General features: G+C 39.5%; 2 protein-coding genes across 2 annotated transcripts in view; one reads left to right on the forward strand and one right to left on the reverse strand.

The window, feature by feature from the left end:
• Positions 1-8,934: 8,934 nt before the first annotated feature.
• On the reverse strand, positions 8,935-48,078 carry LOC308422191 (cell surface glycoprotein CD200 receptor 1-like; the record flags this gene model as incomplete). The annotated part of the gene is made up of 7 exons (XM_080918682.1): positions 47,944-48,078; positions 14,194-14,253; positions 13,163-13,474; positions 12,780-13,040; positions 10,472-10,568; positions 9,899-9,944; positions 8,935-9,075 (listed from the first exon to the last, which is right to left on the reverse strand). Exons 1-7 carry the CDS (start codon positions 48,005-48,007, stop codon positions 8,935-8,937), a joined length of 981 nt encoding a protein of 326 aa, XP_080774808.1. The 5' UTR covers positions 48,008-48,078.
• A 19,684-nt stretch (positions 48,079-67,762) lies between these two features.
• Positions 67,763-72,089, forward strand: part of GTPBP8 (GTP binding protein 8) — a gene marked incomplete at its 5' end in the record, with an annotated part of 8,926 nt that continues 4,599 nt past the window's right edge. Inside the window, 4 exons of the mRNA XM_080918884.1 lie at positions 67,763-68,101; positions 68,557-68,655; positions 70,138-70,268; positions 71,400-71,499. Coding sequence (XP_080775010.1) covers positions 67,763-68,101; positions 68,557-68,655; positions 70,138-70,268; positions 71,400-71,499 — 669 coding nt within the window. The remainder of the gene's footprint in view (positions 68,102-68,556; positions 68,656-70,137; positions 70,269-71,399; positions 71,500-72,089) is intronic.

The following is a 72,089-nucleotide window of genomic DNA, read 5'->3' on the forward strand; positions in this document are numbered from 1 at the left end:
GAAAGAAAGAAAGAAAGAAAGAAAGAAAGAAAGGAAGGAAGGAAGGAAGGAAGGAAGAAAGAAAGAAAGAAAAAAAGAAAGAAAGAAGAAAAGCAGTGGTGTTGAGAATGATTTTAATGGGGCAGAGGGAGGTATATTCAATGGGTTTCAGAGGGGAAGAATTTTAGTATGTTGCCTAGAGATCATTCTTGTGATATTTTCATGAAGAATGTGGCTGCTTTTTGCTCTTGACCAAAGGTTCTGTCAGAGGCTAGGTTGAAAAGATTTAGATTAATTGCATTAGCAAAGGAAATCTCAGAACAGCCTAGACTCTCTCCTATTGTTCACTCTTATGAAGAACATTGATAAGAGCAGGCTGAGCAAGGAAAGTACAAAATATATGGTCCAAGGAGTAAAAGGCCACAGGGAAGTGGAAGCTAAATGTTGTATTCAAAGAGATAAATAGATCAACAATATTAAACGGAATTAAGGGAGGGGTGAACTCAAAGGAAAGATCACACCCAGCTAAGCTTCCATCTGTGAAAAGGAATTAAAGAAAAGCTTAGGTTCAGACTGGTGATACACACCTTTAATATCAGTCCTCAGGAGACAGATCTCTAAGTTGAAGATAACCACAGTTTATAGAGCAAGTTCTAAGACAACCAAGCTTAGGCAGTGAAGGAAGCCATTAAAAGCAGAAAGGTGATGAAGATGTCATTAAACGAGGGACTATGCTCTGCCCCAGCAAGCAAAAGAACTTGGCAGCTTCAGCCATGTGGTCCTGGCTTTAGGATTAAGGGGAGAAAAAAAGGCATTATAGAATTTTCCTTTGAAATTAAGGAAGGAAAGCTTTTGAGGCAAGTGTGTGCAGGGGTATTCCTAGATGCAGACCTTAAAAGGCCACTGTGTGAATCTATGAGGGTGAATCATGGGTTGCCTTGGAGACCTTAAGATATCAGTGATGCCAGAGCCATCTCAGCAGGATACCTGCTGAGGAAAGCTACTAACAGTGAGTGGAACCAACCATAGAGAAAGAAGTGTCTTGCAGTCATTCGTCCATAGGTACTGAGCATGTTTTTGATGGTCTAATAACTATTTTACATTTAGTATTTACATTTTCATATGTCCGAGGTCTCTATCAATATCTGTCTTATATAATGGTCTGGTATGGCTTTGTTCACAGCTGAGACTAGTCTTTGTAGGAAAAAAAAAATCTGTGAAGACTTCTCAAGAGCCTTGAATACCTTTGTAAATGAGGGAGACATTTATTCAAGGCTCCTCAACTTTGTCCCAAACTCTTAAAGCCACGAAGAAACACGGTTCTACAGGAACATCATCAAATTGGATCTGATCTTGTGTTTCAGAATATCTCCCTTCACCCAGCAACTGATCTTTTACTATGTTCATTCCCCTCCCTCCCTTTCACTGTGCAATATTCATGGCTTCTTTCCTCTACCATGTTAACCACTGCCACTGTGGATTGACCTCTAGTACAGCTGCCATCAATCCCTTCCATTCCTAGGGGATAAGTCTATTTTTAGTAGCCCAATTAGAGTTTGTTTCACATAAGGTGAGTGCATCCCATATGATATGATCTCTTTAAAATACCTTACACCTATCATTTCTATAGGACACCATCCTATCTCATCGTAACCTTATTCCCACCATTAGCAGGAAAATATTAGGAAATCTGATAGTGGTGCTGTCATAACCCTAGGCCAGCCCTCCTCCCACTCTGGCAGTATGGTTGGTTTGAGATTAACCCTCTTCCTGAAAACACCTCCCACCTTTTCAGCCCTCCTCTGACCTAACTTCCCTCCAGCACTATTTGCTTCTCCATTTCCTCCTACAGGAATCTCCTGCTCTTGCTCTAGTCAGGAGGACTGAACCTTTTTGTTCTCCCCTTCCCTGTGCTCCTCATCTTCCCAACACTTCCACTTCCACCTGAAATTTTTCCAGTTGCAAACCTTTCAGAAAACAGAGAGCAGAGTGAACCCTTTTGTTTTCCCATTGCAGCCATTTGTTTGTTCATTTCTTTCTTAGATCCTTCCATTTCTACCCACAATTTTCTAATTGCGTAGCATTTTTTCAACCTTTTTAAAAAAAAACAGAATATAAAAAGAAGGAAAAAAAGAAAACAAAAAAAAAAAAATCTCTTCTGGGAGCTAAGCAGGGAATATCCCAGTAGTAGCAGCCATAATAAATTTTTGCTGGTGTCATGAAAAACAGTATCTATCATGTTGTCCCTTGTTATTTTCTCAGTGGCATTTGAAATTAAACTCTCATCTTGCCTAGCTAACCCCAAATTTTGGTGTCACTTGTGCTGGACTTTTGCTACTTTCTTCTTCCACCATGCTCCACCCTTACCAGCCCCTAACATAAATAGGAGGTAAAAGCTAATAGAGAGGAAGTAAAAAAGATCCCTGAATAAAATCTGAGGTCATAAAGTGGCTAATGTTATCCTGAGACTACTTATAGCTCACTAGGAGCACCAAAGTTCCTGGGTGGCACATTTGATCTTTCACCATCAGGATATCTAATTTCCTCTTTTTTCTTTGAGAATGACTACATGCCAAGACCAACAGTAACCAGCAGCAACAACCCACCCTGACTCTAAGGTCCCTAGCATTTATATGTCCTCTGAAGTGTCCCCAGAAATCCAAACATCACACACTCACAGAAACTATATGTTGCTGACAAAATTACACCCCTGCTAGAGCACAGGTCAAATATAGTTAGCTCTTGTGGACAGTCTGAAGCAGCCCCATATTCCACACCTTAAATTAAAGTGAAAACATATCCTTATAATATATCTGGGTATTTTAAAGAAGCCAAAATGTCAAAAGTTGTCACTATAGCAATGTATATCCTGTGCCATTATATGGGGGAAGTATGTGATCTGATTTTTAACGTTGATTTTATGGGAGATTACAGATAAGAGATTACATGAGGAGTTTGCTACCAACAGTGTGAACTTCAGCTCCCATTTTACAACACTCCCATTTGTCCTGAACACAGAGAGCAGTGAGCATGCGTTCCCTTCCACCCAACACCAACAACAAGACTACTAGACAACAGAGCTGCAGAAATCCTGAAAACACGGCTACAAAACATGTTAATTAAAATGATACTGAAGAGCCCATAGGTACAACTTCTGCATTTATTTATCCATAAAATTATCAGACACTTTTTGATGTTGTTTATCACAAAAAAAATTTGTTGGAAAACTAGATGAATTTTATGTTGCTGGCCTAGCTGCACAGAGCTATTTAGATGAAAGCGCTGCCAAAGGTTTAAAGAGTTCAGTGAAGATAGTTCATTGATCGTGCTTCAAGGTTTTAAAGACAGTGATCTTTCTCATGTTCTGAGCAGAAGTACTCTTCATATGTGAAGTCATGAAGATTTATAAGCACAGAGAGAAACAGAGGTCAAATTAGTAGACTCTAGTAAAGGACCAGATGAGGCAAAGATTAAGTCACTCTGGTGATGAACAGGCTACACACTTGATGTGACTACAAGACAAAAGAAGTATGGGGTGTTGGGGTTCTGTAAACCCGCACCCCACAGTTACCTGGCAACAGCCAGGTATGCTCAGCCCCAGTTACCTGACATTATAAAAGGGGCTGTTTGCTCCCTCCTCTCTCTCTTGGCCTCATGCCCACTCTTGTTCTCCTTCCCTTGGCCCTCCTCTCCCATGCCCTCCCCCCCCCCCCCATGTGATCATGTCCAGCCTCTGGTTCTCTACTCCTCTTCTTTTCTTTTCTTTTGTCTCTGCCTCTACTACACCCTTAACTCCCATCCCCATGCCCTGAATAGCCTCTATTCTGTACTATACCATCAAGTGGCTTGTCCCTTATGTGGAAGGGATTACCAACATGGGTTCCCCCAGGGGCATTCCTCTTGCCCCCAAGCCTTGGTGTGTCTCCATGGAGAATATCCACACACACACACTCTGTTCATCTCTTTCCTAACATTGCTGCCAAAACCCAGGACATCATCTCTTTCCCAACATGGGGGGCCACCTTCAGACTCCGTTTATTCAAGTCAGCAGCCTTCTGTTGACACTGAGGTATTTGTGGACAGTATTCCTAGAGATCTGCTTGAAGATGAACCGGTTCCATTGTTTTAAAAAGCTGAACCTGTATGAGATCTTCTTTTAATGGTGGATCCCCTCACTGGCCTTATTGGGGGTTATGTGTTTGTCACTTTTTGTACAAAGGAAGCACAGGAGGCTGTTAAACTGTATAACAATTAGAAAGTTCATTCTGGACAGCACATTGGTGTCTGCATCTCAGTTGGCAATAAGAAGGGGGATGTGAACTTTGTTTTTAAGAGTAAAACTAAGAAACATATTTTTAAATAATTTAGGAAAGCAACCCAGTGTCTCACAGCCTTCATTGTTCACTTGCAACTAGATGATAAGAGGTATAAGAGGCATTTGTTTCCTTCAATATGAAGATTGCAGAACAGCTGAGAAGGCAAGGTGGTTAATGAGTGAAAAAATTTTATAGGTGAGTAATAAATTTACATTATTGTCAGGCCTCTTGCTCCCCTCCAGCTCCTCCCATACCTTCTCACTCCGTCTTAATTTTCATAACCTCTTCTTCTTTGATTATTATTGATACATCCACACACAGCTTGAGTTCATTTAGTGTTTGGGTAAATAACCTATTGGAAAACTGAAACAAAATAATTATCCACTCAAATGTCAATCTCAGCTTCTTCATACTTTCTAGTCACCTTTTCCTCTATTCTGTGTGTTTTGGGATATAGCAATTTAAATGTGTTATCTCCTGCCACAAACAGCCTTTCTTTGTAGAGTGTAAAGATGAAGATGGAGGACATTTACCAGTGGAATGATGTTTCTGCTCACACGTTCTCTTTCAGTTTCCTATATAGAAAGTAGCCCTGACCTTTGGATTTATCTTGCAGTGCCCTCCGAACCCCCATGGTTAGCACAGACTCTACTTTGGTTCTTGAAAGGGAGCAACTGATGATATCTTGTTATGAAAAATCAATATGGTATATCCACTTAATTCTCCAGACAATAGGTTATCAGTAGGGTCAGATCCCTGCCATGAGATAGACATTTCTTAAGTGCTTTGGTGGACAAAATGGCATTGTTTGGTGACAGGACAATGCATGTGGGCCTTATTTTCTTCATCCAACCTCAGTTTTGAATTGACTTTTTCAAACAAGATAACATTGAAGTCAGATTTGACTTCTGGTGTAAGAATACAGTTTCTCCAACACTGTTTATTAGGGAGATTATCCTTTCTCCTTTGTGTGGAAAAAAAGAAATGGAATTAGAGAGCTAGACTTGAGGAGGAGAAGACAATAAGAAATAAATGTAGGGAGGGAGGAGGGGAGGGAGGGTAGGAGGAAAGGGAGAAAGAAGAAAGGAAGGAAATAAAATAGGAAAAAGAAAACAATAAAAAAAGAACTCAAATTTGAATATAGAAATATATTTAAATAAAATTGATTCCTGTAGATTTATCAAAAAAAGATAGAAAGATATGGAAATGCCAAATTGAAAGGAAAACATTACAATTGCCATCCTAGAAACAAAAATAACATAAGAAAGCCAAGAGCAGTTGTTTACATCTTGATTCCAACACATGGTTACTAGGATGATACAATGATCCCCCTGCCTCTACAGTCCTGATATAGCTATTGATAATAATGAGAGATAGCAATAATAATAAATAGAAATTAAATACCATAAGAGAACACCATGAATATTTTCTAACCAATGAACCAGATAACTGAAAAGAAGTAGAGAATTTAAGAAACATACTACCTGCAAAAAAGCATTATGAGTAAATAAAAGTCTGAACAAACCCAATTAGTAATAACACTAAACCAGTCATAATGAAACTCCCAATTGAAAAAATAAATATTTTTAGCACTTAAATAATAACTATCAATCCTGCCCCAAAACTATACAGTTTTATTTTCATTTCACACCGATACCAAAACTAAAGACAGCCTAAGAAAGAAAATCTATAAGCCAATATTCTGGATAAAAATAAATGTCTCCCAAGCTTTTCTTTAATTGTGAGTGGCAGCATTTAACTCTTGAGTTCTGTAGTCTGTATAAATAAGATTATATGGAAAACACCAGGTCTGTTGCCAGATCATGCAGTAATTAGGCACTCTTGGTCCATGGCCAGAATGGCCTAGGAATGTCTGAATATAGGTAAACACTCCCATAGCTGACCCTGGGCAGCTGCTGCCTCTGCTGTTTCCATCTTCACTGACATCAGAACTCAGCATCTTTGTGGACTCTGCTCTCTAGTGTGGACTGAACACTGGAGGCTCTCCTGGAATATTCCAGGCCATCAGCAACAGCTTGGACTGCTGAGACACCCTGTCTCATGGATTGTTCAGTTATTAGAGTCTCTGCTTCTTCTGTGTACGAATAACCATCCAATCTCCTTTTAATACACATTTCTTCTATTGGTTATGTTCCACTAGAAAAACCTAGGTTATGTAAAGATAAAGCCTAATTTTAACAAATAAACTTTAGGCATTTCAATGATATCTCATTGCACTATTCTTAGATGTTTATAAATAAAACTGTCTTAGTGAATCATTGCTCTGAAGAAACACCATGATCAAGGCCACTCTTATAAAGACAAACATTTATTGAAGTTGGCTTTCAGTTTTAGAGGTTTGGTCCATTATCATCATAGGAGGAAGCATGGACACATGCAGGAAGACATAGAGCTAGCGAAGGAGCTAAGAGGTCTACATCTTGATCTAACTGCAGACAGAGCAGACTGACTCTTCCACACCGGGCAGAGCCACACAGTGATGCACTTCCTCCAAAAAAGTCACCTCCTAATAGAACCACTTCCCATGGGCCAAGCATGTTCAAACAACCAGAAAGGGTTTCATTGTTGTGAAGGGACATCATGACCAAGGTAACTCTTATGAAGGCAAATTTTTAGTTATGGCTGGCTTACACTTTCAGAGATTCTTTCTATCATCAACATGAAAAGAAGCATGGCATCATGCAGGCAGACATGGAGGAGCTGAGAGTCTTACATCTTGATCCAAAGGCAATCAAGAGGAAACTGCCTTCTGAAGACAACCAGGAGAGGACTAGCATTCACAAATTGGGCAGAACCTGAGCATAGGAGCCTCAAAGCCTACCCCCACAATGATGTACTTCCTCCAACAAAGCCACATCTACTGCTAAAAGGCCATGCTTCCTAATAGTAATACTCCCTATAGACAAGCATTGAAACAAATGAATCTATGGGGACCAAACCTATTCAAACGACCACAAAAACCTAACCATTAATACATATATTATAATGCATAACTTTCTAAGCAGTGGGGTAGGGTGGGAGGAATAGGAAGAAGAAAAAGAGGTAATTTTCTCAAATTGAAAGAAAACTATTTTAATAGAAAAAATATTTGCCTTAAATGTCTCATTTGGGCTATGTGAAGAGTGAATGGGCCTTGTCTTGTTTTAATTTCTATCACTGTGTCATAATGAAAATACTTTTGTGAGTATGCTTTCATACATTTGTAATCACAGTCAATGGAAGGCCAGCCTGGGCTCTACAGTGATTGGAAAACTGCCTTAGAAATCAATACCTCATTCCAAAATAACAAAGCAAACAAAATAAGATGAATAAATTCATTTTTAATATTTTTGTGATATAAAGGGTACAGGCTCATTTTGAACAATTAAAAAATATATGCCAAAGATTATCAATGTATGTATTCTCAATATTTCCCTCCAAAGAAAAATGGAGGGAAAAGTTACATCATCCTATCAACCTTTTAGCATGTGAAGTTCTCCAAGTTCTCCCACCTACACAAATAGTTCAAAGATAGTTGCTGTTTGATAAGTACATCAGAATAGAATGTAAAAATATACAAATCCTAACATCCATAAAACTGTTGTGCATGAGGTGTCAGCACTTTTGTAGTAATACAAGGAGTTGAAAATACTGTCACTGAAAAAGCTTTCTATCTCTCTTGTAGATATGACAAAGATATGAATGAATCCAGTTCCATTAAATAATAGAGTTAATATCATAACCTTAAGACATATCACCAACTGGTTAATTAAAAGTAGAAAGTGTAAGAAGTGAAAGTAGCAATATTAAAAATGTAAGGATAAAAATATAAAGAAAGGCACATTCAAACACAGCTGGAGAAAATATGAATTGACACAATTTCACTGATCTACTGACAATAAAAATGCTTTCCAATTGACGGGCCATTACACTCAAAAAATCATCTCACAGGTGCACTTAAATAATGCAGAGATTTACCACAAGAAACATTTCACACATTATTGTTTAATACCACACACAACACAAAGTCTATATGCCCATCCAAGGGCCATGATTAATTAAATTACAATGTAATCATACAGGGGAATTTTAGGTAGCCGTTGACAAGAATGAGGTAGTTTTACTTATGATGATATAAAAGCATCTCCAATATCCACTTTATTAGCTTTTATACATCCAGAACTCCAGTGTGGTTTTGACAAGGAGATGTCTTCACAAGCAGATGTGTGCATATATATACATTTGTAAATAAACATATAAATGCACACACACATACTATAGTCATGTTGCATACACAGAATTTTTTAGAAGAGCTCACATAAAATTCTTTAGTAATGATGTTCCTTCTGCAGTTATTTCTTGAGGAAACTCATTTTTCATCATACTGTATTGCACAACTTGATGTTTTAAATAACTATATGTTTTCTTTGTAATAATTAAATCAGTTCTCTCTGAATAAACAGGTAGCAGCAAAGATTCCAAACTTCCAATGACAGAAAAACTTAAATGCAAATCTATTAGAATATTTGTGCTTTCTAAGAACTTCTGAAGAGCTAATTTACAAATAGTTCTTCCATTGTAGAATTTTTAAGAAAGCAAAGGAGTAATTATGATGTCTCTTGACTTCTTTTTCTTGCTTCTAGATTTCAACCACTGACAAAGTAAGCCAGTCTGTACCATTGACTTCACCTTGTGACACTGGGTGTGCCTCCATCTTGGTCACAGTATCATAGAGTGGATTGCTCTTCTCTGTGTAGCTAGCATAAGGCTGCATTTCATCCTTGGAAAAAGCTCAAAGTTAAAATCCAATCAAATGGGCCAGAAATTATTACCAAAATTACCCTTGCTTCTACCACGTTAGCATTGACTAAGAATGCTTATAAATGTGTCTCTGACTCACATGAGCAGAAAATCAAAGCTTTGTTCTAATAATCTATCAAAAATGTCTGTTGATTATTTATATTTTGTGTGAGATGGTTGTTCGGTGAATGTAGATATGTAGAGAAGTATGGATGGCATAAGAGGTATTTCAAAAGAATGAGTCAAAGAAAATAAGAAGGTTGTCTTCGAAGAAGAAGAAGCAGGCTGCTTTATGCTTAGATAAGAGAAAAAATTATTTTGGTGTCTAAATGAGACAGTTTCATGCAGAAGGGAACATCTACTTGATTTCTCCAGAGAATACAATCCAAATAGGGCAAAGTTGTTAAGATACCATTAATCAGATGAAAAAATAGGTTGGAAACAGACAGATGGATACATTGATATTTATATCCAGGATTTTCTCCTTTATCATAGTAGTTGCAAATCATTGTTCTCCATTCATTTCTGGAAGTTAATTTCTGGTTTGTTGAGACTTACATATTAATTATCAGAACATTTTGGTACTATAACTGTTTATAAGATATATATTATAAAAAAGATATATATTATATATATATATATTTGATAGATATTTACCAAAATATGCATTCTGACTGCTAACTGCAAAATCAGAATTGTTTTGTTCAACAAAATCATGACTATTGATGCAAATTATAGATTATTCTTCTAGATTTAAGACCATGTGTTTTTAAAGTTTGCATATATTTGTAAATTTATCTTACCTCTTCAACAGCTGAAGTAGCTTCTGATTTTGGGAATTTACATTTTCTAAAAAAAAAAAAGCAAAACAATCTGGAGTGACTGAATCAACATAATTGTTTAAAATAAACAGTTATGGTATCAAAATGTTCTAATAATTAATATGAAAGTCTCAGTAAATCAGAAATGAATTACCAGAAATGAATGAAACACACTGATGTGCCCTTACCATAACCAAAAATTCTGGGTCTTAGACAAAAAAGCAAAACACTGAGATAGGAGCTTAATGCACTTAAATGGATGTGATGCCATCTCTTTGCTATATAAAAATAAATATTGTGGCTATTTCTCAAAATAAAGATATTAGCATGTCCTAATTCTCAGCCCTAATTGGCTTAATTCACAGTGCTTGCTCATCTGAGCATCTCAACACTGTCATCATGTAAGGTACTCCCATTCTAACCATCCATGTGTCTCTTTCGTTTACAAGAACAATGTTGTTCCTCAATAAAGTAACTGTCAGTCAGTCAGTCAGTCCCACATTTCTCACCCTTTTCTAATTCAATAAGGTGGAAGAAAAATTCAGCAGTTAATACCTGAAGCCAATGATTTTCAAAAGCAAAATGCATCCTATGATGACCAAAATAATAGATGGGATGATGTATTGAATATATGGTCCTAATAATTGGTGACCTGTAATGATAGAAAAAATTATGGTTCAAAGGTGGGAAATCCAGATAATGGTATACATTTCATTGATAAAATGAATACAGGAGTTAATGTATGGAACTGAAACATGCTCAAAATCACGCAGCCAGAAAGATCAGGAGCTCCAGGGAAGAAGGGGAGGGGGTCTTCTTTGCTAAATGGGCACACTGTTCTGGTCTCTACTAAACATTTATTTTATAATTGTGAATTAATGCTGATTTTAATCTTGGTCACAAAAAATATTTGCAGCAGCTGATGGTTAATGCAGGGACACATAACTGATCAAGGTTCTGAGAATAAATGGTTGTTGAATGGAGTGTTCAGCATTTTACAAAAGAATGTAAAAGCCAGAGGATAAGAAAGACTGTTGTAAAACCCAATCCTCCAGGCAAAAAATAGGTGTTGAACTCAAAGCAGCAGCGGCTCCAGGTACAAGATGTGTACAAGAGTAGACCTGTGAACGTTCCACCAATAATGGGGAAATGGATCATAAGTTGTCCTTGTTCAATTACATAATTCCCCATACATGCTCATGCAAGCAACCTGAATTAAATACAATGTGACACAAACACACACAAACTGACAACAACATCACACACCCAAAAGAGTAGAGGGGGGACATGTTAAAAAGAAGTTCAATGGAAAGAAATAGAAGATAATGAGAGAAATGTTATCAAAGGTGTGTGAGTGTGTGTGTGTCAAAATAATATATTTTAAAGAGAAAAACTAAAAATGTGTCTCAGAACTTTCAGAGAAGTAAACATCTATCTCTTTATTCAAGAGAGGGAAAAAAAACAAAAGAACTCTTCAGGAAAAGAGAAAATGATGTGGGAAGTTCTGTTGCTTGCTGTCTTTGCAGAATACTTCATATTCTCAAGAGACTGGTAGGAGAGAGAAGGGACTGGTGAGAGAAAGAAGGGACTGGTGGGAGAGAGAAGGGACTGGTAGAGTACCCGGTGAGTCAGATTTACACCTGACTACCATTTTGTATTCTGAAACCCAATATAAAGCTAGGGGTGTTGCCATTTTTGTCATTGTATCATGAGCTTCAAATATACAAATAATTTCCAATAAATATTGGCTTCACAGCCAAGACAGAATAAGAAGGAAAATTAGTGCTCACTTTGAACAGCTTCAAGAAAATCAGGAAGAGAAGAATCACTACCCTAGGTCATTTATTCAATAAGCCTAAGACATATGAAAGTATTGATGTATCATATTAATACTCTGAGAGTTAAAGTCTACACATCACTGAAATATGAACATTTATGATGGTTATAAAAGGACATTTAGAGAAGTTCGGGTTAGAATTATTTAGTACTAGCAATTCTGTTCACTTGATACAAAGTTACAAACTTCTCAGGCATAGCAGTGGATTCCCTAGCTTTAGAATAAAGTCTGACTAAGCTGTTGACATTGGCTTGCCTGTTCTTAGCTATTCATTATCTACGACTGAATAATAAGTTCATACCAGTTCCCTCCCAAGGAAGGAGCAACTGCTCTAAAATCTCACCACTCAGGCAGCAGATTAGGGCAGATCATGAAGTCAAGGCTACAAAGAGCACTCTTATCTCAGAAGAAAAAGAGAATATGGAGTAAAAATAGAAAAAACAGAGAAAGAGAAAGGGCAAACTGGCATCCAGGCCTGTGGATAGCTAATCAGGTAAAAGCACTGCTGTCAAGCAAGAGGATCAAACTTCTATCCCATATGGTAGAAGGACATGCTGTTCTCTGGTGCCTACATACTTACTATGGAACATGCACAAACACATACATACATATACACACACACACACACAGACATACATACATACATACATACATACATACATACATACATACACATACATACATACACACACATACATACATACATACATACATACATACACACACACATACATACATACTTACATACATACATACACATAAACATACATACACACATACATACATACATACACACATACATACACACACATACATACACACATACATACACACATACATACATAGATACATACATACATACATACATACATACATACACACACACACATACATACACACATACATACATACACACATACATACATACACACACATACATACATACACACATACATACACACACACATACATACACACATACATACATACATACTAAAGGCAAAAATATTTCAAGAAGGTACTCACTACTTCTACTCAGTTCTGTGAACAGAGACTTGGACTGGTTACCAGTTGTCACATGAGAGACAAAACAGAAAACAGTAGACACATTGTTCTGCTCCCAGTGGCATGTGCTCCTGACAGTCACAGTGCCATTGCTGTGTGATTCATTCTTAGTGACACAATCCCCATCTGGAGTCCAAGAGATCTGCGCAGCAGGCTTGCTGGTAACTGCCTCACAAACTGCGGTTCTATTTTTCCCTGGAAAGAGGGTTACTTCAGGGGGCACTGCAGAGAGGGAAGGAAATAAAGATTCAGTCTTGTCATAAATTACAATTACAAACTGTTTCTATCTAAACTCTGGAGACCTGCAATACTGAAAGAGCAGGCTACATGACAATGTCACTTACCCAGCACTTGGAGGTCATAGGCTGTACGGAAATTCCCATCAGGTGTTACTATCTCACACGAGTAATGCCCTTCATGCTGGAGGGTCACTGCACTGATCTGAAGGTCAGGACTGGGGTCAAGTGTGAAGGTGATGTTTCTGCCCAAGCAGTTGGTTCTGTTGGTCTCCCCTGTTCCTGGTTTGTAGGCTATTACGCAGGAAGGCTGTCCTCTGGGGGTCATTATCCATGTTAGTAATAATGCACTTGTCAGTGGAAGAGAAGGGCAGCAGAGCAGAGCCTTTGTACCCATCTGCACAGACACCGTAGTGTTAACTGGGTACAGAGAGAGAGAATGAGAAAAGGAAACCTTGTGAGTTAGGTCTCTTCACAATAATGTATATGAAGTTACACTAGAACACTGCTTGATTAATGAGTGTACTCCAATGATAGTATATTTTTCTTACTTTACTATGTGCAATCTATCAGAATTAAATACATTATTCATTTTCTAAAGTAAAGGTTCAGGCATGTGGGTTACGCCCAAGTTGCACCATAAGTCCTCACATTGCTTGTATAGTGACGTAAAGAGTCTATGTCCGATACAAGTTTGCTGAGTAGCAATTATGCAACAAAATTATCTGTCACAATACTTCTAACAAAAAACAGCAATGTCATCACTTAAACAGGGTCAAACCTTACTATGAATACAGCTTGCTTGTGATAAAGCATTGCATTACCATCTCCCCTGTCCTATTTTGATATCAATTGCCTCTTTGGGGAACTCAAGTCACATCCAAATAAAGGTCACCTAATCAGATGAAGAAATACATTCTTCAGCACAGACCTGGGAGGGTGCCAATGCCACAGTCCCATCACTCACACTAAGATGGCAAAGGTTGAAAGTCAAATCCTCAGGGTCTCTCACACCATCACACTCACATCACCAGGTTCTGCTACTCATCCTAAGTCTGTCCAGCAGCCAAGGCATCAGTTACTGTCCCTAAGCAAGGAAGGTCACCTCTCCATTCCCACAAGATAAGCAAGAATATTACCTTCCGTCACAGGTGTTGAACTGTTCTGTGTTGCTTGGTTCTTATCAGTACAACTTGACTCTAGAAAATATTGAAATATAAGTGCTTAAATATCTAAATAAGTAATCAGGAATTTAAAGTTTTATCATCACTGATATGTCAACATCACAAAAATTACATTTATTATTAAACAATCATTTCCCATTTATGCGTGACCTTATTTGTCAAATAGTTTGTATGGTAGGTAGACCTGTCTTTCTTCCAGCTCCTTGCCAGGTTCAGTGTAGGCATACCTCCTAAGCTGATTTCATTAAACTCTTCCTTCAGATGTCATCCCCTAATTAAAGCCATGTGGTCCTAGGCCTCCCTCATGTATGTAGTAGATTTGCAGCTTGGATTTCATGGCGGTCCCTCAACAACTACAGCAGAAGCTGTCCCTGAATTTGTTGCCTGCCTGTGGATCCAGGTCCCCTAGCTGGGCCCCCTTTTCTGGCCTTCATGAGAGAGGAGGCACCTAGACTGACGTGCAGGGGGTTGGGGGGGGTTGGTGATACCCAGGGGGCTTCTTCTTCTCAGAGGAGAAGGGAAGGGAGTTTGGGGGAGGAACTGCCAGGGGGACTGGGATGCGGGCGCTGATGTTGGGATGTAAAGTGAATAACAATTGGGATGTAAAGTAAAAAATAAATGAAGTAATTTTAAAATAAGCCATTTGGTCCAATAATGATTTGCCACAGATGAAGAAACAAAGCCATTCTCCAAAAGTGTAGACATTGAGTCACCCAGAGGTCATCCTCTCCTTTCTGCCTGCTGCTCTGCCTGGTGACTGAGCAGCAAATGAAGCAGAGCAGGTAGGAGAAGGACGAGAGCCCTCCCTCTCTGTTCCCTCCCTGAGTTCTGTACAATTGTTCACAAGTATAATGAAGAAAACCAGGCATGTTTGCCCAGAGCAGAGGCAGGAGAATTATGAATGTCAGAGCAGCTGGCCATTTTGTGAACTTGAGGCCAGCCTGGACTACACACACTTCGTTATAATAAGAAACAAAACAGTTGAAATTAACTTCAAGCTTGGTTTCTGAGACACTGACCTAAAATAGTTCCATGCCTTACGTGCAACATTTAAAAACACAGGAAAGAAAAAGTAGATTTGATCATTATCCGGAGGCACCTACACAACTATGAAGTGCTGGTGTGCTTTAATAGTAAAAATTGGACTAATTATGAATGTACATTTCAAAGAAAGGCAAAAGAATGCCTTTGGTAAACATCAGATCAAACAACAAAAGTATAGGAAATTATTAATTAAGAACATGAAAGGACAAAACAACAACAAAAACCTGTCATTAGCTGGAAGGAGGATGGCATAGGAAGACATGCTATGAAGAAAAATAAGCCAGGTACAGTGAGGTAAGTGGCCCATGGCATTGAATGTGACAGGAAATTGAACCCAAGACCTGAAAGCAGAAGTGAAATTCCAGTGGACTTGGAAGGGTGTGGGCAAGGGAGGGGCTGATGAAGGAAGAAGACATTTCTTCTTTCTTTCCTTTGTTCGGAATACAGGATGAATCATAAGCCACAGAACTACAACTGCCTGATTTTAATTGAGAATAGATTCTTTCATAAAATTGTTTATAATTGTGGTTCCCCTTCCCCAACTCCTCCTAGATCCTTCACACCTACCCACGTCCCCACCTTTTCTTGCTCTCTCGCTCATTAGAAAGCAAACAGTGGACATCTAAAAATAAAAAATAGTAATAAGATAAAGTAAAAACAAAGAACAATAATCCAAACAAAACAGGAAAAATGCAGCTAAATTAAAAGCACCAAGAACACATGTAGACACACACATTCTTACACACAGAAACCCCATGAAAACACAAAACAAGAAATCATAATATGTAACTAAAATACCTGTAAGGGGGAAAAATACCCAGAGAAAGCATTATGACACAAAAGTACCCCTGAGTATATTTTGTGTTGGCCATCTATTGCCGGGTACCTGCCCTTAAGTGTAGGTTACATACTCAGTGAGACTCAGTTGGAGAAAGATAATTTTCCTTTGTGAGCAGTTATTATTAGAGATAGCTTCTGGGTTAGGGTCGTGTCTCTGTCCAGTTCCCTTCTCAACAATGGGATCCCATGTGGCTTTGACGTGTGCAGGCCCCATGCATGTTGCCACAGTCTCTGTCAGTTCATACGTGTGTCAGTTCTTCAATGTCTTGAAGGCCTTATTTTCATGGTATCTTCCATCCCCACTGGCTCTTTCTATTTTTCTGTCCCCTCTTTAGCAGAGTTCCCTGATCCCTGGAAGGAAGAATTTGATGGAGGATTCCCATTTAGGAGTGTTATCTTTTTCCTATAGTAGCATGCAGAGGACCCTCCAGTACCATGAACAACAGTCAGTAGAGATGAAGGTTCTAGGTAGGCAGCAGCTCAACTTCTTCATGTTCCATGAGTTACATTAGTTGAGTTCCATGAGTTGTCTTTAGCAATAGAGCCTGACCATCTTTTTGTGGAGATGAACCAACAGCACTGCTAATACAGCCACCTGGTTTTTAACAAAGATGCCAAAAGTACATATGGGAAGAAGACAACCTTGTCAACCAACTGTGCTATGAAAATTGGATGTCTATATGTGGATGAATGAAAACAGGGTCCTAACTCTTACCTCATACAGGAATCAACTCAAAGATATTAACATGAGAACTGGAACTCTGATGCTGTTACAAGAAAGAGTATAAGCAACATTCAAGATATAGCAATAAACAGAGCTTTAGTCACTGGGGAAATAAAGCTAACTATAGACTAAAGAGATTCCATTAAATTAAGAAGTTTCTGTACAGCTTAAGAAATAAGTGAAAAGAGAGCCTACAAAATGGGAGAGGCCTCTTTGCTAACTATATATCTAACAGAAGACTGATGCACAGAATATTTTTAAAATTCAAAAATAATTAACAACAACAAAAAAAAATCAATTGACCCAGTTAACAAAGGAGTTCTAATGAACTGAAGATTCTCAAAAAGAAAGAAAACAAAAAGAAGAAGAATGCAAATGGACAATAAACAAGAACTAATCGGTATGGCCCTGCTTACAAGATCAGACAAGATCAGGCAAGTGCATGCTGGTTTAAGCATAGAAAACAGTCTATAAACATTAACTGCACATAAAGTCATTTGAGAGTCTACAATCCCAACACTCGCTGAACACCAAGCATTGTCATGTTATGATTATTGTTGAAGAACGGGCATCAAGCCAGGTAGTAGTGGCACATTTCTTTAATCCCTGCACTTGGAAGACAGAGGCAGGTGTATCTCTGTGAGTTTCAGGCCAACTTGATCTACCAAGTAAGTTCCAGTACATTCAAGGCTACACAGAAAACCCTTTTCTTAAAAAAGAAAAGAAAATGGGTATCAACTACAATGTGACATATTGTGCCTGCTATGTTGGCTGTAGATGAGCCCCTCAGTACCTGGTGAAACCAGACCTTTCATTGCTGAACTTAATACCTTTTCAGATTGCTAGTGCTAATGATAATTCTGATAAACACACCCATTACCACAGCTGAGCAGCTGGCCCTAGCATCAACTTCCAACTAGTCTCCCTTGTTTGACACTTCTGCCTCCCTCCCGCTCTTCTGTTTTATACCCAATAACTATTTATTCTTCTGGTATCATAGATATTTAGTGTTATCTCCAAGTGTGAAAAATGTTCTTACTTATCCATTAAAGCATTTCCAGCATGGTTGTAATGTGTTGATTGGTTATTACCATGAAACAAGAATAACAAACAGGGATTTTCCTTTGTTGAAATCACAGCATGTGGATGGCTCATGATTTAACACTTTGGGAAATAAGTTCTTAGTGTTAATTACTAGTATCCATTTTTAGCAGAAATTACTGGTAAAATAAAAGGGTCATTACAATTTTTAATTAATAAATACTCCTCCCAAAGACTGCAAGGTCCTGGAAATTAAACAATATAAAAATACAATGTAAGGTTTCAGACCAATGATAAAAGTATGCTGTGGTGTCAAATGTTTTACAGTTCAAACGCATGTCTTTGGACAGGAGCAAGTACTATAAAGGTAAGAGAATGGGAAAGCTTCCAGACCAGAGATGAAATGTGGATTAGGACTTAGGATTCCTAGGAAGTGTGACTTCAAAGAAAAAAGAATTACACAGAAGAAATAATCACTTTAGAAGCATAAAATAGGTAGTTTAAAGAGTTACAGATAGTCTTGGCAAAAAAAGAAAAAAAAACAGCTAACGGGAGTCAAAGCTGGGAACTGACAGCTTTAATTCTAAGTGTAAATAAACACAGACAGGATAGGGAGGCAGATTTAAGACAATCCTAAAACCTCAAGGTTCAAATATAATGTTCCTTTGCCAAGTTGTACGGTCCAAAAGAATATTGCTTCTTCTGCATTGTTTATTATGTAGATCAATGGCTTGGAAACTAGGTATATCACTTCCTGAACTAGGGCTAAAAGTGTTTATTAATTAAAATTTGAATGATCCTCCTTATTTTGCCAGTAATTTCTGGTTACAAGTAAGGACTGGAGAGACTGCACTATGAGTAGCCAGAGAGCAGAGAGGTCTGTGCCAAGCACACGGAAAGTGCACCCTCTGCCCGGAATTGTTCAGGGGAGCTGGAACCATGCCTTAGAATCTCTGTTTCCACCCTGCGGGCTCCTGCATGCAGAACAGGCACTCAGGCCATCTGCCACCAGGAACAGCAGAGATCCAGAGACACAGGCCAGGTACACGGGAGAGACGAGAACCAATCACTGACAACAAGACCACATATAATCACAGACAACAAGATGACAAGAAAAAAGGAAAAAAACTTACCCCGGGGAAACCAAGACAACCTGGCAAAACCATAACCCAGCTCTCCCATCACAGCAAACAGCAGAATGCCAAACACTCCAGAAAAAGAAGACTCAGACCTGAAATCATACCTTAAAATGATGATAGAGATCCTTAAACAAGAACGGGAGGAAAAGCATGAAGAAATAGAAGCTTTTAAAGAGGAAACAAGAAAAAGACTCAAAGAAATCAAAGAACTAGAGGAAAACAGAACCAAAGAGATGAGGAAATTGAAGAAGGAATTTAAAAATGGAAATGGACACAATAAAGAAAACACTAAAAGAGACAACACTGGAGGTAGAAAACTTAAAAAAGAAATCAGGAATCACAGATTCAAGCATCTCCAACAGACTACAAGAGACAAAAAAGAGAATTTTGGGGGCCAACACAACATTGAAAACATAGACAAAACAGTCAGAGAAGATGCAAAAACCAAAAAACTCCTAACCCAAAATGTCCAGGAGATCCAGGACACAATGAAAGACCAAACATAAGGATAATAGGAATAGAAGAGGGCAAAGAATATCAACTAAGAGGCACAGTAAATATCTTCAACAAAATCATAGAAGAAAACTTCGCTACTCTTAAGAATGAGATGACCATGAGCATAAAAGAAGCTTACAGAACTCCAAATTGAGTGGACCAGAAAAGAAATTTCTCCTGACACACAATAGTCAAAACGCCAAATGCCAAAAGCAAAGAAAGAATACTAAAAGCAGTAAGGGAAAAAGGTCAGGTAACATATAAAGGCAGACCAATCAGAATCACACCCGAATTCTCAACAGAGACTATGAAAGCTAGAAGACCCTGGACAGACATCATGCAGACCCTAAGAGAGCACAAGTGCCAGCTCAAGCTGCTATACCCAGCTAAACCCTCAATCACCATAAATGGAGAAACCAAGATATTCCAAGACCAAACTAAAATTACACAATATCTGACCAGAAACCCAGCACTACAATGAACTATAGGTGGAAAACCCAATACAAGGAGGGAAACTACATCCTAGTAACAACAAGAAAATACCTAAGCAAGAAAACCAAAAGAAGAAAGACACATAGGCACAATTCAACCTACAAAAGCAATAATAGCAAGAAACAGAAACCACTATTCCTTGATATCTGTTAATATAAATGATCTCAATTCCCCCAATAAAAGGTTATAGGCTATCAGACTGGATACATAAACAAAACCCAGCATTTTGCTGTATACAGGAAACTCATCTCAGAGACAAAGACAGACACTATCTCAGAGTAAAAGGTTGGGAAAAAACCTTCCAAGCAAATGGCCCCATGAAGCAAGCTGGAGTGGCCATTCTAATCTCGAATAAAGTAGATTTTCAACCAAAGTTCTCAGAAAAGATAAGGAAGGACACTTTTTACTCATTACAGGGGAAATTTGTCAGGAGGATATCTCAATCCTTAACATATATGCTCAAAATACAAAAGCACTGATAATCATTAAAAAATCCTATTAAAGCTCAAAAATACATTGCACCCCACACAATAATAGTGGGAGACCTCAACAGCCCACTCTCAACAATGGACAGATCATGGAAACAGAAACTGAACAAGGACACAGTAAAACTAGCAGAGGTTAAGAACCAATTGGACAGGGCGGGGAACAGAGCCCGGCCCATATGCCACGCGGACTGCCAGCTCCTAAAGTTGAGAGACTGGTGAGTGGGAGATCTGGGCGGCCGGGGAGCAGAGAGATCTCTGCAGAGTGCGCACAATGGGCACACCCTCTGACATGCTTGATCCGGAGACCAGGAACAGAACTTTGGAACCTCTGTTCCCACCCGGCGCCTCTGAGGCATAGAACAGGGCTCGGCCCATCTGCCACCTGGACCAGTGGAGATCCAGGGACACAGACCAGATACAAGAGAAAGGCAAGAACATATCGCTGACAACAAAATGGCAAAAGGAAAGCGAAAGAGTATATCCGAAGGAATCCAAGACAACCTGGCAACACCAGAACCCAGTTCTCCCATAACAGCAAACATCGAAATGCCAAACACTCCGGAAAAAGAAGATGCAGACCTGAAATCATACCTCAGGATGCTGATAGAGATACTTAAACAAGAACGGGAGGAAAAGCAAAAAGATTCAGAAGCTTTTAGAGAGGAAACAAGAAAAACACTCAAAGAACTAGAGGAAAAAAGAATCAAAGAGATGAAGAAATGGAAGAGGGAATTTAAAGTGGAAATTGACACAATAAAGAAAACACTAAAAGAGATAACCCTAGAGGTAGAACACCTAAAAAAGAAATCAGGAGTCACAGAAGCAAGCATTTCCAATAGATTACAAGAGATGGAAGAGAGAATCTCGGGGGTGGAAGACAACATTGCAAACATAAACAAAACAGCCAGAGAAGATGCAATAAACAAAAAGCTCCTAACCCAAAATGTCCAGGAAATCCAGGACACAATGAGAAGACCTAACCTAAGGATAATAGGAATAGAAGAGGGAGAAGAGTATCAACTAAGAGGCACAGTAAATATCTTCAACAAAATCGTAGAAGAAAACTTCCCTACCCTCAAGAATGAGATGACCACGAGCATAAAAGAAGCCTTCAGAACTCCAAATAGCTTGGACCAGAAAAGAAATACCTCCCAACACATAATAGTCAAAACACCAAGTGCGCAAAGCAAAGAAAGAATACTAAAAGCAGTAAGGGAAAAAGGTCAGGTAACATATAAAGGCAGGCCAATCAAAATCACACCCGATTTCTCAACAGAGACTATGAAAGCTAGAAGAGCCTGGACAGACATCATGCAGACACATAGAGAGCTTAAGTGCCAGCCCAAGCTGCTATACCCAGCAAAACTATCAATCACCATAGATGGAGAGATGAAGATATTTCAAGACAAATCAAAATTTATACAATATCTGACCACAAACCCAGCACTACAACGAATTATAGGTGGAAAACCCAATACAATGAGGGAATCTACAGCCTAGTAAAAACAAGAAAACTCCTAAACAAGAAAACCAAAAGAAAAAAAAGACACAGACACAACTCAACCCACAAAAGAAATAATGGCAGGAAACAGAAACAACTATTCCTTGATATCTGTTAACATAAATGGACTCAACTCCCCAATAAAGAGACATAGGCTATCAGACTGGATACATAAACAAAATCCAGCCTTTTGCTGCATACATGAAACTCATCTCAGAGACAAAGACAGACACTATCTCAGAGTAAAAGGGTGGGAAAAAAACTTCCAAGCAAACAGCCCCAAGAAGCAAGCTGGTGTGGCTATTCTAATATCTAATAAAGTAAATTTCCAACCAAAAGTTATCAAAAAAGATAAGGAAGGACACTTTTTACTCATTACCAGGGAAACCGGTCAGGAGAAACTCTCAATCCTTAACATATATGCTTCAAATAAAAAAGCACCCATATTCATAAAAGGAATCCTACTAAAGCTCAAAAAATATATTTCACCTTACACAATAATAGTGGGAGACTTTAATACCCCACTCTCACCAATGGACAGATCATGGAAACAGAAACTGAACAAGGACACTGCAAAACTAGCAGAAACTTTCTTTGAACCAACTAGAATTAATAGATATATACAAAACATATCATCCTAAAGTAAAAGAATACACCTTTTTCTCAGCACCCCATGGCACCTTCTCGAAAATTGACAACATAATTGGACACAGAACGAGCCTCAATCGATATAAGAAGATTGAAATACTCCCATGCATCCTCTCAGATCACCATGGTCTACGACTGGTCTTTAACAACAACAAAGACAACAAAAAGCCCACATACACATGGAAACTAGACAATGCTCTGTTAAACGATAGCAGGGTCAAAAAAGAAAGAAAGAAAGAAATTAAGGATTTTCTAGAATTCAACGAAAACAAAAACACAACATACCCAAACCTATGGGATGCAATGAAATCAGTACTAAGAGGAAAACTCATAGCCCTAAGTGCTTCCAAAAAGAAACTGGAGAGAGCTTACATCAGCAACCTGACAGCACAGCTAAAAGCCCTAGAACAAAAGGAAGCAGATGTACCCAAGAAGAGTAGATGGCAAGAAATAATCAAAATTAGGGCAGAAATAGACCAAATAGAAACAAAAAGAACCATTGAAAAAAATCAACAAAACCAAGAGTTGGTTCTTTAAGAAAATCAACAAGATTGATAAACCCCTAGCCTGACTAACTAGAGGGCAAAGGGAGAGTATACAAATTAACAAAATCAGAAAAGAAAGTGGAGACATAACAACTGAAACTGAGGAAATTCAAGAAACCATCAGATCCTACTACAAAAACTTATACTACCCAAAATCGGAAAATCTGGAGGAAATGGACGAATTCCTAGACAGATACAAGAACCTAAAGTTAAACCAGGACCAAGTAAACCATCTAAATAACCCTATAACACCTAAAGAAATAGAAGAAGTCATCAAAAGCCTCCCAACCAAAAAAAACCCAGGTCCAGACGAGTTCAGTGCAGAATTTTATCTGATATTTATTCGGGATATAACACCAATACTCTCCAAACTATTCCAAAAGATAGAATTAGATGGAATACTACCTAACTCGTTTTTTGAGGCTAAAATAACCCTCGTACCTAAACCACACAAAGACCCTACAAGGAAAGAGAACTTCAGACCAATCTCACTTATGAACATTGATGCAAAAATACTCAACAAAATCCTTGCAAACCGAATCCAAGAACACATCAAAACCATCATTCATCATGACCAAGTAGGCTTCATCCCTGGGATGCAGGGATGGTTTAATATAAGGAAATCCATCAATATAATCCACCATATAAACAAACTCAAAGAACAAAATCACATGGTCATCTCACTAGATGCTGAGAAAGCATTCAACAAAATCCAACACCCCTTCATGTTAAAAGTCCTGGAAAGAACAGGAATCCAAGGCCCATACTTAAACATAATAAAAGCAATATACAGCAAACCAACAGCCAACATCAAACTTAATGGCGAGAAACTTGAAGCAATCCCACTAAAATCAGGGACTCGGCAAGGCTGCCCACTCTCCCCCTACCTATTCAACATAGTACTGGAATTCCTGGCTGGAGCAATTAGACAGCAAAAGGAGATCAAGGGGATACAAATCGGAAAGGAAGAGATAAAAACATCACTCTTTGCCGATGACATGATAGTGTACTTACGTGACCCCAAAAATTCCACCAGAGAACTCCTACAGCTGATAAACAAGTTAAGCAAAGTGCCTGGATGCAAAATTAACTCAAACAAATCAGTAGCCTTCCTATACTCAAAGGACAAACATGTGGAGAAAGAAATTAGGGAAAAGGTACCCTTCACAATCGTCACAAAAACTATGAAATACCTTGGTGTGACTCTAACTAAGCAAGTGAAGGACCTGTACGACAAGAACTTCAAACCTCTAAAGAAGGAAATTGAGGAAGATCTCAGAAAATGGAAAGATGTCCCTTGCGCATGGATTAGAAAGATCAACATTTTAAAAATGGCCATCCTACCAAAAGAAATCTACAGATTCAACGCAATCCCCATCAAAATTCCAACACAGTTCTTCATGGAATTGGAAAGATCAATGTACAATTTCATATGGAACAACAAAAGACCTAGAAGAGTGAAATCCATCCTCAACAACAAGAAAACATCTTCGGGAATCACTATTCCTGACCTCAAGCTATATTACAAGGCAATTGTGCTGAAAACTGCATGGTACTGGTACAGAAATAGGCATGTGGATCAATGGAATAGAATAGAAGATCCAGAAATGAGCCCTCATGTATATGGTCACCTGATTTTTGACAAAGGAGCCGTAAACATTCAATGGAAAAAGGACAGCCTATTCAACAAATGGCGCTGGTCCAACTGGCACTCAACATGCAAAAGAATGAAAATAACCGTTTCTTATCTCCTTGTACAAAGCTCAAGTGTAAGTGGATCAAAGATCTCCACATTAAAACAGATACACTGAAACTATTAGATGAGAAAATAGGGAAATCTTTAGAACATATAGGCACATGAGAAAATTTTCTGAACAAAACACCAATGGCTCAAGCTCTAAGGTTAAAGATTAACAAATGGGACTTAATGAGATTGTAAAGTTTCTGTAAGGCTAAGGACATTGTCAAGAAAACAAAATGACAGCCAACAGAATGGGAAAAGATTTTTACCAACTCCACATCAGATAGAGGCCTAATATCTAAGGTATACAAAGAACTCAAAAAGCTAGACACCAGAGAATCAAATAACCCTACTAAAAAATGGGGTACAGAGCTAAACAAAACGTTCTCAGTTGAAGAATATCGAATGGCTGAGAAATATCTGAGGAAGTGCTCTACATCCTTAGCCATCAGGGAAATGCAAATCAAAACAACCCTGAGATTCCACTTCACACCAGTCAGATTGGCCAAGATCCAAAACTCAGATGACAACAGATGCTGGTGAGGTTGAGGAGAAAGAGGAACTTTTCTCCACTGTTGGTGGGGTTGCAAACTAATACAACCACTCTGGAAATCAGTCTGGCGATACCTCAGAAAATTGGACATAATACTACCTGAAGACCCAGCTATTCCACTTCTGAGCATATACCCCAGAGACACCTTAGTACACAACAAAGATATATGCACCACAATGTTCATAGCAGCTCCATTTATAATAGCCAGAACTGGAAAGAACCCAGATGTCCTTCAGAAGATGAATGTATACAAAAATTGTGGTACATTTACACAATGGAATACTACTCAGCCACCAGAAACAATGACTTGTCCAAATTCTTAAGAAAACGGCTGCATCTAGAGAACATCATTCTGAGTGAGATAACCCAGTCACAAAAGAACAGACATAATATGCAGTCACTGATAATGGGATGCTAACCACAGAGGCTCGCACTGCCCCAGAAACAATTCACAGACTGTAGGAAGTCCAAGAAATAAAGAAAACAAAACAAAAAAAATCTTTATACAACAAGAAAACTTTGACTATTTCCATGTTACATTTTGTTTTACATGTACTTTATGCTCATTGTAACTATTAAGTTTTCAATGCATACTATCAAACCTTTAAAAAAATCAAGTACTGACTAACAAATAAATTCATACAGTTTTATGTAAAAATTATTTTAAAATCTGAAAAAAAAGTACTGACAAAATGTATTGTATAATTTTATGCAAAAAATGCTTAAAATCTGTACATTTATCTTTGTTTTGTAAAATAAAGTTGTTAAAAAAAAGAACCAATTGGAATTAAAAGACACCTACAGAACATATCATCCTAAAACAAAAGAATACACCTTCTTTTCAGCATCTTACAGCACCTTCTCAAAAACTGACCACATAATTTGTCACAAAACAAGCTTCAATAGATATAAGAAGATTGAAATACTCCCATGCATGCTTTCAGATCACCATACTCTAAGACTGGTCTTTAATAACAACAAAAACAACAAAAAGTCCATATACACATGGAAACTAAACAATGCTGTATTAAACAATAGCATGGTCAAAAAAAGAAATAGAAAAAGAAAATAAGGATTTTCTAGAATTTAATGGAAATGAAAACACAGCATATCCAAACGTATGGGATGCAATGAAAGCAGTACTGAGAGGAAAATGCATAGCTCTGAGTGCTTCCAAAAAGAAACTGGAGAGAGCATACACTAGCAACTTGACAACACAGTTGAAAGCTCTAGAACAAAAGGAAGCAGATACACCCAACAGGAGTAGATGGCAAGAAATAATAAAACTCGGAGCAGAAATTGACCAAATAGAATCAAAAAAAAAAAAACTATTCAAAGGATCAACAAAACCAAACTTGGTTCTTTGAGAAAATTAAGATTGATAAACCCTTAGCCAGACTAACTAGAAGGCAAAGAGAGAGTATCCAAATTAAGCAAATCAAAAATGAAAGTGGAAACATAATAACTGAAACTGAGGAAATTCAAGAAATCATCAGATCCTACTGCAAAAGCCTATAGTCCTCAAAGCTGGAAAATCTGGAGGAAATGAATGAATTCCTAGACAGATACCAGATACTAAGGTTAAACCAGGACCAGGTAAACCATCTAAATAATCCCATAACACCTAAAGAAATAAAAGCAGTCATCAAAAGCCTCCCAACTAAAAAAAGCTTAGGTCACATGGGTTCAGTACAGAATTTTATCACACATTTATTGACGACCTAATACCAATTCTCTGCAAACTACTCCACAAAATAGAATCAGATGGAACACTAACTAACTCATTTTTCGAAGCCACAAAAACCCTCATTCCTAAACCACACAAAGACCCTACAAGGAAAGAGAACTTCAGTCCAATCTCACTTATGAACATTGATGCAAAAATACTCAACAAAATCCTTGCAAACCGAATCCAAGAACACATCAAAACAATCTTTCACCATGATCAAGTAAGATTCATCCCTGAGATGTGGTGATGGTTTAATATATGGAAATCCATCAACATAATCCACCATATAAACAAACTCAAAGAAAAATAAACCACATGGTCATCTTACTAGATGCTGAGAAAGCATTTGACAAAATTCAACACCCCTTCATGTTAAAAGTCCTGGAAAGAACAGGAATCCAAGGCTCATACTTAAACATAATAAAAGTAATATACAGCAAACCAAAAGCCAACATTAAACTTAACGGTGGGAAACTTGAAGCAATCCCACTAAAATCAGGGACTGCACAAGACCACCCATTCTCCCCCTACCAATTCATCATGGTACTGGAAGTCCTGGCTGGAGCAATTAGACAGCAAAAGAAAATCAAAGGAATACAAATTGGAAAGAATGAAGTAAAAACATCACTCTTTGCAGATGACATAATAGTATACATAAGTGACCCCAAAATTTCCACCAGAGAACTTCTACAGTTGATAAACAAGTTCAGCAAAGTGGCTGGATATTAAATTAACTCAAAGAAATCAGTAGCTTTCCTCGACTCAAAGGACAAACATTCAGAGAAAGAAATTAGGGAAAAGATACCCTTCACAATAGTCACAAAAAATATGAAATACTTTGGTGTGATTATAACTAACCAATCAACAAATGGGACTTAATGAGATTGCAAAGTTTCTGTAAGGTTAAGGACACTGTCAAGAAAACAAAACGGCAGCCAACAGTTGGGAAAAGATCTTTATCAACCCCACTTCAGATAGAGGCCTAATATCTAAGGTATACAAAGAACTCAAAAAGCTAGACACCAGAGAATCAAATAACCCTACTAAAAAATGGGGTACAGAGCTAAACAAAACGTTCTCAGTTGAGGAATATCGAATGGCTGAGAAATATCTGAGGAAGTGCTCGACATCCTTAGCCATCAGGGAAATGCAAATCAAAACAACTCTGAGATTCCACCTCACACCAACCAGAATGGATAAGATCCAAAACTCAGATGACAGCAGATGCTGGCAAGGATGCTGAGAAAGAGGAACACTTCTCCACTGTTGGTGGGGTTGTAAACTAGTACAACCACTCTGGAAATCAGTCTGGCGATTCCTCATAAAATTGGACATAGTACTACCTGAAGACCCAGTTATTCCACTTCTGGGCACATACCCCAGAGACGCTCCAACATACAATAAAGACGCATGCACCACAATGTTCATAGCAGCCCTATTTATAATAGCCAGAAGCTGGAAAGAACCCAGATGTCCTTCATAGATGAATGGATAAAGAAATTGTGGTATATTTACACAATGGAGTACTACTCAGCTATCAGAAACAATGACTTTAGGAAATTCTTAAGAAAATGGATGCATCTAGAGAGTATCAGCCTGGATGAGATAACCCAGTCACAAAAGAACATACATAATATGCAGTCATTGATAATGGATACTAACCCCAGAAAGCTCTGAACACCCCAGAAACAACTCACAGACTATATGAAGTTCAAGAAAAAACAAAGGCCGAAAAAAAAAAAGAAAATGAAAAACCATTATGCTTAATCTTTACACCAAAAAAACTTTGACTAATTCCAGGTTACATCTTGTTTTACATGTACTTTATGCTCATTGTAACTAGTAAGATTTTAATGCACACTATCAAACCTTTAAAAAAGTCAAGTCCTGACAAAAATGTATTCATACACTCTTACGCAAAAATGCTTTAAAACTGTACACTCATCTTTGGTTTTTAAAATAAAGTTGTTCAATTAAAAATAACCTTCCTTTCTGTATATTTAAACATTTACGTGCCAATTTTTTTCCTCTGCTACATCAATTCCTCTTGTTTTAATCAAATGGGAATGCTTAATTAAAATCAAAAGAAATTTAAAAAAAAAAGAATGGATACAAGCAATCAACACAGCCTTAAAGCAAGCTGGTCTGAAAGCATGATCAAGTTTATGAGGACATTTTACAATGTTTCTTAGTCACAGGGGAAGATCACTAACATCATTCACATAAAAAATTGATTATTGTGGCTCTATTTAAATACCATTTCTGATCTCTGAGACTGACAAAATAGAATCATTTGAGAACACATCCTGTTGGGGAGGTGAATGACATTTCACAACTTTGAGAGTGTGAAATTTAACAATTTTCAGCATAGTTACTCATGCATTCTTCTCTTGACCTATAGATCCTACTTCTGGGGATCCAGCCCAAATATACATAAATAATAGTAACAAAAATATTTGTACAATGCTGTTCCTAGCAATATTGTATACAATAGCAAATCTTTAGAAACCCAAATATCCAGCCATATGAGATCAGTTGACATCTCTAAATTGCAGTACAATGAAATCATTTCAAATACTGAGGAATGGTCTTTCTGTACATTTCTATTAAAGAACCAATCTATTATTTAATAGAAAAAATATGGTATGTGAAAGAACATCTAACATTTTATTATAATCCACCATATGGTGAAAGGAACAGTAGGTGTGTATATTTTCTATCTTCTTTTCTTGATTAGAATTTCAAGAGTGAGAAGATAAAATGAGAACAGAAGTAGAAATTAGTATTTATGAATAAATTCTTATTCATAGGTCTGATTGTAAAAAAAATAACTATTTTTCCATCAAAATTCCAACCCAATTCTTCATAGAGTTGGAAACAGCAATGTACAATTTCATATGGAATAACAAAAACCCTAGAATGTCGAAATCCATCCTCAACAACAAGAAAACATTTGCCGGAATCATCATCCCTGACCTCAAGCTATATTATAAGGCAATTGTGCTAAAAACTGCATGGTACTGGTACAGAAATAGGCACGTGGATCAATGAAATAGAATAGAAAATACAGAAATGAGCCCTAACACATATGGTCACTTGATTTTTGACAAAGGAGATGTAAACATTCAATGGAAAAAAAGGACAGCCTCTTCAACAAATGGTGTTGGTCCAACTGGCACTCAGCATGCAAAAGAATGAAAATAGACCCTTTCTTATTTCCTTGTACAAAGCTCAAGTACAAGTGGATCAAAGATCTCCACAATAAACCAGGTACACTGAAACTATTAGAAGAGAAAGTAGGGAAAACCTTAGAACACATAAGCATAGGGGAAATTTTTCTCAACAGAACACCAATGGCTCGTGCACTAAGGTCAAAGATCAACAAATGGGACTTAATGAGATTGCAAAGTTTCTGTAAGGCTAAGGACACTGTCAAGAAAACAAAATGGCAGCCAACAGATTGAGAAACAATCTTTAACAACCCCACATTTAATAAAGGCCTAATATCCAAGGTATACAAAGAACTCAAGAAGCTAAACACCAGAGAATCAAACAACCCTGTTAAAAAATGGGGTACAGACATAAACAAAAAGTTCTCAATTGAGGAATATCAAATGGCTGAGAAGCATCTAAGGAAGTGCTTGACATCCTTAGCCATCAGGGAAATGCAAATCAAAACAACCCTGAGATTCTACCTCACACCAACCAGAATGGCTAAGATGCAAAACTCAGATGACAGCAGATGCTGGCAAGGATGCTGAGAAAGAGGAACACTTCTCCACTGTTGGTGGGGTTGTAAACTGGTACAACCACTCTGGAAACCAGTCTGGCAGTTCCTCAGAAAATTGGACATAGTACTACCTAAAGACCCAGTTATTCCACTTCTGGGCACATACCCCAGAGACACTCCAACATACAATAAAGACACATGCACCACAATGTTCATAGCAGCCCTATTTATAATAGCCAGAAGCTGGAAAGAACCCAGATGTCCTTCATAGATGAATGGATAAAAAAAAAATTGTGGTATATTTACACAATGGAGTACTACTCAGTTATTGGAAACAATGACTTAATGAAATTCTTAAGAAAATGAATATTTCTGGAGAATATCATTCTGAGTGAGATAACACAGTCACAAAAGAACAGACATAATATGCAGTCACTGATAACTGGATACTAACCCCAGAAAGCTCTGAACACCCCAGAAACAACTCACAGGCTATATGAAGCTCAAGAAAAACAAAGGCCAAAAGAAAAAGACAAAAAAATGAAAGCCTCAGTCCTTCTTAGGAAAAAAATAAATGTATAGCACCCTTTCAGACTGTGGTACACCTGGACCTCAAATCATTAATAATCCAAGAGCTAAGATAATACCCTCCTGGCAATTTTTGGTATTCACAGATCATTATGCTTAATCTATACTCATCAAGAAATCTGTTTCCATGTTACGTTCTGTCCTACATGTACATTATGCTTTTGTTAACTAGTGGGATTTCAATGCATACTATCAAGTCTCTAAAAGAATTAAGTACTGACAAAAATATTCATATAGTGTTATGTCAAAATTCCTTTAAAATCTGTATATGTATCCCTCTTTTTTTTAAATAGTGGTAAGAAAAAAAATAACCATTTTGTACAATTATAAAACATTTAAATGATTCTTAAACTATAATACCAAAAAACATATGTTAAATGAAATAAAGTTAAGTGTGTCTGATGTTCACTGAATAAGCACTTGTAGAGGAACCCTTCCAAATAACTTTAAAAATAACATTTGACCTTGTACTTCCTGTAGAATTGAGTAACTTGACAATAGCTTCAAAACCAAAATGACTGAGAATCACAATGGTGACAGTGCTGGAAGCTGTTTGTAAACTATGAGTATATTTGCTATGAGATAAATCAAATGAGCTATTTAGAAAAGCTGAGCGTAGATGGTGACATCCAGAGTCTAGGAAAAGGAGGAAAGATTTGGGGAAGGGGGGACAGGGATAAGTACAATGTTACAAATAGTGATTCTTTAGAATACCATAGTATTCTCTAGAATGAAAATAGAAACATAATGTAATTGAGTATCTAAAAAAATGTTGGAAGACAGGATTTGAATGTGAATGCATTCATCATAAGGAAAGTATATGATTTAATGTAATATGCTAATTAACTAAAATGAATAACCAACTTATACCTGAGTCAGAACATCATGTTTTACCTCAAAATGTGCATAATACTTCTCTATCCAAAAATAAAAACTCTTAAGTTAAAAATCAAAGGATTTAGGTCAATACCATTCATGGTTTTAGTAAGACAGACAAAGAGCTGGCGGTGAGGCTCAGTGGTAGAATACTGGCCTAACATGCACTCCGTCAGTCTCTGGTACAACCTAAAGAGAGCCAGATACAGATATGAAATGAGTCAGCTACAAGAACAGTAAATTCTGTGTTTGGATAAAAAGTGTCACTAACAACTCATGATACTATCTGCTGCCAAGTGCTGAGAGCAGACATTGCAGGAGAACGAGAAAGCGATGTAGCACTGAACTCATAGTTCTCTTTCAGATCTAGCATAGCACACATTCAAGTGCACAAAAGAAGTTTTAAAGCTTCACATCATACAGGATGGCCTCCAATCAGAACATAATTAAACTGGAAATCAGTGAAAATGAGATATTTAGGAAAGTGTCACAGGTTTAGGAAAACATCACACACCATAACGCATGACTCTGGTTAAAAAAGAAAGCCCTAATGAAATTAGAGGCTGTCTTGATGAAATTAGATGAAAGCAGAAATACAAGAAAATGTGGGATTAGCAACTACCTCAGTATTTACAAGAAAATTAAAAATATTAAATCCTAGAGGTCTTTAATCTTAAAATTCTCCCAAAGTACCTGAAAACAAAATCATCATCATCATCATCATCAGTAAGGAAACAATAAAACAAAAAACTATATGAAATATTAAGAAAATAAAAATAAATCCCAGTGTGGGAGGGAGAGGAACACACAAGTCCCCATACCTAGCTGAGGCTGGCAGTGGACAACTACTGGGGGAGGGACAGTGTGCTTCCTTTACAGGTGCAGTGCTGGGTAGGCTGACCATGCTCCGATGGGTGACCCTAAACCCATGTGCATGTGGGCAGTACTAATTAGAGTCAATCATTTCTGGTTTTGGGTTTTAAGAGAGCATGGATGAAGGGATCCTGGCCGACTCAGGGATGGATTAAATATGATAAAATACACTATATGTTGTCAAAAACTAAGCTCTATACCCTATATGTTCTCAAAATAAATAAAAGTATTCGATATTTTTAAATAAATAAACTATAAACTATACAGTAGAATGCTATTCAATACCAAAAAGATAAACACTGGTGATATTCAAAATGATCCTGCTAAATGAGACAAGACCAATGAGAAGCAATACAGAAAAGACACATCTTTAACTAAAATTTGAGTCAGCATAAAAAATAGGTTTCATCATAACATTCTCATACATATGAGTCATTAGACCTTTCTCTGCACCCCTCCACTGCCTTGCCCCATTCCAACTTTCCACATATTGCTGGGCCTCTCCAAAGAGTCTCCCTTCGTCTTTCCTGTCAAATATACAAATATATGTACATATATACCACATACACACATACATACACATGTTCAAATGTAGATGCTATATTTCATAATGAACTTATGATTTTGCCTTTATTTTCCCAAACACCTCAGTTTGACATTCCACCCCCAGACATCTCCCTTTGGTTCTCTTTCCCACACACCTATGCATATACATATAAATCTAGGTTCTACATGAGAAGGAAGCCCCAAGATGTTTATCTTCCACAGTCTAACATGTTTCATTTAACTTGATACCAAGCTCCGTGTGCTTTGTGGCACGTGATGTAACTGAATCCATATTCCTTGATTTCTTTACCTGTTCTTCCGTGAAAGGGCTCTGGAGGATAGTGTAACAGATAAACACAGATGTACAAGTGTCTGTGTGTCTACTGACTTAGATCCTGCAGGACTAGACCCGGAGTGGTGTAGCTAAATAGCTAGACAGGTCTGAGTCCAATCCTGGGACTCAAACGGAGGAAGGAGAGAACCAACTCTTCATGAGTCGACCTCTGACCTCCACCTGCACACTTGATACAAGCATGCACAATGCACATACAGACTTACACTCACGTGTGCACACAGGAATAAATATAGTTTTTAAAAATTAAGGCTGATGGTATAGGTCACTAGTTAAGAGTCCTTCTTACTCTTCCAGACAACCTAAGTTCAGTTCCCAGCAAACACATCAACTACAGGCGATCCAAAGTTCTCATCTGGCCTCCATAGGTACTTTAACTCACGGAGCATACAAACACATATAAACAAAAAATAAAAATTTTCTTAAACTATTTCTCTTCTCTTTCATTTTGTTTCTGGGGAAAATTTGGTCTACGTAGCCCTGGCTGTCCTGTAGCTCACTACGTAGACCAGTCTGGCCTTGAACTCACAGAGATCCCCCTGGTTTGGCCTCTACAGTTCTAGGATTAAAGGAACACACTAGCATGCATGCCAGAAAACTCCATCTTAGCCCAATCAGAATGACCAACTACCATCAAGCAAACAAATAACAAATGTTCCAGAGATGTAAAGAAAGAAGTGCATCACCCATTCTTGATAGATACGATCTCTGGCACCCACTACGGAAATCAACGTGGAAGCTTCTTGAGAAGCTGAAAATGGATCTACCATATGAGCTACATCACTCCTGATCATATACCCAAAGGACTCTGTACATGGTGCTCGACGCTACCCTCTTGACCATGGGGAGGGGGACGGGAATCAGCCTCGGGGACAGCTATTTGAAATGTAGTGTAGATACACATAAGACTTTGTTCAGCTGTATGGGAAAGAATGGAAATCCAAAGAAAATGGGTGGAACTCGAAAACAGTCAGCAAAGTTACCCAGGCTCAGAAAAGCAAATGTCATCTGACCTCTCTCGTGCTGGTTCCTAGCCTCTATTAAATGTATATCAGGTGGGAATAAACAGAGGTTAAGGCCAGGAAACTACAAAAAAGCTAATCAGACTGAGGGTGAAGGTGGGGTGGGGCTTTAAGGAAAGGAGTGGGCGGGGCTTTAAAATGGGATGGGCGGGGCTTTAAGGAAAGGGGTGGGCGGGGCTTTAAAAGGGGTGGGCGGGGCTTTAAGGAAAGGGGAGGGAAATAAAGTTTATTTCCACTAGTGAAGGCAAATAAGTGAGGAGCAGGGGCTAGTAAACTGAAGTATGTATTTAAAAAAAAATTAATCTGAAAGCTTGGTAGTCTGATAGCTAATTTAAAAATAAAACATTGTTTCAAAAAATAAGAAAGTTTTAACACATGTACTATCACAATATACAGCTACACAAATTAGCACAAAACAAAGAGCTGGGTGATGAACGAAAGTAGTGTTTAAATACGGAGGGAAGAAAACTTTTCCACCTAAGTCAAAAGCGTCAAAGGAGAGTGCCTTTTGGGTTTACGGTTAGCGAAACTTCTTAGTAACTCTGAGCAGCAGAAGTTTTCTTTCCCAAACCATCTTTGTCATTTGCCTGAGCAAGCAAATACCGCCCACACACGGGACACACTGCTAAGGCATGACTGTGCAAACCCGGACTTGGAGAGAGGCTTCCTCGGTGACAGGAAAAGGACCTCAGAAACAGCACATGACTTCCTTGTGAGATTAAACAATTTTCATCCGTTGCAAAATGCTGCTTTTTTTTTTTTTTTTTTTTTTTAGCTCTAAAAAAAAAAAAAAAAGAAAAGAAAAGAAAAAAAAAATCGAAGGGAGGCATTTCTGAAACCTCAGCGTTAACAGCCCCTGGCTGGGAGCTGTCTCAGCTCAGATGGAGCCCTGAGTTCGCCATAGGTAAGCAGCTGTTAACAGTCATTTATTCCGAGTGCATACACATAAGAGACAAAAAAGTTAAGACGTCCTTCCCTTTCGTTCCTTACCGAGTCTTTTAGAGGGATGTAAACTTGTGGTTAAAGATCTAATGAATGGCCAGACACGCACGTGCCTTTAATCCCAGCACTGGGGAAGCAGAGGCTGGTGGACCCCTGAGTTCGAGGTCAGCCTGATCTATTAGCTGACTTCCAGGACAGCCAGCGATGCAGAGAAACGCTCTCTTGAAAAGCGAAACAACAACAACAAAATCTATTAAACGAACTTCATATTAAAACTTTTAAATCAGCTCCAAACTAGGCTTAAAAAGAACGAATCTACAAATTCATAACTGTATCGCTGCAAAGAAATAACAAATTCAGAACCTGTCATCTTCATTTGTAATTTAACACAAAAAAATCTGTCGGAATTGGTGGAAATACCCAAAGAAAACCAGTTTAAAGCATTTCTGTCTTTGCCAATTAATTTTAAGCTCTGTAACTGTTTTCTTTCCACCCTTCAAAGCTGATCTAATAGAGTCTGAGCTGAGCATTTGGGGGCTGAAGCAGAAAGCTATGTCTAAAGGTTAGAGAATCATTCTGTGTCTTCCTTTTCCTTTGAATGTTTGATATAATTAGACAAATTGTGGTGCAGTGTTTCCTTTCTGAAAATATACGATGTTGTCGTTTATTTTACAAATAAGGAATAAGTACAATATAAAAGCACATTGCATCCTGAGTGAGTAAATCCATTGTAATCATGCACACATTTCTCCTGAAGAATTGAGGTTTTGTTTCATTTTATTTGCTCATTTATTTTGAGCTACCTTTGTACTGTTAGTTTCCCTGGAGCTTGCTCCATAGACCTGACTCACCGCTGCCTCCCAAGTCCTGGGGTTAGCGGTGTTTGCCAGTACAGCAGGCTCAAGGTTTTATTTTAAATGAATGCAACTTTGATTCACATCATCATAAAAGATCCAGAAATTCAGACTGTCTTGGCAGGCACCTTTATTCAGCTATACTAAGACCTGTACTGAGCTCAGCTGCAGAGTAACCTTTGCCACCCACAAGTATAATACTGTCACTGTGGTACAGAGAACTACTGGCCTGAGGAAAGGCTAGTGTGGCAACTCATTGTGATGTAGTGAGTGCTGTTCTACGCTTATAAGCTCCACGGTACAGCGGTAGGTTAGAAAAGTGTCCTTCTTCCAAGATACTTTTGAGTAATAAATGGAATGAGATGAAAACCCATTGAATTGTGGGATTAAATTGCCAATTTTCCAGAGGTTCTCAGACTAAGGTTATCATCATCTAAAAGACTTCACTGCATTCTACTCTGATACAACAGTTTTCACAGTCTGAGAGGAAAGTGGTGGAGGTCTGTGATAGCTAGCCAGAAGATCCAACACACACACACACACACACACACACAGCATTCATAATGATATACATGGACATAAACCACAAATATGCAAAAAACATGCATTACTCTCGACGCTGATATGATATAAAATAAAGCAAAAGTTGAAACATAAAGAACAAAAATAGCAAAATTGGGGGGGAGAGAAAGGGGGAAGATTTTGGGATTTGAATCTCAACCAGCATATGTGATGAGTAGCATCTTACTTTGCTTGGCTTAAGGGGTTTCCTGGGATGTAGAAATTTTAGTTCTCAATCCATAAGGAAAGAGAGAGAGAGAGAGGGAGAGAGAGAGAGAGAGAGATAGAGAGAGAGAGAGAGAGAGAGAGAGAGAGAGAGAGAGAGAGAGAGAGTTCCTTGTAAACTGGGATGACTCATCTGTACAAAGCAATTGAAGGCCATTATAAAATAGAATATTCAATATTCCTGTTAGGCACAACACACAAAAACATAAAAGATATTGTATTATTCAGAGCTGTACATATATGTGAAGATGAAAAAACAATTAAGGAAACAATACTTGTGCAAAGGGAATGATTTTCTCAGAGAATATGCTGCTGTCAAAGCAGAAGTTCGGGGGAGACTCAAAATAGTCTACTTTCTAATTTACTTAGGTTGTTAATGTATAATTATCCCTTTATGTTTGCAAATTTCATATATTATACAACATAGTATACACTAACATGGGAGAAATTTTAAGTAATTGCAAATAAATAAAAAGTACAGATTAGTGAGTTTTATGTTTAATATTCTTAGCCTAATTGGCCACAACTGATCTGGAATTTGTTTCGTAGTCTTAGACTTTATGGAACTATCTTTTCTTATTAGAAATACCAACTTAGTAGCAGACAACACTTATCTAGGTGTTAGATAACAACATTTAAATAGAAGCTCAAAGTTACAGAGAAGACAGAGGAAAGAAGATATTAAAGTCTGGGTCATAAGACCAACCCATAAAGTAACTTCTCATTACTACTCGTGTAATCTTACACAGGTTTCTGAGAACCTCGGTTGCTTAATTACACATGCAAGAACTGAGACTCTGATATTATTAGTGGCACTTAAGCTCTGCTAGGCAAGGGTGATTAGTTACGTTATTAGTGAATGTAATTAAAAACAAAAGCTAGCCACATGGAAAAAATGAAATCAGGTTCCTATCTTACCCCTCAGACAAAGGAAAGAAATATTTAAATGTAATGTTTTAAAACCTTGAAAGAAAATATGAGTCATATGTGGTTTTTAATCTGAAATGGGGCTGATAATGGATAAGACACTATGTTGCTAGGGCTGGAGGCTTCCTGGGGATGCCAGAGTTTAAGTACTGAAACCAGGAAGAAAGTTCCGGGTAAACTGGGACAGTGGACTTTAACCAGAAACTTTTCTAATCCCCACAGAATGCTGAAACCATAAATAAAAATCCCAAAATACTTAACTCTAGAACTTATATACTTTGTATGGCCAAAAAAATTCATTACAAGATTGCCAAGCAAAATTGTAGAGTGTTCACAACATTTATGATGAACAAAGGCTAATTTCTCCCAGAAAATATACAGAAAGCATCCAACCAATCTGAAAACAATGGAAAAACTGAATGAAAGAAAGCTGGACAAAGTCATGACCATCTCGACAAAAGACTTAACAACATGTTGGAACAAATCCACGAATCAGGTGGAACATGGAGACCAAATAAAACACCCAGATAGTTTCCAAAATGAAGACATAAAAAAATGATTACAGAAACAAATCTTAAGACACAAGAATTCAAACAATAAATTTAAAAAATAGATAAGATTCAGAAAGCAATCAACAATCATGGCGAATAATAAATCTCATTCCAGTTTCCACAGCAAAGTGGAATCTGTGCTACCTGTCAGCTACTTGTATCAACTGCTAATAAAGGCTGTGCCTTTAAAAAAGAAAGGAAGGAAGGAAGGAAGGAGAGAGGGCAAGAGAAAAAAATCCTCTAATTGCCAAATAATCAAAGCTAGTCAATGGAGAGAAACTTATTCCCTGACATGAGACAAATGCTATATATATGACCCGTAACCATAAGAGATACTAGCCCGTGGATATATCAGTAGATACGTACTAAATAGATATGCAGATTCACATATGCAAAAACATATAATAAAATGTTAACTTCAGTATTGGTTCTTTCCCATTTCTCAAGAAATGGAAAATGGCCAAAATGTCAATCTGTAGATAGCTAAACTAGCTATATGTTATAAAGCAAGGCATGTGAAAATTCTTTGAGAACTGTAAAATAATAATTTTGAAATGTTTACAAATACAAACTCTGCTTTAAAAAAAACACCAGTTACTTTGTTGGATCTAATCCTCCCAACAACTCTTGAAACGAGATTAAGGATTTGCAGCAAAATCTCCTGAGTTTCCTATTACCTGGCATCTAGTTTAACATTTTAAAAATATGCTAAGAACTAACCAAGAGTGACTACAAGCTAGCTTGAGACCATCAGCTGCTAAGTGTCTATCTGTGGTATGGAAACTAGAGAAAAGGTCAAACTCAGACCTTTAAAAGTGTGCACCTAGGACTCTGTCGGAGGCTATGAACTTGAAGGAAGCAGTACAGCCGAGCAGAAAGCAAGTATGGTGTCAAGAAGTTCAGAAGAAGATCGCCTGATACAAAGGGACATGGATCAAGTTAAATGGGGAACATTTTTGAAATAAAAACATTATGACTTGGCAACAAGCATTTCAGTGATGTCCCTTAAGGTTGGTAAGGGCAGCCATCTTAGTAAAGATGTAGGGGTGGAAACCAGCCTGAAGGGGACCTAGAGAGCAGAGATGATTGAATACACAAAATGGAGGCTTACACAAGAATTCTGCCCCAGATAAGATGGGAACCATGAGACCTTGGCTTCGTTTTCCTGTTCATATCAAACTTGGGACAGAGAGAGAGCAACAGCTATACTTGGGGATTGAGGAGGTGTCGAAGGATGGAAGGGGAGAAAGAAATAGATGTTAAAGGGATGAAGAAAGCTGACTAGGAAAACAGGATCCTAGGGGAACTGAAGAAGTGTGAGGCAAACAGTAAAGAGTTTCCTTGTGAAAAGACCGAAGAAGACATGCCTATAAATACACAAGGCAGTAAGGACGATCAAGGCAATCTAACAGTTAAGCTTAGAGTCGGCTCACTGGCGGGGCCCTGGGTGTGCTGAGATAAATGGAGCAAAGTCTCAGATGCCTTACCACTGGGAGGTTAAAGTCCACAATGAAGACGGGTCCATCAGAAATGAGCTACTATCCTTTGACTGTGAATAACCGGGATAACCCAGGGAGCATCGTGACAAAAAAGACCTAGGGCAGGACTCTTAACCACAGCTCTGTCCACAATCACCTACCAAGGTTCAGGAAGGCCCAGATGCCTGGACCTTTGAAAGCCTGAGGGTCCTTAGCAACTTAGGCTCTGTAAGAGACTCACTGTGGCATACCTTGTGTGGTGGTAGTGGCAGTGGTGGTGGTGTTTGTTTGTTTGTTTGTTTGTTTGTTTGCAGCAGGATTTACTTGTGCAGCCCTGGCTGTCCTTAAACTCACTCTGTAGACCAGGCTGGTCTTGAACTCAGATCTGCCTGCCTCTGCCTCCTGAATGCTGGGGTCAAAGGCGTGCGCTACCACCACCTGGTTCTATGTGTCACAACTGAAAAGTACTGGATTACAAATAGTACCCAGGCAACAGCTAAGAAGGAACCAGTTACGGTTTGCTTTGAGAATAAAACTAGCTAGACTTAATTCTTCAGAATCTGACAGTGTTTACCACTTCAGCTTTGGTTTGTTGACACCTTAAAAATGATCATGGAAGTAAAGACTCCTGTATCATGCAATGGATAAGTTGGACAGACAGAGATATTTCATGATAAAGTAAGAAAATATCCCCCCAAAAAAGGTAGCTACTAAATACCTTAAAACTACATGAACACACACAGATCAAAAAGATATATTGACTGAGTCACCACATTGTCTCAGTGTCCTGAATACACGGCCAGGTTTACCACGGTCGATGGTGGGTGGGGGCGGGGGTAGATTCTGCTTTCCCCTCTTACCACAGTTCCCTTCCCCTTTCTGTGCTGCCGAACTTCTAGAATGAGTGTCTGGGGTTCTCAGATTTCCCTCCCACTCACTCCCCCCAGCAGCAGCAGCAATCCAACTGCTCTCCTGTCTTCTACTCAAACTTCAGTCTTGAGGTCACCCGCATCTTTACAGGCAAATTAGGTGTTCACAGCAGTGTCTGTGCACCTGGGCTGCTGGGCCTTGTTTCTAGACTGGGGAAGTTAGAACTGAAATGGAATTATTTGTATTCATTATTTCGTTTTTTAGAAAATTAAGTCAATGAAGTCAGAAGATTATGACGGACAGGAATCTCATGCTTAGGCGTGGTTTAAAAAGGGGGATGGGGCAGTGTCATAAAATCGTGCATAAAGGTCTCTGCTGCCTTACACAGAAAACAAGACCATTACCCAAGGACTATGGGAAAATATGGACAGAGCCCACTCATGTTGTGAGTCCTTGCAGGCAATGAGAAGAGTTTGAAAACATCCTGTGAAATCCTCCTCTTTTCACCTTTAAAAACTTCCCCTGCCGAAACCTCTTAGAATACACGCATTGTTGACGATGATGTGCGCTGCTAGTGTGTTACAGCTCCTAAATATATTTCCTAATCTTTGGCACATCTCTCTCTGTTTGTTCTCTAAGCTAACAACACGCATGGTCACTTCTCCCTTTCTTCACCTCCACCACGGCACCTGAGTTTCTTCTCCGTCTCCTTCCCTGCTTACTCCAATACGAGACCCTCTCTGTAAGCTACCTTTCTCCTTGGGCACCTTAGTGTGGGTATTCTTCCAAAAGTCAGCTGTTCCTTTATGTTAGTTAGTTAGTTAGTTAGTTAGTTAGTTAGTTAGTTAGTTAGTTAGTTAGTTAGTTAGTTTTGTTTTTGTTTTTTGAGACAGCATAGCCCTGGCTGTCCTAGAACTCACTCTGTAGACCAGGCTGGCCTTGAACTCAGAGACCTGCCTGCCTCTCTCCTGAGTGCTAGGATTAAAGGCATGTGCCCCACCACCACCCACCAGCTCTGTTTTAAAAAAACATTTTGTTTATTTGCTTTCTCGTTTGAGACAGGCTCTAACTACTTAGCCCAGGTGGACATAGCACCTGCCTCACCGACCTAAATGCAGACTGAAGGTGGGCACCACCATCTATAGGTGCTTCATTTCTCTCTTCTCTGCACCTCCTCCCATTATCCTTCGAACCTTCCAGAATTTCTGCTAAATCTCCACACTGTTGGTTCCCTCACTCCATCGTACTTGAGCTCTTCGTGTATACCAGGAAGCCTGTTCCACCAGCTCAGAGAGCTCATCCCACAGCCCTTCCTCTGCTAATCTGTCACCTCCTCGGGGCAGTTTCCCTGGCGCTCACAAAAGATCAGACTCTCCTATTACATGTATATGCCATCCTGTAATGTCCCTACAGACTTTATGTTCTTGAATTATTTTCGAGAACTTTTATAGTGACTGCCTTCCCTACCAGACCCTAAGCTCCAAGAAAGTAGGGTCTACGGCTGTCTTTTTGAAGTGCTGGGGTTAAGTTTAAACCCTTGAACATGGTAGACCAATGCTCTGCCACTGCACTGCACCCTAGCCCTGCTACATCTTTCTTCATCAAGTCTCACCAGTGCGAAGTACCGAACACTCCCTGGCTTACTGGCTGACCGAATGACCAAAACTCATTTTAGCAGTGACTTACTTTTCCTTATCAATCTCAAGCCTTTAAATGCTCTTGTTTCTCTCATGTGACTCTTGTTTCAGTGCATCTAAAACCAGGGGTTTCCAGACATCCGGACACTCTTGCCGTGGCTCTTTCCCTTCTGTTGTTGGTACCTTAGAGCTATTCCAACCCGATTTATCTAATGAAAGTTGAGGCGCCATTATCAGCAGATCCTTGAACATGGCTAGTTTTTACTGGCCCACATGTAAAATGGAAGGATTTAATACAGAGGTGTCTTTGAGTCCCTTCCTGTTTAAAACTCTGATCTCCTAATATTGTCATACTATTTGTTTCATAAGTGAGAAAATTGTGTCTAAAGTAGTTAAGCAATTTCTTATAAATAAAAATACCACAGTTTAGACAGATTAAATGTGGCCAAACCCAGCAATATGAACAAAATGTTGAAAACGGCGCTAGAAGATCAGAGATTAGGTCAGAGAAATGAGGTGAAAGGCAGGTTGACTCTCCATTAGTTTTTTAGGTGCTAAAAGGGAGGGAAGATCTTAACCCATAATTCTACACATCTCCAGCAAAAATATGCTTTGATAATGAAAGTAAAATAAAGATTTCAGACATAAAATAGTTAACTCTTTTCATATTAAAAAAGAAAAGGAGAGAACTTCCAAACAGCCAAAAGTAAAAGAAAAATTAAAGCTATCGACTTTAGAGAATAATGCCAGATAGAGGCTCGGAATTTCACAAAGGAATGAAGACCCTAGGAGGCAGCAACATAGCACATAACTGGAATGTACCTCTTAGCATCCCTGTCAGGGATAGCACTTGCTCCTATGACATATCAGTAGACAGCCTTCTGTTTTTTTAGGGACTTCAAAGAATGGTTTGGTTTCTTTGCTCAAAATCAAGCCCTTCCCAGGTCAGCCCACCTAAGAACTGAATAAGGTGGAGATATACACCACCAGCATTCTGATCAGTATGAAATCTCTCAAAAACCCAACTAGCTCATCCCCACTGTGCCCAGCCAGTGGCTGAGAGGCAGGGATGTCTGTACACAAAACCCCATCTAAGTCTGACTCCAGGAAAACCCACACAGATTCAACAGTTCAGAGCAGCAGAGATAGTTAAAGAACTGCCAATGGTGCCTCGGTGCTGGCCCTTCTCTGGGGTACTTCCCTTAAACGCAAATAAGATTGTGTTCAGAATGGAGCCTAGATTTTCAGACACACAAGGCATCTAAATTCTACATATGAAAACCTTGAAATCTTAGTGTTAATGCATGAATGACATCGGTCCTTGGGGGAGAATGGAATGAGTAGATTATAGCCAACACTCATAAAAATGTCATGTATTGGTGATATTTATCATGTCCTAACATGATGGCTGGAGACTGCTTCTTAGGGGATATTAGCATCACTCAGTCCAAAGCTACTTAACACCCTCTGTCCTGCTCTCTAGACCTAGTCAGCGACATCAAGGGAGAGGATGCAAATGCTCATTGCCATTGCTAACATTTGAACAACTGGAGAGAATAATTCTCAAACTCAATATGAAGTCAGATGGCCGCTGAGTGGCTTTACTGGGTAGCAGCATCAGCCAAAATTCACCTGGTCATATTGAGAAGTAATTTATCACACTGAATACTTTCATTGACCCCACCTTGTTCTATCCATTTCGGGCTGGCCTTCCTGTATCTAACATCTGTATCAACTGATTTCTCAAGCTCAGAGCATTTCTTTCCTCCTAGTTAAAGCTAAGCATGCAGTCTGTCGGTGACACTGTCTCCTCTCCTGTCTCTTCTTAGGGCTTGCTCTGTTCCACAGAGATGGCTCCCCAGACCTGGATACATGCATCTCTCACTTAGCTTCATCTGTCATTTGCCCGTCTGTGGCTCAGAGGAAACATCTGCTCCATAAATGGTTCACAAACACAGAACTTTTCTGTCCTCCCCGGCATGGATAGGCATGTCCATCCTTCACGTCCTTCCTCTACAGTTCCCTTCTCAGACACCAGTGTGACAGCACAGAACCTTCTCTTGTAGGAACCCCTGTGATGGCTCTCCTGAAGGCTTCAAAGGGAACCCTTTATGAAGTGTCACTGGCAATAAACAGGATCCTGCTGCCACATTCTCCAAACCTACTCCCTCAGATTACCGCTTGTCTTCACAAGCTAACACATGATCTCACCGTCAACTGTGCAACCTCCAAACTCTCTATCTGTTCAAGATCCTCAGAGAGCAGCCTTATTTTCTGCAAGCTAGATCTCAGTGTCTCACAGAACCTCCTGATCTCTGTTCTGTTACAAGCCTGCCTCCCAATTTCCGTCTCTACCTATCTTCTTTGTCTATCTGCAGAACCCTCTGGGTCCAAGCCCACTCTCCTGTAACACTATCAACACACTATGGTTTTACTGTTCTTCACATTTTTTACTTCAATATTTTCTGACTTTTAATGTTCCTTAAGTATTTCATTTTATTTCCACCTCCCTCATTTAGATTGCTGGAAACTTTTAGTCACATTTTTGCACATGAGTTACACACACACACACACACACACACACCTCTTAGTATTCTTATTCACTAGAATCTTGAGCATTCATGTCCAAAGGAAAACACACCTATATGTTAGGCTAATTTGCATATTTACAGCTCGCACAAACGTAAAAAAAGAAGACTGGGTGAAGTTAAGGAGGCCTGTTCCTTGCTTTTCCGATGTTGCCTTTAATCTTCAATCTCTTTAGGTCTCAGTTTGTCTCCTCTTGTTGGTACCTGCCCCCTAGTGGAAGGCAAGGAAAATGAGTAAAAATTCTGAAAAGGAAGAAAACAGTGGAGGGCTGGCTCCTTTTTGTTTTTAGCAACTCATACTGGCAAGATCAGCAACTGCAGTAAAAGCTTGGATGACCTCAGTCAGAGGATGAAACTGCAGTTTGAACGTAAGGACTTAGAAGACAATGGGACAAACTGAGGAGAATGAAATGCCACAGTCCGTGAGAGTGGGGGACAGGCAGCCACACAGGGATGGGGAGCTCAGGTTCTTGTGAACTTCCCTTCCAGGGCCTTATTAATAAATACTACATGGTTTGGGGGTTAAGAATAAACAGGCAAAGCAAGAGCATCCCGTCATTAACCCCATGTCCTACGCTCTCTCCTGTGTGAACGGGCCTCGCAGACTGGGCCATTCCTTTTTGCAGCAGCAATAATCAAAGCCATAAAGTCGCAGCCTGCCTGGCCTTCAGCTCACCACCCTAAGTCAGTTCTTGGTAAAATTATCGTGCCAAAGCACGCGTATGAAATAATTTACGGATTTGCATTCTAAACGCTTGACGATTTCAGAGACTTGGTGATCAACTTCTGTTCAGAGGAAGCTTTAAAAATTAACCTTTCCGCCCTCAGAATTCAAATTCTGTTAGGTTTCCATTTTTATTGCCTTTCTGTCTGGTCCACCAAGTTAACACTCAGCCTGACACAAACAGCTCCTTGCCTGCCTGCCTTTCCCTGTCCAACTGATCCTTGCACAGACTCTAAGCGCTTTCTAGAGAAACCCAGCTACTGAAAGACTCAGGACACTCTTCCTGCACCCCATTCAAATTATAACCAAATATTAGCTTAGTGTTTTCATCTGTGGTGCAGCGGGTGGTCCTTAGTGAAGAGCAGTGCAAGTAAACCGTGCACTCCAGTGTTCCGTGTGCTTACGGAAATAAGTGTTCGCTGGCCCTTTATTACCGTGGACCAGTCATTTCACCTCCCTAAGCTTCAGGTTCCATCTCTGTGAGACGGAGCTTTCTTTCTTCCATCCCTATGCACATCAAAGAGAGCACTCTCATCAGAAGGGTGCTATGGTAGATCATAGTTACTTTAGGTGGGCTCACCAGTAAGATTGTCATGTGATGTTCTTTTTCTGGAAGATAGACCAAAAAACGTGATTTTTAAAGGAATTCTGATGAAAGGAACGAAATACCTTCCTTTAGTTGTTAGAGTATAAATTTTAGAGCTAAGTATGTTCGCTTGCAGCTGCTGCAGCTACTAAAATCGAAACACAAAAAAAGCCTCCTACATCAGCTCCTACCTACCTTCCTTCTACTGTGAAATCAGGACACCCCCACAGTAGCCACAAATTCTGTTGAACTCCTACAAAACTGCAGACACTGAGGTGTGCACCTCCTGATTCAGAAAGTTTCTCCTGTAGCCCACATATCTCCAAGATAAAAGCAAACGAACATCACAGATACACCAGTATAAATGTGTGTATAAAGCCCGCAGTCACAGAGAGCAACAGGAAAACAAACAAACAAACAAACAAACGGTACATTCCCAACTTACACTGCTGGCAAAGGAGAACTAGAGCAGAGATGATAGTTTGTTTTTGTCCCCATCCAGAGAACCCATGTCACTTCGATTGCTATGAAGATGTGTTTCATTATTCTCCCTTGTCCTAAAGGGGGTGGGGGGGAGATGAGGAACCGACCGTGGAGGAAATTATAGAACACGAAGCAAAATAAATCAGACAAAGCCAGAAAGCAGGGGTGATGAGATAACCCAAGGCTGGAGGAACCCCCATCTCTACAACAGAAACTGGTTCACGTTGCCCGGCGAAGAGGGACAAGGTTTAAATGCTGCGCGGAACGGACTTTCTTCCCTTAGTCATTCTCTCAAAGGGAATTCAGACTCACCAGCCGCGAAGACCCCCCATATCAAGAGCACTGCTAGGTCAGAAGTCCTCCAAACGCGGAACATTTCGGTTTTCTAGGTTTCTGCCGCTCACTCGGTACTTTTTCTCCTCACAGGTAGGGGAGCAACGGTGACCATGACCAGGGTCCTTTGCTCTAGGGCTGGCTTCAGCGTGGTAGGGCACCTCTTAACCCATCAGCAGGGAGCAGTCCTGTCCTCCCTACCCTCTCCTTCCTCTCGGCGCGCTTTCGTCTGACTAGTAGCTTGGAAGAGAAGAAACTTCTCTGGAACTTGACACAGCAATAGATTTCCTGTGCACAGCCGTGAGGCAGAAACAGAGGAAGCTGACTGAGTGGGTTCCTCTCAGCCCATTGGTTCTCTTCTCCTGCTGCTCACAGATAAACTGTACAGTAAGGCTCTGGACATGCCAAGACAGATAGATGTGTCTAGATCTCCACTCCAAATTGAAGAGGGTAATTGGTCGATTTTCAGCCCATGCTTGTAAATTTTCTAACCACAATGAGCTTTTAGAAAGTTCTTTTTTTTTTAAGTGTGTACAGTCTTCCTCATCTTTAGGTGCAGAATAAATATTCCTACTTGAAAATTACTGTCTATTCTGAAAACCTGTACATAATGCTGGAAGCATCAAACATGTACCACTTTTCCTGTTATTGCCCTAACAGTCCCAAAATGAGTGGCTTAACGCAACACGAATGCCCTGCGTGGGATTCAGAAGTCTGAATGGCGTTGTATGGGGTTAAAGTCACAGCAGGGCTTTGCTTCTTCTGGAGTCACGTTTTCCAGCACCCAGTTGCATCTGCTCTGGCCCGTGAACAATCATTCTGACCTTTTGTCCACTGCCACAGCTGATGTCTGGCAATGACCCTTCTGCCTTCCTCTTTCAAGGTCCTTTGTGATTAATTTGTCCTGCGCAGGTAACCAGCATTGTCCATCCGAAGATCTGTAATGTAATTACATTCATGGAGTCTCTTTGCCATATCGGTGGTTCTTCGGTCTCCAGCCTCTGTGGGAGGCTCGGCACTGAATTTCCATACGCTCTGACTTTCGAAGAGTTAGGTTGTCGCAATCACAGATAAGCACCTTTGAGTTGTCACACATCTGAGAGTCTAACTTTCCAGAAAAATTCTGTGTAATGTGACTAGTTAATATACACTTAGATTACAGTTGAGAGGAAGAAAGCCCAACAAAAAAAAAAAACAGCAAAAAGCTCTGTGGTAAGAATTTCCTACCCCCCCCCCCCTCGCCCGCGGAAGGGGAAGAAAACATTGCCAACAGGAAAAAAGATAAAGCAGCTCGAATTTTCTTTCAAAGTTAGCAATTCCATCTTCCCTCTTGCCAAACACTAAACTCTATTTTTATACTACCCCTCCACCCCTCAAGCTTTCTCAGCGAATCAATCTAATTCTGAAAGCGAGAAAAGATCCCTAAGAGTAAAAGGACTTGAGGACCTGGGCTATGTCAAAGAGTGACCAGCAATCCTCTCTTCTGTTTGACGATTCACTAGATAACTAAGAAAAAAAAGGGAGTGCCATTTAAATCGAAATACTGTTTTTTCTATCACAAGAAACTGTAGGTTCCGACAACAAACCAAACCGAACGAACAGTGCTTGATTCTCTGCCAGGCAATCTCAATGATACCGGCTAATTTTCTTAGTTCTGTCTGTATTTTTTTTTTCTATTTGATTATTATACTGACATGAGGGTTTATCCATGTCATTAAAAATTTTTGATGATCAGGAGTGCAAAATGGCTTAGTAGGTAAAGGTGTTTGCCACGCAAGCGCGAAGACCTGATTACAATCCGCAGCAACTCCATCAGAGTTGAGATAACATAGCCAGCCTTCACATGTGTGCCATGGTATGTCTGTGTACACACACACACAGCAGACAGGGAGGAGAGAACAACTTTTCCTTTTTCTCGTGTTCTTCATGCTTTATTTTTGAGATGGGATGGACTCAAACTTTCTGTGTATCCACGAATAACTGGTAACTCTTGGTGATCCTGGCTTCGCCTCCCCAACACTGAGATTATACGGTGGCATGTGCTACCACAACCGGTTTATGTGGTACTGGGGATGAACCCATGGTTTCCTGCATGCCAAGCAAGCACTCTACACACTGAGCCACATTCACGGCCTCGAAAATTTAAATTACTTTTATTTGTTTTAAATTACATTACTTTGTTTTAATGCTTGCTTGATGTAAGCTCCAGAGACCTTCTGAAGTCTCAGGGAGACCCCGTGGCTGAGCCGAGCAGAAGATTTCATGCTTGCCCGTGGATGGGCTGAGTTCCTCGGCCTCAGCTCCCATCCCCACAGCCGCATGCCCAGTCTGAGATTTTAGGCAGTGATTTTCAGACACTGTCCTTGTGTGTTCATCTGAGAACAAATCACGATCTTTACACAATCTCACCACTGTGTAAAAGTCCACTCGGTAACTTTCACACCATGGTATTTATTCACAAAGTAGGTTTGCAAAGAGTCAGCTTTTCTCCCCTTCACGCCCTCTGCCCTCAAGTCCCACACCCTAACTTTCCCAAGCCCCACCCACCTTCTCTTCGTAAGGAGATCGGGCAGAGGAAGAGGCTTATCACCACCACTTCGTGTGCTCTCTGAAGATGTACAATGAGCATTGACATTCTAAGAGAGGTATGTGTGCATCTTGTAAATGCTTCTCTCTGAAAAATCCCAAGGCCCTAGTTTCTCCCTGAGCGTACTTTTTTGGTACCCGACCCCAGAAAACAGAACAGAAGAATGAGGCAAGACCAAGAAAAACAAATTGCTCAAGCAGAAATGCAAACCCTCCAATTCTCTTTCACTGTTATCCATTAAGAACAGGGGACTCTGTGGAAGAAAGCAAATAAAATCCTGAATGATGTGACGTAGATTTGAAACCATGGAACAGAATGAAATAGCATAGATCAACATCAGTGATGGTGATGTGGTAGCCAAAAGCTAAAGGCTTAGTAAGTTAGAGCCCCTGTAAGCCATACAACCACAAGCTCAGACCTTTGGGTTACTCAACCAATTTTGTATCTGTCTTCAAATGCTATTCAAGTAAACTTCTGCTCAGGAGTATTCCTCAGTCTCAAAGGACCCAGGATGTAGTTCCGCATCAAGTGTCTGCCCAGCATGCTCAGTCCCTGGCCCCGGAAAGGATGCAACTGATGCGCTATACGTGTCTAACTGCACGTCCTATCACTATGCTGATATTCATCTTGAGAAATGTCACTTCTACTGACACTATGTCATCAGCATCAAAAGCATCTTCATTTTATATTTACACATTTACATATATGGACATATATTTTTACATGTATATCATATAAGAGCTAACCATTTTGTTATAATTTTACAAGTTGTGTGGAAAAAACAGACAGGAGTAAACAAAGAATGAACAACACCAAACAAGCAGCGTGTGCTGTAGTTAGTGTGGTAGCATGCTTTGCACACATAAAGAAACTTTAGTGATGCTTTATCTGTAGCTAAGAATCAGTTCTAGATCTTACTGATTCACAGTAAATAACACTTGCTAAGCCCTTACGCTGAACATCCAAAGTCAAGTCCTAAACACTGTCCAAGTATTACTCTATTTAATTCTCTTCATAGCCCTATGTAGAGTAATATCTTTAGTATTCCCATTTTACATTATCCATTTCTTAAAAAAAAAAAAAAAAAAAAAAAAAACTAAGTAAAATTTCCAAAACCACACATGTGACCCAACACACATATGAAGCAGTAATGAGAGTCGTAGTTAGACCTCGGTCAGTCCTCTCTCTGATGCTCCGTCTTGTCTTCAATGCATCTTCCACTGAGGATTCATCTGCCGTTTATGTTTCTCTTTCAACTTCACGCACTTGTCATTTCACTGAGTTGTGTTGTTTTTGTTGTTTTGTGTATGCTTCTTTAATAAATGAGCCGTGTGCCTAGTTTCCATTAATACTGCTCTCTGCCGCCCACTGCAGGCAATTTTGTGAAATCAATATAAATGCTTTCAACCTTGTATTTGGTAAGTTCAGTTAACGGTTTCACTTTGAGATTTTAAACACAACGTATGCTAATGTACTAGGCACTAACACATTTAATTAATATCTTCTATGAATTTATTTTAAATTAAGGGGCCAGCTATGGTGGTGTATGCCTTTAATCCCCAGAATTTGGGAGGCAGAGGCAGATAAACCTCTGTGAATCTGCTGAGGCCAGCCTGATCTACGTAGCAAAGTTAGGATAGCCAGCACTACATAGAGAGACCTTGTCTTTAAAACAACAACAACAAATTACAGATGATTACTAATAGACAATGTGTTTGTCATGGCCAGAAGACATGCCATTTAAAAGAGTAATAATGAATCTTCTGAGTTGCTGGGGAGATTTAGTACAAACCATATAAAAAAATTGATATGTAAGAGATCCCTTGCCTTGTTTCAAGAAAAGCTGAGGATTGCCATTGTTGAGTACGGAACAAAGGAAACTGGGAGATGGAGTTCAGTGTGAATAGAAACTTTAGGCCATCATTCAAGGGATGAAGGGATAAAGGAAAACAGTGAAAAGATGGACAAGCAGAAGACAGCAGTTTCTGGCATCAATGTGAGAAGAGGCCTTTGGTCCAGTGAGGGCACAGATTCCCAATGTAAGGGAATGCCAAGGCACTGAGGTGGAGAGGGTGACTGAGAGAGGATGCACCTTCGTGGAGACAAGAGGAGGGGGAGGGGGAGGGGAGCAGGGTTGGGGAAGGGGATAACATTTGAAATGTAAACACATAGAGTATCTAATAAAATAAAAATCACTACACAAGACTCAGGTAATCCCATACAGAATTCCAGAGTATAAACCATCCTTTAGAATATCTTCCAATTTTGGACTCAGGAACAGTGTTTTCACTGTTACCGGCTATATTTATGTTTCCAGAAGCCAAATAAATGAGAAATCTTGTTGAAAATACAATATTGAGTGTGCAGGGACAAAGATGGAGCAAGAGGCAGATGGAATGACTAACCAATGACTAGTCCAGCTTGAGACACATCCCATGGACAAGAACCAATCCCTGACATTATCAATGGTATTCTGTTATGCTTACAGACAGAATAATTGTTCCCTGAGAAGCTCCAACCAGTAGCGAATGGAAACAAATCCAGATACAGCCAAACATTAGCTGGAGCTCGGGGAGTCTTGTGGAAGAGTGGGGAAAGAATTGAGGGAACCAAAGGGGACAGGAATGCCACAGGAAAACCAACAGAGTCAACTAACCTAGACCCTTGGGGACTACATGAGGTTGACCCACCAATCGAGAGCAAGCATGGGATGTAGCAGATGTGCAGCTTGGTCTTCATGTGGGTCCCCAACAGCTACAGTGGGGACTGTTCCTGACTCTGTTGCCTGCCTGTGTGGAGGAGGTACTGTGGAAGGGTGACATTGGGGTGTAAAGCGAATACACAAATAATTTGTTAAGATAGAAAGAAAATACAGTCTTGAAGAATTATTCTGCATTCTTTCCTAATTAAAGCAGTTTTTACTTTGGCAATTGGGAAGTCCAGAAAAATAGAGAAGTCAAACATGGGGGGCAAAAAAGATCAAAATTGCTGTCACATATCTTAGATAAAATCTAACAACATAGCAAAACATTCTGAAGTCAGACAGACAATGTCATCTGGGCTCCAAGAATTACTAAGGCAGAAAAGTTGAAACAGAATATTCCAAGGGAGATTATTTTAAATGTCTCAGATAGTTTTCAATTAATAAATAAATGCATTCCGTGTGGCCTTCTAGTAAAATAATATAAAACGTAAAAACCACGGCAGTCACAAAACCTGGTATTTCCCTGCCATTCATTTGAATTTCATTGGCTCAAGATTTCTCAAGGGAATGACAAATGTTCTAAGGAACTGCTGTGGTTTTAGTCTCCCAGTAAGTTTAAAATGTTGCCTTCAAACTACATATAGCTAACCAGACTGCATTTTGTAATAATATAATGTTTTTAGTGAATGAGTGACGGTTTTAAATGGTTGGAATCCAATGGGGTAAAAGTAGAACTTAAGGGAGTTCATGAGCTTCCCCCTCTTTTGAAGCAGCTGTTAAAACTGTGCTGTTAGCACTGCTAACACCAAAATTCCCTACTTCAACCTTCAGTTCTGTCCTTTAATTTTTTCCTGGTCTAGAATGTCTAGTTGATTCTTTTGTGGAAAAAAAAAATCTTGTCATGTTGAGCAATGATAGCACATGCCTTTAGTCTTACTCAGGAGGAGGAGGCAGGTGGATCTCTGTGAGTTCGAGGCCAGCCTGATCTATAGAGCAAATTCCAAGATAGCCAGGGCTACATGGAGAAACCCCATCAAATAAATAAATAAATAAATAAATAAATAAATAAATAAATAAATAAATCTTTATTATTATTTCAGTGAAGTTTTGTCTAAAGTGTCTGGCACTGTTTTAGTGCTGTAGATTTTCTTGTAGAAATTTAGAGGTAATTTGAGCCCCTGTGTGATTTTTATCTTCCTCTGAAAATAATTTTCATGTAATTCTTCCAGGAATTTTCATCCTGGGATATGGCTGAGAGTAGAGGGTGACATTCTGTGACTCAAAGCAAGATCAAGTCTAGGTGAGGAGAGGTTTTATTGTCCATTCAGTCCTACCTCAGCCTACTCTCCCCAATTTAAGGGGCTGATAAAAACATGGTTAGTTTACCAATCAGCTCTTGGAGATCACCAAGCAAACATCACCAGGTAAAAAGTTACCATATCAAGTATGTCTTTCTTTCCTTCTTCCTTCCTTCCTTCCTTTCTTTTCCTTTATTTTTATGGACCTTACCTGGGGAATTCATTACCTGCCTAGCTCTCTTGCCTGCCAGCATATTTCATTACTATTATGTTGTCCTACTTTTCTGTTTGTCTTGAGTGGGAAGGCTGTGGAAGGCTAATCTACCACCGCCATTGCACAGAAGTCCCCTTCCTTGATTCCATATTTTCCCTCCTCCTTACGCCATGCATCAGCAAGTCACCTCCTATAGCTCATTCCCTGAACTTTACCGTTCAAATGCATGGTCTTTGAAATACAAAATCTGTGCCATTGAACTTGTAGGCTACAGCTAAATAAAACAAACAAAAAGAATAGATAACACAACTTCAAGAACCCGTGCATTACACGGCTACAATTTCAGTATCGGCTTCTTCGGTGAAGCCTGTTAGCAATATTCACCTGGTTTGATCCTTTGTATCAGGTAGTAATATTAACAAATTATAAAGGCATTCCATACATGAAATATTAGAATTTTATAAGCCTGAGGTTCTGCATATAGAGGTTTTTCCCTAAAATGGTTTGTTACCTTAACATCTATGTTTCACTTCGTTTTCTACTAATAATCTTCGTTGCATGCTTCAATTCATTTTTAATAGATAGTACTGAGAATAATTTTGGGCTGATTTAATATGATTCAAAAGTGAGTGTATCTAGGGGAGTTTTAATAAAGAATACTGTTACGATTATCTCAGCTTTGCGAAAAGAAGAAGTAAGAATCGTGGCACAGTTGAAAATGGTTAGAGTTTTAAATGTTCCCTATCAGGAAAAGGAAGTAGATAAGATCTTTTTCAAACTTAGTGTCACTACATTTTACTTGGCTAAACATAATACAACTAAACCCATGAGAAATGATGTCCTGCTTCTAACAATTTTTCCCTGAGACTAAATAGAAAAATTGTAACTGAGCTCCTAATTGGGAGGTAGCAACTTTGGTGAAAATGGCCTGAAACGAGATAGAGCCATGGTTGACCTAAAATCCTTGACTCTGCAAATTCAGAACGCCAGAAGCAATAGCAGAGGGACCACAAGCAGCCATGCCTTGTCCTCAGACAGAAGTCACTCTTTTATTATATGCAGCTTTTATTTTTTGAGCGTGTAATACAATTACATCATTCTCCTCTTCCCTACTGCCCTCTAACCCAGTGGTTCGTAACCTTCCTAAGGTTGCAACCCTTTAATACAGTCCCTTAAGTTGAGGTGACTGCCATCCATGAATTATTTTTTCTTGCTAATTTATAAGTGTAATTTTGCTACAGTTATGAATTGTAATGTAAATATTTATGTTGTTAATGGACTTAGGGGACCTTTATGAAAGGGTCATTTGACCCCCAATGGGGTCATGACCCACAGGTTAAGAACTGGTGCTCTAATCCATCCCATCTACTCCCTCACTCTTTCAAATCCATAGCCTCTTGCTCTTCATTGTTTAATATATATATATATATTTCTTCCACTGTCAGTATTCCTTACTGGCTCCAAGTTCTCTTTCTACAGTTGAGGCCTTCTAGGTTTTCCCTATCTCTTGTTCAGGCCATGTTGAGGCTGGGAAGTCACTTTCTTTCTGCTTTTCTTCCCCTTTTATTGAAAATATTTTTTCTTACATAATATATATCATAATTATGGTTTTCCCTCTCTATGTCTCTCAGTTCCTCCCCACCTCCCCTCCCATCCAGATCCATCCTATTTCTATCTCTCATTAGAATACAAGCAGACTTCTAAAAGACAATAATAAAATATAATATAATAAGACAAAACTAAAACTAGCATATTGAGGGCTGGAGAGATGGCTCAGTGGTTTAAGAGCACTGGCTGCTCTTCCCAAGGTCCTGAGTTCAATTCCCAGCAACCACATGGTGGCTCACAACCATCTGTAGTGGGATCTGATGCCCTCTTCTGATGTGTCTGATGACAGCTACTGTGTACTCATATATGAAATAAAACTAGCATATTGTAATAGAGACAAAGTAAGCAAAGAAAAGAGCCAAAGAAAAGGCACAAGAAACATTCTAGAGAACAAAGACCAACTCATTCACATGCTCAAGAATCCCATAAAAACACGAAACTGGAAATCATAAAGTGTACACAAAGGGCCTTGTCTTAGTAGGGTTTCTATTGCTGTGATAAAAGACCATGGCCAAAAAGCAACTTAGGGAGGGAAGGGATTATTTAGCTTATACATCATTGTATAATCTATCATTGAAGTCAGAACAGGAATCCAAGCAGGGCTAGAAGAAGTCAGGGAAAAGTGCTGCTTACTGGCTTGCTTCCCCTGGCTTGCTCAGCTTAACTTCTTATAGAACCCAGGACTACCAGCCCAGGAATGACATCACCCACAATGGGCTGGGCCCTCCCCCATTGATCACTGATTGAGAAAATGTCTTAGAGCTGGATCTCATAGAGACATTTCCTCAAGGAAGGCTCCTTTCTCTCTGATGACGCTAGCTTTTGTTAAGTTGACACACAAAACCAACCGGTACAACTGAATCCTTGTCAATTTCACACACACACACACACACACACACAAACACAACAAATTCACAACCCTTACTTTCTTATTCATCCCCAAGATCTAAGTAAATTTTAAAGTCCCACAGTCTTTATAAATTCAAACACATTAAAAATTTCAGGCCCTCTAAAATATCCAAACACCTTTAAAATCCAAAGTCTTTTACAATTCAAAGTCTCTTAACTGAGTTCCAGTAAAATACTTTCTTGCTTCAAGAGGGAAAAACCAGGGCACAGTCACAAGAAAATCAAAGTAAAATCAAACTTCACCCAATTTTGGGAATCAATTCACAACCTTCTGAACTTCCCCACCTCGGCCTTCTGTAGCGCACAGCTCATCTTCTGAGCTCCAGCTTCCTTTGCCCACTGCACTGCTGCTGCTGCTCTTGGTGGTCACCCCAAGGTGCCGGCATCTCCAAACTGCTGGGCTCTTCGACTGCAGCTGGACTGCACTTTCACCAATAGTCTCTCGTAGGGTCTCTTTATGGTGCCAAGCCTCAGCTTCTCTGCATGACCTCTTGGGTCCTGGGCCTTCAACTGCCACTGAGGCTGCTGCACCTTCACTAATGGCCTCTCCTGGCCTCTCAGAGTGTCAAATCTCAGCTGTTCTCCACGCCCTCAAAACCAGCGCTGTCTGAGTGACTCTTGTACAATACCAAGTCCAGCCACCAACACAAGGTACAACCTTGACTGTCCCTGGAATACAGTTTCTCTGTGCTCTTAGAAAACACTTCCTAGAAGATTTCACCTCAGCGATGCTGGTCTCTTCTTAATCACCATAATTTCTTAGCTCCAGCTGACCAGCACCAGTTGTTTCGGTAACGCTAAGGTTTCATTTAGTAGTCCTGGTATCTTGTTAATCACAGCTAATTGTTCAGCCCCAAGAACCACAGTATCTTTTTTTTTAAAGATTCATTTATTTATTATATATAAGTACACTGTCTCTGTCTTCAGACACACCAGAAGAGGACATCAGATCTCATTACAGATGGTTGTGAGCCACCATGTGGTGGTTGGGATTTGAACTCAGGACCTCTTAACCACTGAGCTATCTTGCCAGCCCAAACCACAGTATCTTAAATCAAAATAGCAATGGCCCTAAAAGACTCTTCCATCTTCCCTCTGAAATGTCACAAGCCAGACCTCCATCTTCTGCACTGTTCTCAACATTCTTATCTCCCAACCTCCTACCAAACATCCCACAGACCCCTTAACACTCAATGGTTCTTTTAGTCCAACGTTCCAAAGTCTTTCCACAATAATATTTTCAAAAGAAAGAAAGAAAAGCAGAGCCTTGACATGTCACGAGACAAAGAACCTCCAAAAAATGCCATTGAGTTCATTTTTCATTGGCCATCTAAGGCTGGGTATGTAGCCTACCCTACCCGTAAGGGTACTTTGCTTCCCCAATGAGCATCCCTTGGGTTATGAACTGGAGACAGCTTCTGGATGAGGAGTGGCCTGTGTCCATTCTCTTTCCAAGTCTAGGGCCCCCCTATGTGCCCTGTGCAAGCTGCGCAGGCCATTTGAATTCGTATGTGCATCAGTGCTGTTGGTTTAGTTTAGAGAGCTTCGTGTCCGCCATCATGCCTGGCTTACCTTGGTTCCACCACCTCCTTTGCAGGTTCCCTGAGCCCGGAGGTGAGGGATTTGATGGAGCCATCCTATTTACAACCAAGTGTTCCAAGATCTCTCTGTCTCTATGTTGCTGTCTGGCTGTGAGTCTTTGTATTTCTTCATGATAACTGAGCAAGGCGCTGACAGCACAATGCATAGGAGATATTTTATTGCTACATTTTGTTTGGTTTAGAAAAGTAGTATTTGGTTTTATCCTAGGATCCTGGGCTACCTAGGCTCAGGTTCTTGGTCATTCCAGCAATGCCAAATATGTGTTCTTTCTCATGGAGTGGGCCTTAAGTCAAATCTGATATTGGTGCGTTACTCCCACAGCTTTGCGCCATCACTGCACCAGAATATCCCGCAAGCAGGACAGATTGTAGATCAAAGAGCTTGTGGCAGGATTTGGTGCTTTGGGTAGAATGCAGAGTGCCTTCCTGTACCAAAGATGCCAGCATGTAGTGGTGTTGGCTCTATGTAGGCACTAGCTCAACTCCTCCACGCTCCATGACTTGTGTAAGTTCTGTCTGCAGCAATGGGCTTCTTGCTGTCAGTTTGTGGAGAGCAACCTATAGTCTTGGCAAGGGCTTTGTTTGCTTTGAGTTCCTCCGGCGCCCCTTTGGCCAAGAACTCGATTAAATGTAACCCAATCCTGGTGCTGAAACTTCATTTGGTGACAAGGGTTGTCTGTTGCGTGTAATTTTAAAAAACACACTTGCTCCGGCTAGGTGCCTGGACTAGCGGTTTACTCAGTAAACAGCCGTTTACTCGGGCCCCACTTTCCGGCTACGCCATGAAAATAGCCGCAGGCATGTGGTCGCCTGGTCTTTCCCCCCCCCCCCCCCCCCCCCCCCCCGAGAGCCACCCATTCCTCCGTGTCCGGTGCCATCAATGGCCGTCTCCCTTTATTCCTGAAGGAAAACACTAGAGACTTTTATATTTTAAAACTGACCAGATTACTCAAAGGCAGATCTAAGAGTATCCTGCCCTATCCCCCTTAGAATTATCAGTGCCCGGAGGGACCTATGTGTCTGCAGCTTCTTGTCCGCTCCACCGCCTGGTCTGAACCCCAATCCTCTCTCCATCCAGCCCAGAAATTCTGCCTTATCTTTTGCCCAGCGTTAGCTTCTTCTGTCTTTCTTGACCCAAACAAGAGATAATTAGGGAACCTCTACCGACAATTGTCCAGTTTGGGCTTTCGCCCCTGTTATTTGGCAATTTCGTTTGGTTCATTTTCATATAATGTATATATTTTAGGAAACTTCTACTGTATTAGGTCTCTATACTGCCCCACAAATAACCCTTAATTTTAGCCATCTCTCCCAGTATTCCCTCTTCTTCCTCTTTCATCCCCTCCTCCTCCTCATTCAATCTTCCGGTTCCAACCTCCCTCCCCCTCCTTTCCATTTCCTAGGGAAATCTGTTAGCCCCTCCCAGACCCTTCCTCTCTTCCTAGCCTCAGTAGCTCTAGAGAGTGTCTCTGTCTTAATAGTAGCATCTCCTGGTGCACCCATCCTGTGCATAAAACGCCTCGGTAAATACTTTTGGAAAGAGAAATGTGGATTTAGCTTATGGTTCTCGAGCACCGATACATGGCACGGGGATTAGCTTTTGTGGAAAGTCTCGGAGCCAGTAGTATACAAGAGACAGGTCTTGTGGCCAGAAAGATGGAAAGAGAGCAGCCTTAAGAAGCTGAACTTGCCTTAGGACAGCTTATTCTGTGGTAACCAGTCTAGTACCCCAGAACCTAACTTACCTCTGTGTCCTGTTAACTTTTTCCAAGAGTCATTGTAATTAGCGCTCACTAATTAGTACGTAATCGCATTTACAAACTGATGTGTATATGTTTCTGTGGTATTCTTTTCATTAGCTCTGTGTCCTTACCACTCTCAGGCTTTATATTCCTGAGACTCTAGGGAGACTGTAGATGGATGTCCACATATAACATATCTAGGTGTTTTAAAGTTTCAAATAAGAATAGTAATTTGTTAAATAAAATTTGTTTGGGGCTGCAAGATGTCTCAAAGTTTGAAGGTATTTGGTGTTAGCTAATGCTTACAACCTAAATTCGATCCCCTCAACCCTTGTGGTAGAAGTGACTCCTGAAAGGTGCCCTTGTACCTCCACATGTGAGCCAAGGTACATGAGTACATGCACATGCCAAACACACACCATAAACCAATAAATTAATTCAAAATGTTTAAATATGTCCTGCCTTCCTTATCATGTGTAACTTTCATTTTTTAAGCAAATCTGTTATAAGGATAAGTGTTAGAAAAAATATCCAAGATGTTGCTATTAAATATCTGGGTGTTGTCTTGATGGCTCCTCCCTTTGGAAGAATCCTAAAGCGTGTGCTTCGTGAGCCTTCAAAAAAGATTATGCTACAAAATGTGGGTTCTGTATACTTCGGTTACCTTGACTACTGGTTTTCCCTAAGCGTGTCTCTGATGGTTGTGTATGTGTTGGCTGATTTTGTGTAACAGTTTGACTGGGCTGGGGATGCCCAGATGACAGTAACAATATTAGTTATTACTGTGCCTGTAAGAATGTTTCTGGAAATGGTTAGTATAAGAGTTGATAGAGTGAATGAAGAAACCAACACCACTGTGGTTGCATACGCTATCCTATTATCAGGAAATCCCCTACGATCCCTACCTTATCCATTACGTCTTCTACAAAGTAAGCATACCCACCCTCCCTCCCTCCCTCTCTCCCTTTAGTAACTGATGGTCCAGCTCACTCATGGAGGAGGGTACAGAAGTCAAAGGAAATTGAAATGCTCCATAATCTAGCTGCATCCGATTCCAGCTGACGACTCCGGCCTCATTTAATCAGTCAAGGATCTGCTGTACAGAAGCTGTATGTAGTGTATGGGGGAGTGGGGAACAGGGTGGGAGCAAGAACAGAACTCAGACCCATCTGAGTTGTTAGGCAAGGACTCTGCCACCATATCACTTTCTAGCCTGAGACATGGACTTTAATTAGACTTTCCTAGAGATGCAAAATTCTGGATTTCTCACATTTTATTAAAATGATGGGACAAGTCTGTTCTGTTTTTCTCAAATGTTTCCAGAGAAATTAATTATATTTAAAGCAGAACTTATAATATTTGTGTGTGTGTGTATATATATAATGCTGATATTATATATATATATAATTGAGAAAATTCTCACTTTTTACCTTTAAGTGTTTTTCTTTTAGGTCTGTGTATAGAAGGAAGTGTGACAGAGCTAAGCGGTAATATCCACCAAAGTCACATTGTGCAACAGGTCCCCTGTGGGACATTTATTAAAAGGGAAGGTGTGAGGGGGAACAGAGGCTGCCTCTGGGTGGAGGAAGGGGGAAAGGAAAGGGGGGAGAATCAAGGACTTTTATAAGGGCTATGGCACATTTGCTGGAAGACATGAGCTAGGAGACAATAGGAATATGTCTGTCACCTCTGGGCAGCTAGAGATGATGTGTCCTGTTGTCATGGTCCCTTGGGGCTGACCATGGAGATGTCTATTGGTCTTATTGTAGCCAAATTCCTAGAGCTGGCCACAGGGATGCCTGAAGACCAACAGAGTCAACCTAGTAGGGTAGAGGCCAGCTTACTGTGAGACTGGCTCTGAACTGCTTCTGGTTGCTGGACTGGAGAACACATCCCTCACTGGCTTTCTGTTCTTGCTCTCTTTGTACAATGTTGCTTAGAGTTGACTATAAATGGCTGTCTGTAATCATGGCAGATGATAGTTTTGGAGCCTTCATTCAGTCCTATTGTGTTTGGGCCTGTGGTGAGGCAGCGTGCCTCTGGCAAGAGGAGTTGATAGTGGAAAAACTGCAGGTCTCATGAGAAATTAAACAGAGAAAGATGAGATTTAGAGTTCCAACATCCTTTCTGAGGGCATATATACCCAATGATCTAGACCAGTGGTTCTCCACCTCCCATTTGCTGCAACCCTCCTACTTCCTTATCCTTCCCAAAGAGTTCCACCAACTGGAAAACAAGTACTCTAATATCTGAAGCCGGTGGAGACCATTCTCATTCAAACCTCTACAGAAGTCTGCTGCCAAGTATTGCCCACCAAAAATTTTTGCCTAGTAAGTAATACAGTTTAGAATGTTAATAAATTCATCACTTGGAACAGGAACAGGAAAACTAATGTTTTTTTTCATCCACTACAACACACACACACACACACACACACACACACACACACACACCTTTTTACTAATACAAAAGCAAAGACTATGGCTAAGTTCCAAAATAGTTACATTAGTATGATTAGAATGAACCTACTCAATTAACAATGGGAAAATATTATCTAAAGTAACTTGCTCTCTATTGATTTAAAAATATCTTGATGGAAACATTTTTTTTCCAGAACACAAATCATTCTAAGAACTCAAACCTCCTACATGCCTAGCATTTGATATTTAATCTCCAGATCTCTTTAAAGAAATTTGTCAGCATGGTAGATAACAATCTTAAAGGAAGCTCAAAGAGACTTCATAGAGAGAATAAAACAACAAAAACAACACACAATTCTTTGGAGACATTCTCTAAAGAAACATTAATGTGATATATGAAATTAATGTAGATAGATAGATAGATAGATAGATAGATAGATAGATAGATAGATAGATAGAAATAAAATTCAATGATTTGGAAAACTACCCAAGATGGTCATGGAAAATATGTCTGTCACTTCTTCAAGATGATAATATAGTGATTCTCATGTATAATATCTGTACCAATAGAATGAATTAGATAGAAAAGTAACGCAACATGTTGCATGTGTTAGAGTCACAAACCTGTGCCAATGTGAGTTATAGCTTGTATAATTATTTAACAGGAAAGTGGCACAAAAAATTTAAAATATAATTAAAGACAATTTTTCATTTCCCTAGAGAGATAGCCCAGAGGTTAAAGAGCACTTGCTGGTCATCCAAAGGACCTGGATTTGGCTCCCAGAACCCATGTTGAGACAATCACAACGTCCTGTAACTCCATTTTCAATGGACTCAACACTTTCTTCTGATCTCTGATGAAATCCATGCATATGTGGCATACACACACTCACATGAAAATAAAAATAAATTTAAACTAAATAATTTACTTTGACAGTTGTTATTATAATTCAGGCAATTTATGTGTGGGAATTTCTACATATTACTCCCCATATAATACCCCCTTCAACCCTACTATTACCTTCACAGTGCAATCCATCTTAATTTTAATATGACCATTTTCATAATCAATCCCAGGTACTCAAATAAACTCCTTTTCTAGAAGGCATTCAATAATGCTTTTGAGACAGGCTCTATATAGTCCAAGCTGGCCCCAAATTTTGTAAGTAGCTAAAAATGGCCTTTAACTTCTGGTCCTCCTCCCTCTACCTCCCAAATGCTACCATTCCACATACTGCATGATGCTTGGTGTTTTAGCAAGTATATTGTTGTTGCAGTAAATATTAAAAAATATATAATTGGTTTATGTCTTTACTGGCCCTGAGGGCTCACTCCTCAGGCCCCACCCTGATACAGAGCAGAGTGCACCTCTGGTGCCCAGTCTGAGCCACCCCCATGGCCCAACTTGTCCTCACAACTCCCTTCCCTGGCAGTTTTCTACTGCCTGTTCTCTGCCTCTGTCCTGGGATGCTTCCCTACCCCAAAATCCCACATAAATACAACTCTACAGCCCAATAGCTTTTCATTCAGGTTTATATATTCAATTCTCAATCCACAAACCTCTACACAACAAGATTACATCAAATGACAAAGATACAAACTGCTCTTCTATATGAGATACTAGACCTATAAAATCCTTAATGTTCATAGCTATTTAACACCAATTAATATCACCTGGGTCTAGCTGGTCCTTGGGAACCTCCATCTTGCCATGACCTCCACCCTCCATCCTCTGACCTCTCAGACCTCTCCTTTCTCCCTCACCCTGCCCAGTCACTGGCTTTCCTTTATTTTACTAATTAAAATGGGAAGGTCCACTTGAAGTCACCTCTTGAGTACTTTACTGGGCAGCCTTTCTTGGGGAAGTGGAATTAACATTAAAATACAAACAGCTTCAGGACAATCTACATATTGTAATTGCTGTGGTAAAGAAAAGGAAACTGAAGTTAAGAAAGGACCTTTTGTAAAAACAAACATTAAATACTAGCCCAGTATCCAAAAGCAAGTTTTCCCAGTGTCTCTACTCTTAATATCCAGGCACCCAAAGTACAGTGTATCTAAACTAGGATAAGAATTGATCTGTGTGAGTTCGGTACTTGCTCACTCTCTGACATCCATGATTCTGTCTACATGCATGGGCTTTACAATACTTACCTTCTTGGATTAGATGGAATCCCTAAACTTGATACCTACTGGATTTACAAAGCTCAGAATCATTTGGAACCAAACAGCCATTTGTTTCAGAGACAGACAGCAATGGAAAAATAGCTGTGATGATCTGAAAGAATGACAAAAATCTCTTCACTGATCTACCAACCTTCTTCCTGTCCTTAACAGCTAAGCCTAGCAGAGTATAGTCACAGCATTTACTCACTTGAATTTTAGTGAAAAAAATCTTAGCTCTAAATCTGGGTGTGGTGGTACATCACTCAGAAGACTGAGACAGAATGATCACGAATTTCAGGCCAGTCTGACCTATGTAATAGACTCTGTCTCAAAATTAAAGCCACTTTTTTTCTGAAGGATGACCACAAATGGTCCAATTAGTAAAGAAACAAAGCATGGAATAACATCTAGAAGGAAGCATTCCAGACACACATATGCAGCAACACAGGGGTACATATGCTTCTTACATTAGTGGGAGAACTGCGACTGTTTTTTGAAACTAGAAGATGCTGAAGATTTTCACTTACACTTTAACAGGATTATGTTTGCTATTATATTGGGGATACAAATAAAGAAGTAACACGCAATTATACACAGCAAGATTGTGTAAGTTATAGCATTTATCTAGGTGAGAGACAATAGAGACTTGGAACATGATGCTAATGTTAGGGTCCAAGAATCGTCAAAAAGTGATACCCCAGACTCAAATAATATGCAACAGCAAAGAGCATTTATTTAGCAGAATTCAACATGCAAGGGTCTCCCTATTTAGGAATGGAGACCCTCCAGTGTATGTTCTGCAGGGTCAATTTAAAGTCTGTTAGGGTGGAAGTGGGTATCTCTTACCTTTTTTTATTCTTGATTAGTTAGCTCTATCTCCAGGGATATGAGTCCTTTGTGATTGGTTAGGGCTCTGGTGGTAAGACATCCTTGGATTGGCTGTCTGCAGCTATGGTTGGCTGACTACAGGTTTCTGAATCTGGGTTTTCATTTCTGGGAAACAGAAACAAGCCTAGACTCCCAAACTGCCAGTTGACAGCCTGTCTTGGGGTCAGCATGTTTCTGGCTAACTCAATCCTCTAACAGTGTAAAATTTGTAAAACTTGGTAAAGTCTCAATTTAGGGTGTAGTGAAGATTTAAATAAGCAAGATGGCTGACAGATTAAGTGTGGGCACTAAGAAAAGAAATCATATTTTTCCTCCCCCAAGAAAGTCTGGGAAGTTTGACTAGATCAATTGAAAGGGTACAGTTGTCATTTACTGTGATGGGAATGAATACAAAAATAACAGAACAAGGGAGAAGGAGAGACCATTAGGAACTTCATTTTGGCCATGTCATGTTGTGCATACACTCTATGTCTTTCTGATTTATATTGTGTTTCCTCACTAGGGCTAAATTCTTTTCTCATTCTTAGCCCACACCTCTGATGTAGGAAGCTAGATTCTGACTCCTAATATTTCCTTCACAGTGACAAAGCACCAGGAACCAAGATGTTGCCAACCAGGTTTAGAGTTATTACTGAAACCTTATTGCCAAGTCCCAACAGATGTGATCTTCTCCAATACTGATTTTGGCTTGATGTTCCTGAATTTTCACAATTATTTGTACTCTTTATAACTCCTGTGGCAATTCTAACGGGGTTAGTTTTCTTAACCCCTCCCCCATTCTAGTTTTCTACTCTCTCACTAGTAGGTCCGTTATATATGCCTCATCTTTGATCTTCTGCTACACTAGAGATTAGGGGAGAGTTTGATCACAAGTGTCCATGGAAAACACAGCATATGTTGACTCTAAGGTTTATGTGCCTGGTATATGCAGATGGTTTAAAAAATAATGGAGTGACAGAGCACAGAATGATTAAATGTTTGTGGGTGGCATGAATGAGAATGCCCACCCCCAGCTCATATGTTTGAATACTTGCTCCCCAGTTTGGGGAACTGTTTGGAAAGGATTGGAAGGTAGGGCTGTGTTGGGTGGGGAGCATGTATTTTGAGGCTTCAAAGGCCTCTTGCGTTCCCCGTCCGCTTTGTTTCTGGCTTACGGATCTTTGTCAGTTCTCAACTGCAGCTCCAATGCTGTGCCTGTCAGAGAGATACAGTCCCTTCTCTGAAAACGAGTTGCTATTCCAACCACATTTCTCACCAGCTCATTTAATTTTGTAAACATGCTTTTCTCAGTGATGTGAACTTACGATAAATGTCAATCAACACTAAAACAACCGGAAACAAAAAGACAAAACTTGGAATCCACTAAAGTTTGTTGCTATGGCTCCTTCCCTTCTGAGACCCAAAGATCACAGGACAAGGTAGATTTTTCGCATCTGGAAACCGCTGAAGACCAGAACACACCAATCTGATACATAGTTGGTAAAGCCAAGGTGTTAAAGAAAGTCAGTGGGATTTCCCCTTTCCGTCCAGAGGTGGTGAGAAGCTTGAGCAAGCGAGAAGGCCCTACAAAACTACAATTCCCAGCAGGCTCCGCTGTGCTCTTGTACAGCCCAAACACTCTGGAAAAAAAAACCCAATCGCGAGGATTCTGGGAGAGAAAAATGGCCGCTGCTGGGTTGTGGCATGGAATGGGAAGGCTCCATGAGATAGCGTCAACACGTTGGCCTTGGTCCCGGGTTTACAGCACGTCCCCTGCCTTCGCTGAGGTGCTAAGGATGCCACAGAAACAACTAACGAAAGTAGTGTACCCGCTGCGGGAACTGGAGCAGTACCTCGTCGCGGACTCTAGGCACGGCCTTATCGAACAGAGACTCTTCGACCCGAGCACGGAGGACATTGGGAGGGCGGAGAACATCTTCGCCGCCACTGCCCGGAACCGCATCGAGTACCTCAGCTCCGCCGTTCGACTAGACCACGCCCCGAATTTGCAGCAGCCAGAGGTGAGATTGACCGCCCTGTCTACTTACTGCAGGTGCAAGAGCTCGAGTTCTCACCCAACGAGAAAACTTTAAAACAAAGGAAAACACTCTGTGGATGCATCACCTGTGTGCAGTGCCCGTGGAGGACCACAGTGAGCCTCAGTGTGGGTGCTGGGAATCGAACAGCCCGTGCCTTGTAGTTTTACTTCAATTTATATGTGTTTTGCTTGCATGTATGTCTCTGCGCCACATGCTTGCCTGTTGCCTTCAGAGGCCAGAAAAGGCATCGGAGCCCTCTGGAACAGGAGTTTCAGGCAGTTGTGAGCACCCATGTATACTGGGACTACAATCTGTCAGCAAGTGCATCTAACCACTGAACCATCTGTCCAACCCCCAAAATACATTTAATAAATAAACTACTTTTCAGTTTTGAGAATACTAAGTACCCCATTCTCCTTTCCTCCTTCTCATACTAGGTGTGTTTCATAGGCCGAAGCAATGTTGGAAAATCCTCTTTGATAAAGGCCTTATTTTCCCTGGCCCCTGATGTAGAAGTCAGGATCTCAAAAAAACCGGTATGCTGGGTGTCTGTTGAATTTATAAAATGAGACCTAAGTATTGGCAGGTGCAAGAGATCATAATTGCTAAGTTTCTTTAAACATGTAATAAGGTAAGACCTCATTAGTGTCTGTGTATTTTCTGAAAAGATGGAAGTATAGCTGAATTGATTTTAGTAGTCTTGCCAATATCTAAAGGAAAGCATCCTTTTATCTAAATCTTTCCTTAGTTGCCAAGTTAAGTATTTCATTGCTGTTTTTCTGTTTCCTTCTATAATAATGTGGCTAGTTCTACATTGGTTGTAGGGTTTAAGTTGCTTTGTGCGCTATAGTCTTTTATACTTTCTCTATTCATACACGCATACATTCTTGTATATATTCCAGATGTATGCATTCTTTTACCCAAGGCCGCATTGCACCTTTCTTCACAGATAACTGCTCTACTGGCCTTCTATTTTCTCCTTCCTCCTACTTCCTTTTCGATGATGCAGTCAACTGGTATCTAAAAGAACCTTTTCTCAAAACTCAGCCCTGGCCCTACTTACCATAGTGTCTGTCTAACAAAACACTTCCACCAGCTGTGATGCTTTGTTACCTCATGAAGGTTTAAGGTCTTTCATGAAGCTTTTTGCTCCGAACTTCATGTAGTAGAGTCTCTGGTTTCATCACTAAGGATTCCACTCTTCACCCCGCTCCTTCCTCAACACATCGCCAGCTAAACTGTGAACTCTAGATAGGATGAATTTCATTCTTATATAAGAGAAGGATAGAGAAGGCATATTCTTTTCATTCTCAATACACAGTTCTAAAAACAGTTTCTAACAGGTAGACAAGCTAACCAAGAACTTAACCATCATTTATAAAAAGTCCTCTCCTTTAATAGTTTCTTAAACAGTTGACTTTAGTTTGTTTTGACTTTCCCTTTCTGTTTCATGCAAAAGCACAGGTAGCCATATTTTATCTTTGCATCAGTTTTAATTTCACTGTTATAATTGTGGCGTTGTACATTCTTAAACAATTATTTATGAGGACACGGATCTGCACCTGCAAAACATCTTGGTTTACGGAAACACTGGTATGCAGATGATGAATACGGGCTCTGGATCTGGGTGTTTTAAGAATCTGTGATAGAATAAGTGTTTGATCAGCACTGTAAGTCATTCCTCTGTATGCATTGTTCATCAGAGAACCAGCTGATGGCAAACATACAGCCTAAATCTTCATAGACAGCAAAATAGGAAAGATCTTAAAGTATTTTGTCCCTGTATTTCTAATATGAAATGTAAAGTTTTTAAGCCAAACATTTTTTTAAATTTGAAAAGATGTAATTATTGGCGTTCACTTCTCTCCACCTTTTTTCTCTTTGTATTCACAGTAGTTCAGAATATATACTTAAACTTTTAATAAGTATTTGTTGATTGAATACTTATGTTGATGAATATTTCTAGGCATGAAATAAAGGACATATTTTAAGCCAGATTTTTTTTTTCATTTTATCAGGGGCACACAAAGAAAATGAATTTTTTCAAAGTTGGAAAACGTTTTACTTTGGTGGACATGCCAGGGTATGGATATAGGGCGCCAGAAGACTTTGTTGACATGGTAGAGACTTACCTAAAAGAACGAAATAAGTAAGGAAATTTTCTTCTTACACTTGTTATACATTTAGCCCCAAAGCACTTTTGAAAATCAAGGGCATTCTACACATGACAGATAACTTGAGATTTATCAAACACCTGACTCGTAGGTGCACGTTATCCTTACATAACTCTACAGTATTGAGAGCCAGGGTATACACTGCCTGCTTAGCTTCTGCCTAGCTCAGGGAAGTCTTCATTTATTTTATCAGGCTGAAACTATAAAGAGTATTCCATAGTTAGTTCATCCATTTTTTTAAAAAAAAAAAACCAAGCTCTTGGCTGACTAATTTGGAAAATGTAGCTAATTGATTTAAATAAACTTCAGTAAACTCTGTCCACTCAGTCATCACAGACTCTGAAAATGTTATATATATTCTTTGTTCTCCACATGTAATCAAGCAGTAATCTGTTCCAAGGAACACACAATCTGGAGGAAAATAATGTTAGGCTTCTGAAGTGTAAAGAGGTAATTGTTAAAAAGGCCTAGGAATGTAGCTCAGTAATAGACTACTTGCCTAACTTGTTAAAAGGCTTTGGACTTGAACTCAGCATCACACATTTAAATATATATATATATGTATATATTTAAAAATAAATATGTGCATGTCTGTATATATATATATAAGCATTTCATTTCTTACAATTTTACATATAAAAGATGCAAAATTAAACTAATATTTAAAATTATAATAATTTGGGCGGCAGGGATGGCTCAGTGGTTAAGAGCACTGACTGCTCTTCCAAAGGTCCTGAGTTCAGTTCCCAGCAACCACATGGTGGCTCGCAACCATCTGTAATGGGATCCAATGCCCTTTTCTGGTGTGTCTGAAGACATCTACAATGTACAATATACATAAAATAAATAAATCTTTGTAAAAAATTATAATAATTTGATTTTTGTCTCCTTTTTCCATTAGACTTTGTATAAGGTCTTACAGGAGAGGGTCTCGTTTATATTTGTTTCAAGTCTCAGTCAGCTTAATATGTTCTTATTGAGATAAACTGGAAGTACACCGAAGGGCATTGAGTCCTATTACACTGCAGGATGAAGCTCCTAGGATGAGAGAGGCACATGAATGAGTATATCTTACATCGCCATTAATTTTCTCTCTATTCTTACAGTTTGAAGAGAACATTTTTATTAGTGGATAGTGTTGTTGGAATCACAAAGTTAGACAATATTGCCATAGAAATGTGTGAAGAATTCGCATTGCCTTATGTGGTAAGTGTTTCCTTAGACTTATGGTGGCAGTTAGAAATCAGTTTGGTATACATTTGAATATGCAAATATACTCGTTAGTAATGAGCAAGTATTTCCTCAGAAGGGAAAGGACTGGCTGGAGAGATGGGTCCATGGGTAAGAATGCTTGTTACCCAAGCGTGAGGATGTAAGTTCTAATCTTTAGCACCCATATCAAAAGCTGTGTGACCACAGACATGCCCATAACTCTGGTGCTGTACAGGTTGGAGATAAGAAGACCACTTGGCTTGCTGGCCTATCAACTGAGATCCAGATTCAGTGAGAGGCCTGGCCTCAAAGGAAACAAGCAAGTGATAGGATAGACACATGTCCTCCTCTGGCCTGCAGAGGCTGACATACATGCACGCGTACTCCCACATGCACACACTTAAACACACAAGCATACATCACACACAGAAGTTCTGTGACACTTTCATCTTTTTTTCTTTCAGCTTTTGAATCTATGGAGTGTGTGTATGTACATGTGCATATATGTGTATACCACATGTATGGGGATACCTTTGAAGGGCAGAAGAGGGAACAGATTTCTCTAAAGTGGAGTTATAGGAGGT

Source organism: Micromys minutus (genome assembly GCF_963924665.1).
Source record: "Micromys minutus genome assembly, chromosome: 7".
NCBI classification, from domain to species: Eukaryota; Metazoa; Chordata; class Mammalia; order Rodentia; family Muridae; genus Micromys; species Micromys minutus.